This window comes from Balaenoptera musculus, chromosome 19, assembly GCF_009873245.2.
Source record: "Balaenoptera musculus isolate JJ_BM4_2016_0621 chromosome 19, mBalMus1.pri.v3, whole genome shotgun sequence".
In the NCBI taxonomy this organism is placed as follows: Eukaryota; Metazoa; Chordata; class Mammalia; order Artiodactyla; family Balaenopteridae; genus Balaenoptera; species Balaenoptera musculus.
This window is the reverse complement of record NC_045803.1, coordinates 49,950,929-50,022,224: the sequence shown is the minus strand read 5'-3', so window position 1 is coordinate 50,022,224 and position 71,296 is coordinate 49,950,929. Positions and strand designations below refer to the sequence as shown.

Sequence of the window (71,296 nt, the reverse complement as noted above, 5' to 3'; positions counted from 1 at the left end):
AGACTGCATATCATGAAATAGTGATCCCCTTAATAAGGAAGGGAGGTAAATTGACACTACCTTATTTCATCCTTACAGTAACTTTATTTAAACCTCTATCTCAAAATAAAAAAAACAAAGAAAAAAAGAAAACCTCTATCTCAATCTCTACTTACAGGTGAGGTAATTGGAAATCAGGAAAATATTTTTTCCTGGGTCACATTTTTAGTTGTGAGGATCTCAGGCTGGACCTAAATTTTTCTTCCTTCAAAGGCTGCCATTTTTATTATTATTATTGTTGCTGTTATCATTATTATTAAGTCTACGTCAAGAAGAAACATGAAAAAGTACAAGACTTCAGAAGCTCTTCCTTGTGGTACTTCACTAGTTCTCAAACTTGGTGGGCAGGTAGTTTATGAATGCTGATATAGATCTCCCCCTTTTTTCTACGCTGGAGGAAAAAGTGGCCAAAAATGAAGTGACCGATGAAAGGTTGTAAGAGCAAATATGAATTAAAAATAAGAGGCTCAGTTCTTCCTGTTGAAAATAAGGGAAGAGGCTTCACTTGCCTCTTCTTTCAGCATCTACTTTAGAAAACTTGTTGGCTCTATCTCTGTTTCTTTGAAATGCATATAAACCTTACTAACAGCTAAATAAGCCTCTTACCACCTTTATGACCCAGGAGTGTCTTTCTCAAGGACCTAGGAACCATCTCTTTGAAATGTCATCATTAAGGAAGACAGCACCTCTATCTCGCATTTTCTGTGAGAGGGTCAGCGCCTGATTTGGCAGGTGCCTTGTTCCAAAATGACCTACTGTCATTTGATTTTTCCTTTGGATAAATCATACTAGCTAACACAGATGGTCACTCCAATTACCAGATGAATTTAGGATAACCTATGTGGGACAAATGGTGCTGTCAAGCCTGCCAGTTGAGGATGAGTCATTGTTTATCCGCTTTCGGTCTGTTCTTTAGTGGAGTGCCTGCGATGTGCATCACATTCTAGTTTAATGCTTATTCAGTAATAAAGCTGTCTTCTTCCTCTTCTACTTTTTGCAGAGAGGTTTTGTGGGTTGGCAGAAGATCTTGTTTTAGTAATCTTTCCCCAGCATGGTCACACAATGAACCAGGACTGAGTGAGTTAGAAAAGGAAACACCTGATTCCTGGCTGGATACTCTTTCCATTGGTCCCACTTCCTCCTAACAGTGAAGGGGAGCAAAACATACCACCTCAAAATATGCCTCTTTGGCATACTGATTATTTTCAGCTGGTTATTTTTAAGAAAGAGCAGACATAGTGAAACTGAGCAGGACCCAGTGGGGCTCCTGGGCACAGAAGCATTTCTGTGTCCCTTGTTTCTTGTTTGTACAGAATGGGCTTCAGCTTCCCTGTCCTTCCCTGAGTTCCAAGGGGCAGGTTCAAACAGTTGCTAATCATGGAAGGGAGGGGATACAGAAACAAGGGAGGAGCAGTCAAGAAACAATAGTGCAGCCTTGGGGCAGGGTCCTGGTCCTGCCTCAAGGGATACACATAACAATATCTTTGAGCTCTTCTACAGAACTAATACCCCCAACAAATGGAAGATGTTAACTTGCTGATGAAGCATTCTTCATTCCAGAGAAGTTCACAGTTTGATAACCTTGAGAACCACAGAAGCTCATCAGGAGACCACCTGAGGCCAGACTAAAGGAGTGCAGGCCCTGAACACACCCTGATCCTTATCAACAACCCCGCCCTTGAACCATTGCTATAAAACTCCTCACCAAATCCTCCCGGGTTGAGACACACAGTTTTTGAGGGCACAAGCCCACTGTGTCCCCCTTTGCCTGGCAAAGCAATAAAGCTACTCTTTTCTACTTCACCCAAAACTCTGTCTCCGAGATTTGATATGGCACCAGTGCAAAGAAGCCGAGTTTTGGCATCCATAGAAGATGCTCTGAAAGCTTATCCTTCCATAAGAGACATTGACATTTATAAGGGACATCTCCATTTGTAAAAGTGAGAGACCCCTCTCTGTACCAGGAAAAGAAAGCTGACTCTAAAGCTCCAGAAACTCTTATCAGTGGAGAAGGCAATGACTTAAATCTGCACAACTTCACCTTTGTTTACTGTGCTTTTCCTGGTCCCTTCCAATAACTGGCCTCCCCCTCCCCCAACATCTTCTTCTGTCTTTAGCTGCAGATGGTACTTAAGGCCGTGACTTGGGCCATTTAGAGCAGTTACTCAGTTTATCTCCCATGTATACAGGAGGTATACATGTTATTAAACTTCTCCTTGTTTTTCTCCTGTTAATCTGTCTTTTATTACAGGGGGTGTCTCAGCCAAGAATCTACAAGGGTAGAGGAAAAACGATACTTGCTGCCCCACAGATGCATACTGTTTTATGTTTGCTACTGTTAACTGTATAAGTCTTCTCCCTCAAGTGAGTCTGTAAGTTCCTTGAGAGCAGAACTTGTGACTAAAACACTTTCTGTTATTTTCCCAATGACTAATAATGTGCCAGGGATGTGGCAGAGACTCAACAAAGGCAAGTTGAATCACTGAACTTGAAAGAATTAAGCCAGATGGATTGTGATCTTTACTCACTACCAGACTGTAAAAACAACAAGCTCAAACGGAGTTGCTTATGCTAAGCTCCACATCACCAGACTAAGACTTAATTACAGTTTTGGCTCTCCCAGAAATGGACTCTTAAACCAGTCAATCAGGAATCGCCTGATAAGCACTAGTTAGGTAACGTCCTGATAGACCCCTACTACTCCCTAAAGGAAACTGACCTTGCGATAACCAGCTTCTTTGTCTAGTGTAACTTTCTTGTTCCCATTCCCTTCTGCCTATAGAAGTCTTTCATTTCATACAGGTCCCCGGAGCTCCTTTCTATCTGCTAGATTGGATGCTACCTGACTCAAGAATCATTAAATAAAGCCAATAAGATTTTTAAATGTATTCAGTTGAATTTTTTTTAAACAGTTGAGTGGCATTGATGGGATCTGGAGACTTGTGACAGCTTTAAGGACAAGAAGAAATGCAGGCATTGGTACCTGTGAACCTTTTGAGCTCTGGTGTTTTTTTTTGCTGTCTCCAAGGGCCGTGGGTAAGTTCCTTCTAGAACTAAGCTCTGCCGTCTGTGTGTTGAGCTCCTGATGGAACTGGCATTGCAGTCCACGGTTAACGAGTCAGTCTAGACTGACAGGTGGCTCTAACACAGCATGAGTCCTTAGCCACTGGTTAGTGTGTGATCCTACTCCAGGGCTTCAGCTGGCAGACAGTTCCAGCCAGAACCTGAGTCCCCAGCCTTTGGTTGGCCCACAGTCCCCATTTGTTGGGTGCTGCTCCTTTAGTCCGTAGTTCCACTTTGGGAACTATTGGTAGTGAGCACCTAAGGCCTTCTCTTGGCCAGTCCACAGTACCACCTCCTGGGCTACTGCTGGTGTGCACAGTTCTGTTTCCTTGTTAACTGTCGATTTCTATTGATGGGTACACGAGGTAAAGGAATAATAAATCTACTGTTAGTGGGAATCTTGGAAGCCAAAGCCACAAAATTGGTGGGCACGGAGCAAGCACATAAAAGCTATTATAGCACTTGCCACCAAACTCTAAGGCTCCTGTGCTAGCTAGAATAAGTCGGTCATGGAATAGGTTGGATTGACAGTAGGTTGCTGGCAAACCTCGTGAAAATGTCCATGCTATGAGGCACAGTGCAAAACACCACACAATCCCCAACTCAGTGGCACATTTCTCTTGGGTACTAATTTGTCTTAGGAGAGACTTAAGTCTTAGCTAAAGAAACAGGGTCCTCAAGTTTCAAAGAATTGAGCATGCCAGTGTCTGGCACAACTGCTTCTTTTATATCTAAGAACTGTGGTCCTGGAAGCTGTAGATATTTATAAAAATGGCAAAATCTTACTGAGACAACCTAAGATTATAATTGTCGTTATAGGGAATGTTCTCACTAGACAGGATCTTTCATCTAAAAAGGACACTTGAGGGCTTCCCTGGTGGCGCAGTGGTTGAGAATCTGCCTGCTAATGCAGGGGACACGGGTTCGAGCCCTGGTCTGGGAAGATCCCACATGCCGCGGAGCAGCTGGGCCCGTGAGCCACAACTACTGAGCCTGCGCGTCTGGAGCCTGTGCCCCGCAACGGGAGGGGCCGCGATAGTGAAAGGCCCGCGCACCGCGATGAAGAGTGGTCCCCGCACCGCGATGAAGAGTGGCCCCCACTTGCCTCAACTAGAGAAAGCCCTCGCATGAACCGAAGACCCAACACAGCCAAAAATAAAAAAAAAAAAAAAAAAAAAAAAAAATTAAAAAGGACACTTGAAAGGAATGGCTCCCAAATCAAACAAACAGTATGGGATACCTACTTTAACTGGCATGCAGAAAGCTCCAAAAGCCTTCAATACTCCCAAGTAGCTTCATTGAAAGATTCACTGCAAAAGGCTAATAAAAAACTAAAGACACAAGAGGTACCTACAACAAAAGTCTCAGACTTACATGACTCCTGCTACACTCCTCTATCCTCCTTTACCTGAATATTCAGAGTCTACGAATCCTCTATCTGAATTGCTTTCCCACTTTGAAGAAACTACAAGACCATAAACAAAAGTCCAAGTCAGTGGCCTAACTAAGTGGCCAAGTTAGTGGCCTAACAGACAAGCCCATATCTATCCTCCCATATGAGCTGCTCAGAGTTTATGGGACTCCAAGGGATTCCCTGGTAAACTGTTACCAGAGGGGAAAATAAAATTAAAATTAATGGAAAACCTTGCCAAATTCTGGAAGATATCAGAGCTATAGTCTACTTTAAACCCCACTCACTCTGGAGCCTGCAGATGTGATCCAGGGAAAACTTGCAGAAGAGACTGATAGGAACTTTTTTAAAAGTCTTCTCTCCTAAGCTAAATGTATGCAAAGGAAAAGCAAACAAACAAACAACAACAACAACAAATATTCCAAAGACAAAGCTCTAAATCTATAACATGGCAATCTTTTGATTTCCATCTTAGCTGAAGATCCTCTTGCTGATATACAGAAGCAACTTAAAGATAAGTAGTTAGAATGGGAAGGACGGGGAGCTTTTGAACTCATCCAGGTTGCAACCCAATTCTTTGAGGAATTAAAAACAACTCTCCTTGTCTTACAAACTGAGTCTTTACAATAACAGAAATGCAGCTCTGAAAGCAATTCAATGCCCACCTATTCTGTTACCAATCCCCAAACCTCCCTTATTCACCTCAAAGGCTTGTAGATATTGTAAAAATTCTGGCCTTAGGGGGGAAAAGTCCTTCTTGGAGGACCTTGCATTCTTTCTCTGTGCCTTTGAGTTGTAAATGTTCTACCACATTTCTCCAAGCACTCTTATCTAGGCCATCTCTTTGAAATGCAAACTTCAGGAAGGTAATTCTTATCAGAAGGGTAAAAAAGGGGGGAAGGCTATTTGGAAATTAAGCAAGTGAAAAATCTTAAGTTTCTGTTCCACATATTTCAGTGAAAAGCTTTAGCCATCTGAGCAGATAACTCATTCCCTCTGCCAGAAACAATTTAGAACCAACTTTCTTTTTTTTAATAAACTAGTGGTTTTTGCATTATTGTACCTGTCTCATGGCTAAAATTTTAAAACAAAAGCTATAAGATATCTGTTTTCATTTGTCTGTGTGTTTATGTATGTATGTTATAAAATCTGTGATTTTTTTGTACCTCTGGATGGTATTACTAAAATTAATTTGCAAAGAGCTCCATTTAATTGGCTGAAAGACAAACAAGCGTTTATAAAAAAATCAAGTATACCCTCAGAAATACAGAAACTAACCCAAATGTTTTAGAAGTTCACATGATCTAGGATAATCTTCAGTAAATAAAAGCTAGTTTGTTGATTGAATTAAAACATGCATGTCTTTAGAATTATCAGCATTAAATATAATACTTTTATTCTACCTAGGTTTACTAAAAGTCAAATAAGTGGAACTGAAATGGAGCAAGACCCTGGGGGGCACTCCCTGGTACAAATCTTTTCTATGTGCCCTGTTTCCTATTTGCAGGAAAAAGGCTTCAGTCTCCTTGTCCAAAGGGCAGATTCAAACAGTTGCTAATCAGGGACGTGAGGGAGTGCAGAAACAAGGGAAGAGCAGTCAAGAAACAATAGTGCAGCCTTGCGGCAGGGTCCTGGTTCCTCCTCAAGAAATATACATAACAATATCTTTGAGTTCTTCTGCAGGAACTAAGGCTCCCCACTCTGGTGGAGGATGGTAACTTCAGGCTGAGCCCAAAATTCCTGGATCACCACCCTGTTACCTCACCACCAACCAATCAGAAGAAAGTCACACACCCTGTAGCCCTCGCCCCAAATTTTGCCTATTAAAAATTTCTCCCCAAAAACTAGAGCGTTTGGGTTTTTTGAGCACAGGCCACCCATTCCCATTGCTGGGCACTGCAATAGACATTTCTCTGCTCCAAACTCTGACGTTTCAGTTGTTTGGCCTCACTGTGCATCGGGCACACAAACTTGCATTTGGTCACAGAGCTGAGCAGAACCCTGCAGGGCTCCACACATACAAAAGCCCCTCTACGTCCCCTGCCTCTTGTTTGTAGAAAACCTGAAGATCTCCCAGGTCTCTCAGAGTCACAAAAGAGCAGCCTTGAGCAGTTAATGATTAGGACAATAGATTCACAGGCTCAGTGTCTGATGCACATTCCTGAGTTGTTTTACAGATACTATAAATACTACCAGAGGAAAAAAGCTAACTGTATGATGACCAGACCGTAGCCATGACATAAGCTGCTCCATCTTGAACAGTACTGAATCTACGGCTAGCACAATTCCAAGAACTGGCCTCAAAAGAATGGGATTAACATTAGGGCTCATAATAATCTATATCTTCGTGAGCAACAAGATAATTGTAGCTTGCTCTGCCCACAAATGTAAGCAGGCAACTAAAATTATCAGCAAAGAGATGCTACACAGTCACATCTACATCTTCCACTCTGAGAATATGATGCCCAATGTCATCAAGAAAAAGTTACAGAAGGTGTAACTTTGTCCCTAATCCCATAGAAATGGAATGATGTTTGACAGTGGGAAACTGAAAGCAGCTCTTCTGCCCCTTTCCGGTTTGCCAATTTCTGTTTCCCTCTAACCTTAAAAGAACCTAATTATAGGAATGAGATCACTAGGCAGTTAAACCTAACTCCTGACTTATGCTTTCCTGAATGCACACCATGCCTTGCCTGACCTGTTCATTCTTTCCCTAAATAAAAGGAAGTAAGAATGAAGAATTAAGTAGTTAAAGAATGTCTAGCTCTCTACCCCCAACAGCCCCCTTAATAATCTTGCAGGCAGATCACACAGGCAAGATAACATCTGAAGAGTCAGCCAGCAATAGAGAATGATGCAGAATCCAACCTCCTGCCTTGACAATTCACTGAGAATTCTTTCCCCTTTAAAAATTGTCATGGCATGGGCTTCCCTGGTGGCGCAGTGGTTGAGAATCTGCCTGCCAACGCAGGGGACACGGGTTCGAGCCCTGGTCTGGGAAGATCCCACATGCCACGGAGCAGCTGGGCCCGTGAGCCACAATTACTGAGCCTGCGCGTCTGGAGCCTGTGCTCCGCAACAAGAGAGGCCGCGATGGCGAGAGGCCCGCGCACCGCGATGAAGAGTGGTCCCCACTTGCCGCAACTAGAGAAAGCCCTCGCACAGAAACGAAGACTCAACACAGTCATAAATAAATAAATAAATAAATAAAAGAACGTGAATTTCTAAAAAAAAAAAAAAAAAAAAAAAAAAATTGTCATGGCAGAGCAGGATCTTCAGAGTTGGTCTCAGGACATGGGTCCACATTATCCTCAGATTGCCTATTAAAGCAGCTTTTCTTTTTACTGACACTTGCTTCTCAATTACTGGCTTTTGAGCAGTGAGCAGCCAACCCTGGGTTTGGTAATATAAGTTCATGTTATCTCTGTTACAAACTTTGTCAGCAAGAAAGATAGCTTAAGATGATGGTTAGCTGTTTAATGTCTCATAAAAATTCAATGACTAATATAAACATAATTGTTAAGAACAAGTGAATCAAAGAGATGTAAGATAAAAGTTTATAAGTTAACAGTTCAACAATAATTTTGCTTCATAGTATGTCTACTTAAAAATAGTTTCCAAAAATTTTTGGTAACTTGAAACCTTAAGGTTACACTGAGAAAAATGATGGACATTCACTGAATATCTAGATCATTTCCAAATAAGATAAAATACTGAAGCATTAATTACTGAGCATAGGTTTATCCCCTTTGGGCCTCCTTTTACGGAAGAACTAAAGATATTTGGGATTATTAGAAAAGACACTGAAAAATTGTTTTGTGCCACACTGAAAAATTTACTCTGAGGAATGACAGATTCTAGAAATCATGGAATGTTTTTATAAATATTCCAATCTGCTGACTGCTAGTGTAACAGTCCACAATAGCTTACTTCCTAGTTTTAACTAGGAATTAAGGATTCTAAAAAATTCTAATTAATATTTGTCATTAAAACTACTTAGAAATAATAAAGGTAAAATGAAACAACTGTGTATGAAAAGTAGATAAGGAAAGTAAAATGACTGACTGTACCAGAATGAGAAAGAGGAAAAAAACCTTAAAGGAATCAGGAAAGCTTCACAGAGGCAGTGACATCTCAGCTGAGATCTGAACAACCATAAAAGACAATGAGGTGAGAAATGGGGAGAATGTAGTCCACGCAGAGCCAAAAACATACACAGAGGATGGAGAGTGTTGAGGAGCTAACAAGGTAAATCCAGGTTGTAAGGTTTAGAACGTAAAGGGGAAGAGAAAATGGGGAGAAATGAGCATGGAGAATTAAGCAGAGGCCCTTGTGAACCACTGGAAACCAGGGAAAACCACATTAAAAAACTCCATCTCAGAATCAAAGAGTATTCTGAATTTTAGCATTCATCGGTCATTCTTGACAGCAACCAAAGACTGTTGCCTATAATTATTATAACCGTGGTGCAACTTCTCTCTGAAGTTAAAAAATAATAATAATAGGGTTGGGCTTCCCTGGTGGCGCAGTGATTAAGAATCCACCTGCCAGTGCAGGGGACACGGGTTCGAGCCCTGGTTCAGGAAGAGCGCACATGCCACGGAACAGCTAAGCCCGTGCACCACAACTACTGAGCCTGTGCTCAAGAGCTTGCGAGCCACAACTACTGAGCCCACGTGCCACAACTAGTGAAGCCTGTGCGCCACAACTACTGAGTCCGTGCACCACAACAACTGAAGCCCACGTGGCTAGAGCCCATGCTCCGCAACAAGAGAAGCCACCGCAATGAGAAGCCCGCACACCACAACAAAGAGTAGCCCCCGCTCACCACAACTAGAGAAAGCCCGCATGCAGCAATGAAGACCCAGTGCAGCCAAAAATAAATAAATAAATATATTTTTAAAAATAAATAAAATAAAATAATAGGGTTTATGTGAAAAATAAGTTTCCCCATATCTACACACACAACCTTGTTGCCAGAACACTAACAAAAATAAATTTTTTCTGAGGAGATAAGTTTTTAATGTCAAACCAGGCAGGCAGTCAGGCAAATGCTGCCACGGTAAAAGGCAACAGTTGTTTGGAAATGTTGCAAACCCTCTGCTTAGAGCAGGGATGGCAGATGCTGACACGATGCAGGTGAAATGCTGTCTCTCAGGCACCCCGAGAGGCAGTGCAAGATGCCACGGGCAAGGGCTGCACAGGGCTGACTTTGGCAACAGTCATTCAAACCTAAATTGAGGGCTTCCCTGGTGGCGCAGTGGTTGAGAATCTGCCTGCCAATGCAGGGGACACGGGTTCGAGCCCTGGTCGGGGAAGATCCCACATGCCGCGGAGCAACTAGGCCCGTGAGCCACAACTACTGAGCCTGCGCGTCTGGAGCCTGTGCTCCCAACAAGAGAGGCCGCGACAGTGAGAGGCCCGTGCACCGCGATGAAGGGTGGCCCCCGCTTGCTGCAACTAGAGAAAGCCCTCACACAGAAACGAAGACCCAACACAGCCAAAAATAAATAAATTAAAAAAAAAAAACCTAAATTGAAAAGATGCAAGGGAGGATATTCCTTTCTTCTCTGCTCATTCTTATCTTTTCTACGTGATACCTGGAATCCCTGTAGCCATCATGTAACACAGGAAGGGAGGCTGTGTGGAAAAGCACAAGACAGAGGAGAGACACGGGAAGCACCAAGGTCCTCGAAGACGTCAGTGAGGGTGTCACCACCTAGCCTGAAGCCGGCAACCCTTCCGACAATCGTTAGGGCAGAAAACAACCTTCTCACTGCATTGGGCGTTACTGTAGTGAGGATATTGTCTTACCTACAGCCCAAATCATCCCAACTGACAAAGGAAACCCAAGATTACCTTAGTGAATGGAGTTGCAGAGAAGCAGCCCAGGGGGCCGTGTGCCATTACCTGTTCCAGGCCACTGAGAAATTACCTGATTACATGTGTCATATATGCTTCTAACTCCTGCAAGTCAGAGATGCAGATAGAGACAGACAGAGAAAGACAGACAGACACAGACACACACACACACACGCACAGAGCTACCACAATGTTTTGAGTGAGAATAAATATATGATCAACATAGGTGAAACCCAGCTAGTAAAACAGAATTCCTCTTCTCTAATTTAACTTTTTAAAATATTTATAAATAAGTAAATATGTATGAAGTGTGTATTAAATTCTACTTAATTTTAAAGGGTATACCTTTCCCATGTCCTTAGTGTTTCAACATGAGGTTTTATGGAATAGGAGGAAAGGTCACAAACCATTCACACCTTATTACAGTATGGAGAAAATCCCATCCCTTTATGCTGCACACCACAGTGTGTCCCAGGTCTCCTTCTTTGGAAGGATCACATAATCATCTCTGTGCTGCTGTAACTGCATCCCTTCTCCATGGGGTACAGAGTGGCAAATGAAGCCAGACCAACCCTATCTGTGTGAATTAGCAAGGAAAGTAGGTTCTCTGTTTTCAGAGAAATCTGAGAGAAGACCTATTTATTTCTCAATCCTTCTTTCCTCCTTCTAGATCCTAAATGTTACATATATATGTAATGATTTAGGGAAATGGAATAGCTATAGATATTATACTGGAAAAGAGTATAATCTTTAAAGTACGGAGTTTTCTTTCAAGTAGTTGTTTTTGTTTTGGATGACAGGAAGAATAAAAACATGAGGACGGAGTAAGGTAAAGATTTTTTGCTGAGAATCTGATGAAAATCAGAAAAGAGCACGGCTCTCATTTCCACCATCTATTCCCTGAAAGTGCCAACAGTGAACTGTCCAATTATTTTGGAGGCAAAATGCCAGTTAGATGATACCAGTCAAAGAAGAGAAAGAATACAACACGGTTTTTGTTCTATAAAATTAATTGTCATGCTATCACTACAAATGGTAACTCTGGAGCACCCACCCCAATGGGGAAGATATTTTTTGCAAAGAACTTTCTTTTCTACGGATTTTAGGGATTATGTAGTACAACCATCCTTTAATTTTCCTGTATACTCTACAGTGTATTCTCTAAATGGTTATTTACCTTACACCAAACAAAAGGAATTACAGGAGTGGAAAGAAAACCTGCCGTCTCTAAGCCTGGCTTCTAAAAAGAATCTCATCAAACAGTGATGACTCACGCTGTACTTTCAGATATGACAGCTCTTTGATGGAAATGTTAATTTTTACTTCTATACCAGTGGCACTGTTAATAATTTTAGTACTGACATGATACTTAAATCTCAAGTGATGACAGATCACACTCAGGTTGAGCTTACAAGATGGCTCCCCAACAGTTTGAAATTACAAAAAAAGGAAAAATAATAGTGACTAATCCTTGCATAGTGTTTTAAATTTACAAACCATTTTCTCAAGCAATTTACTCACCAAGGAAACCTAATTAAAAGAAGACAGTGCAGCCCAGAAAGGTAGACTTCTTAGTGGTCAAATTGTAATTCAAATGCTATATTCAGACCTCAAGTACTGGAAATTCCCTGGTGGTCCAGTGGTTAGGACTCAGTGCTTTCACTGCTGTGGGCCCAGGGTTCAATCCCTGGTCAGGGAACTAAGATCCCACAAGCCACACGGCGTGGCCAAAAGAAAAAAGAACTCAAGTACTGGCCACTTCCCAGTGCAAAATCCTGGTTCTCATGGCACAGACATTGGAATGTCACCTAAAATAAATGTTTCCATTGTGTAATTTCTCAAAGACAAACCATAAGATTAAATTACATTCAACTTCAGAAACAAGCTAAGCAATTTATTGTTTCTTCTCTCTGAATTGTGCTTTCGTGTATGATTTCTAATTGCTTGGGTGGGAAATTGTGGGATTTGAAGAACCCAGAGGAAAATGGGATTCTTGGTAACTTAAGTGAAACAAACCTTAGTTACCACCCCCCTCTATGGACTCCCAGGGCAGGGGGGCTGAGTTAGTAAAACAGCTGTTCTCGTCATGCCTTGATTTGGTTGCTTTGCTTATGTATTTATTTGCTGCTTAAATCTGCAGCAAATAAATACATATGCAATACATACTATTATCTGCTGAACCTGTGGCCACTAAAACGAGGATTCTGATCACCTTGTTATATGTGAAAGTTCTTTGTATACAAAACCTGCCTTTAAAAAAAAATGATGACACAACATGGCCAGGTTGAGTTAGTGCCTAGAAAATCTCAATCATTTGGTGCTGGGGTGTCCCAAAGAATTATATTTACCTCAGATGATTGTGGTTTTCATTGGGTTATTTGTGCTGGCTTTGGTAGGAATGAAACTGAGCAGGACCCTGTGGGGCTCCTAGGCATAAAAGTCTTTCTGTGTCCCCCACTTCTTATTTTCAGGGAATGGGCTTCAGCCTCTATGACCTTCCCTGAATTTCAAAGGGCAGGTTCAAACAGTTGGTAATCAGGGAAGCGAGGGGATGAGGAGACAAGGGAGGAACAGTCAAGAAACAATAGTGCAGCCTTGAGGCAGGGTCCTGGTTCCCCCTCAAGGGATATAAATAATATCTTTGAGCTGTTTTGCAGATACTGAAACGCCCACCAGCTAGGAGGAGTTAACTGTATGCTGCCTACAAGCATGTAGACGGCAGACCAATTGGAACCAGAAGGTTGATGATGCTGACTCCCACTTACCTCACCACTGACCAATCAGAAGAATGTCCATGAGCTGATCACGCCCTCCTCTTTGAACCATTACTACAAAACTCCTCACTACCACCTCCAGGTTGGGACACACAGTTTTGAGGGCATTAGCCCACTGTGGCCCCCTTTGCCTGGCAAAGCAATAAAGCTATTCTTTTCTACTTAACCAAAAACTCTGTTTCCAAGATTCAATTCAGTATCAGGGTACAGAGCTGAATTTCGGCTACAGGAGGGGGCGAGAAATGATGTATATTTATTGTATATTTACTTGAACGATAGTAGCATACTAAATACACATTTAAGTATTTTTAAATGTTTGATGAAATTTGTAATCCAAAAGAATTTAGGATACTAAAGTATTGGGTGGGCCAAAAGGTTCATTTGGTTTTTTCCGTAAGATGGTTCTAGTAGCACTTAGTTGTGTTTCACTTCATTTGAAACAATTTTGTTAGACTGTATGTGACAGCCGTCATATCAACGTGCATTTAAAAAAAAGACATCAAAATTGGTGAATTTTTGTGTAGACATTTTAATATTGAAGATGGAAGGAAAAAAGCAACATTTTCGGCATATTATTGGAAGAAAGGTAAAAAAGCAACTGAAACACACAAAAAGATTTGTGCAGTGTATGGAGAAGGTACTGTGACTGATCAAATGTGTCAAAAGTGGTTTGCAAAGTTTCGTGCTTGAGATTTCTCTCTGGACGATGCTCCACAGTCGGGTAGACCAGCTGAAGTTGATAGCGATCAAATCAAAACAATAATTGAGAACAATCAACATTATACCACGTGGGAGAGAGCTGATATACTCAAAATATCCAAATCAAGCATTGAAAATCATTTGCACCAGCTTGGTTATGTTAATCGCTTTGATGTTTGAGTTCCACATAAGTTAAGCGAAAAAAACCTTCTTGACTGTATTTCCATATGCGATTCTCTACTGAAATGTAATGAAAACGTTCCGTTTTTTAAAACAAATTGTGACGGGCGATGAAAAGTGGATACTATACAACAATGTGGAACGGAAGAGATCGTGGGGCAAGTGAAATGGACCACCACCAACCACACCAAAGGCAGGTGTTCATCCAAAGAAGGTGATGTTGTGTATATGGTGGGATTGGAAGAGAGTCCCTTATTATGAGCTCCTTCCAGAAAACCAAATGATTAATTCCAACAAGTACTGCTCCCAACTAGACCACTGAAATCGGAACTCAACGATAAGCGTCCAGAATTAGTCAACAGAAAATGCATGATCTTCCATCAGGATAACACAAGACCACATGTTTCTTTGGTGACCAGGCAAAAACTATTGTAGTTTGGCTGGGAAGTTCTGCTTCATCTGTCTTATTCACCAGACATTGCACCTTCGGATTTCCATTTATTTTGGTCTTTACAAAATTCTCTTAATGGAAAAAATTTCAATTCCCTGGAAGACTATAAAAGGCACCTGGAAAAGTTGTTTGCTCAAAAAGATAAAAAGTTTTGGGAAGATGGAATTATGAAGTTGCCTGAAAAATGGCAGAAGGTAGTGGAACAAAAGGGTGAATACGTTGTTCAATAAAGTTCTTGGTGAAAATGAAAAATGTGTCTTTTATTTTTACTTAAAAAACTGAAGGCACTTTTTGGCCCACCCAATAGATCTTGCAGAGACTTAATGATTGATATTTGCAATGAACAACTAGCTGCCAGATATGAAGTAAATAGACCCTCTATCCATATGTATGTATATACACACATATATATATACAAACATACACATAAACACACATATAGTGTGTAAACCAAAATTTTTGAAAATTTACCTCTTACAGTTAGGATGTAGTAATTTCATTGTAAAACCCTGCATTTTTAAGAACTATATCTAGCTAGATAAAGGATGCAAGTGTCATAGGAAACCAAAATAGTAGGCTTCTCATTGAAATATACAGCTCTATTCAAAAGCAATTCAGAGATTATTTTTATCTGTCTCTGTAGGGTATTTTTAAATATTTTAAAATGCATGGGAATAATGAGCATTCAGAAGAATTACCTCTTTGGCAATGAAACTACATTGAGAGGTTTTAGAGCCTTTGCAAACTGCCACTCAAGCATATTATTAATGAACTCTTTGCTCTTTAAAATTGGGAACAAAGCAATTAACTACAACTTTACACCTTCAGAAAGACTAAGAACATGGTCTGCCATCTATTGTAAATTCCAGAGTGTATTTCACTCAAATTTATAGTTCCATTGTGTGGAAATTCTCCTCTTCTTCAAAAGACAGTTCAAAAGTGAATCTTCTATTTTGTTCACTGAAAAGGGGCAAAACATACCAATTTTGTTCATAAGAAAATAAGCTTAATAGGTCCCACTGTAAAAATAATTGCGAGCCCAGTATTTAAGAACATGATACACACAGGCAGACCCTATCAAGCAGGACGTATACTCCTTGGTTTGTTCACTGAATGCGGTGATCAGAGTTTAGGAACCATGTGCCCTGAGAAGTTTGCACACTGGCGAGTGGGCACGAGCGCTTCCTGTGGGTCAGACACTGCGCTCGGGGCTTCACAGAAATCCCTGAATCCCCACGCAGGCCACGCTGCACTCGCAGCCCTGCTGACCTTGTGTGCACTTGAATCGGGGGACCAGGGAGGGTCAGCAGTGAACTCGCAGGTACAGGTGGGAAGGCAAGGATCTGAGCCCAGGTGGTCTGAGCAGAGCTTGAGCACCTCCCTCTGTGTACGCTACACTCTCCCTAACGTGAGCAGGAATCAGGTGCTGAGCTCCACCAGACCGATGGCACGACGCCAGTAACCAACCCAACACGCCTTCCACCCAGATAGAGCAACAGGACGTTCCCGTTGGAGGCCAACAATCAAAGGAACACAGTGACTCAATTTTCACACTCCAGAGCGTCTCAAAGAAGGAATTAGAATTGAACTTCTACCCCTGTTCTTTAGATCTCAGTGTTGTCATCTCTTCCTATTTCTGTTGCCTCCTCCTAAACTATTAGATTAGATTCCAGTACCATCTTTCCTCCTTCAATCTCCTGCTCAGTTCAATTTTTCAAACAGTGGTTTCGCTCATGACTGCTCCACTGCTCAAGAGACCTTTCAGTGGCTGCTTGTGACAAGATGAGAAAACACAGACAACCTGGACTCCTGTGCCCTGCTTCCCAGCTGTGCTCTCAACAAGCCCTTCCTGATCCCACCAAGAAGGAGCCACCAATTCAGCTGCTTCCACCTAACCCCCCTTCCCCAACCTCACCTCCATGGCTCTCAACAATCACTTACTAGGATCCCGCTGTGCTGAGTGGCCTGTGGTGGGCACTTGGATAAATGCAAATATAAACCCTACTTGGATATTTAGCAGCCAAATGAACCATGCACGTATGTCACTAAAATAAAATGACTCAGAAGGATGAGGAGAACTTTGGAAATTTGGTCTCATTCAGTTCGGAAGTGTATATTTACCTCAGCTATTTAGTCATCTCAACAAATGAAGCAAATTAACATACTTGGTGTAAAAATGGTGCTGGATTTCAGACTGAGGAGATTAGGGTTATGAGGCTGACTTTCAAGAGGAGAGAAAGGCACAGAGATTTCCTCCTCTCCTCTGCCTTCATTTCTGCATTATTTTATTTACTTTTAAATTTTGGGGGGATACACAGTTTTGAGGGCATGAGCCTGCTGTGGCCCCCTTTGCCTGGCAAATAAAAGTATTCTTTTCTACTTCATCCAAAAAAAATTTTTTTTGAAATCTGCCACAATATATTTTCTCATTTTCCCACTCTTGGTCACCCAGTTTTCCTGGTCTAGAAGAATTTTCTTCTCACTCTCTGCCTAGTCAAAATATATACTACTACTACTATACTAACCTATCAAATCTCAGCATGTGGCCCCTGTCACCATCAATGGCCGTCCCTTCTGTGAGGTCCAGTAGCTCTCATTGTTCCCCTCAGTCTACACTTCTGTCCCTATCGGGTATCTGGGGAAGCAATGTGCTTCCTTCACTATCAGATCACACTTAATATATCTGTAATCTTGTCAGAGCCTAGGTCAGGGCCCTAAACATGTTTCGTTCACTGAATATTTTCCCCTCAAAATTCTCCTGTGTCATGTTATTTCTATTTTCTTTAAAAAAAAAAATAACTTATCTTTCATTTGCTTTCTGTTTATCCTTTTTAAAAAATCTTTTCCAACTGCCTTTCCAATGCCAGGTGCTTTAAATGACATGTTAAGCTTGTTTCCTCATCTGTAGACTGGAGATAGTATTATTACCTAAAATACAAAGTTATTAGGGGAACCAAAAGAAACAACGCATGAAAAATTTAGCACCTGGCAGTAGCAACTGAGTAACTGGTGGAGAAGCTTAGACTGTAGGCTGAGAATGCAAAAGGAAACATATTCCTGCCCTGAAGGATATGCTGTGTCATGCGACAGGGAAATATGTAGACAGAAAATAACAAGAAAACGTGCAGAATATTATTAGAGAGATGTCGTAGAGATGAGAGAAGTCTTCCCATTCAGGATATATTTAAGTTGGATGTTTCACAAAAGCAGAGAATGTGGACTGAAGCAGCTGAAGTTGTTTCTTGTCTACTTTTGCCAGGATAAGTCAGTGAATGACCTGGTACAGACTGAAAAAAGTTCGAGGTTCACGTCACAGTGTAAATCATACTGAATTACATGATCACACGTCGTGACTTTGTTAAATACAGCCATTCTTCGTATGCCCATATATTGAGACTGGAGCTAGCGCAGGAGGAAGACTGGTACACGATGGCAGCCAATCCTCCCTGCAGAACAGAAGCCAGTGGGCTACCCCACGTTGAAAGGGACCCAGGCATTTACCACAGGGGGACGGATCACCGTGCAGGACCACTTCTGCTTGCAAGAAAATGCATGAGTGACCACCAAGAGCAAATGGTCCTGCCTTCCCACTTCCCTTTCGTATTCCTACATGTAAAAATAATTTAACAGGTGCCAATAAGTTAGAAAATGATTGTCATCCAGTTTCAGGGAAGGAAAAAAAGATTTGTTCTAATTTGCCATTGTAAATATTTTTTTGAAGTAATTTTATTTTGAAATAGTGAATATAGCTGTACAAGTGAGGGCCCGGCTTCCTGCAGGCTGCTGGCTGGAGGTGACCGCAGGTCATGGGGGGCCCACGGGCCCTGGAAGCCTCCTGCAGGTCCTTTCCATGGGGCTTCTCTAAATGGCCACTCTTTTCATCAGGTTCACAGGGGGAGTCTGTAGCTCCAGTAGGATATGACAGAGTCTTATGTAACCTAATATAACCACAGGAATGCCAGCCCATCATGTTTGCTGTGTTCTACTGGTAAGAATACCATCACAGGCTCTCCTACACTCAAGGAGTGGGGATTTCACAAAGGCATGAACATCAGAGGTTGGGAATCACTGGGGATTACTTTAGGGTCTGTCTTCTACATTAAGTTATGTGAGTAACTTATAAAAAACACATTTGTATCCATTATCTCAATACTTAAATGGTTGGGAGAAATAACTGATAAGTTGGACTTTCTTAAAGTTAAAAATGTCTGCTCTGTGACAATGTCAAAAGAATGAGAAGACAAGCCACAGACTAGAAGAAAATATTTATCAAAGATACAGCTGATAAAAGACTCCTTTCCAAACTACACAAAGAACTCTTAAAACTTAATGACAATGTGTTTTAAAAAATGGGCCAAAGACCTCAACAGACACCTCACCAAAGAAGACATACAGGTGGTCAATAAGCATATAAAAAGATGTTCCACATTATATGTAATCAGGGAAATGCAAACTACAAGAACAACAAGATACAACTACACATCTATTATAATGGTGAAAATCCAGCACATTGACAACAGCAGATGCCAGTGAGGACTGAAGCAACAGGAACGCTCGTTCACTGCTGACGGGAGTATAAACTGGTACCGCCACTTAGGAAGACAGTGTGGCAGCTTCTTACAAAACTGAACATACACTTACAATCCAATCCATCAGTCACACTTTTTGGTCTTCTCCCAAAGGAGCTGAAAACTTAAGACCACACAAAAACCTGCACATGGATGTTTATAGCAGCTTTATCCATAATGGTCAAGACTTGGAAATAACCACGATGTCCTTCAGTAGATGTGGATAAATAAACTGTGTCTAGACAATAGAACATTGTTCAGCACTAAACAAAACGCGACATATCAAGAGTCTTAAGTGAAAGAAGCCAATCTGAGAATGCTACATACTGTGTGATTCCAACTATAAGGCATTCTGGCGAGGGCAAAACTATGGAGACAGGAGAGACATCACTGGTTGTAGGAGTTGGGGGTGGGGAAAGGATGAAGAGGCAGAGAACAGGGGATTAACAGGGTAGTGAAAATACTCTGTATGATACCATATGATGGAAACATGTCCTTATACACTTGTCCAAATCCATAGACTGTACAACACCAAGAACAAACCTTCATGTAAGTTATGTATTTGGATAATTATGATGTGTCAATATAGGCTCATCAATTAAGACAAATATACCATCTAATGGGTGGATGTTGATAATGGTGAAGGCTATGCATGCACGGGGGTAGAGGTATATGGAAAATCTCTGTACCTTCCTCTCAGTTTTGCCGTGAACCTTAAACTCTCAGAAAATAATGTCTTTTTAAAAATTAAAGGATTGATCAAGACTTATGCAGAATAATACCTCAAGTCTCCATTTCACTGTGACTCTGTAGAAATGTTAAGTTCTTAAATCATCTATCCTCATGACAAAGAGCTTTTATATATTTTTTAAATAAAAAAAACTTCTTCATTTGGCTGCATCGGGTCCTAGTTGTGGCACACGGGATCCTCTGTTGCGGTGTAGGGCTTCTCTCTCATTATGGCGCACGGGCTCCAGAGCGCATGGGCTCTGTAGTTGTGGCATGCAGGCTTGTTATTGCTCCACGGCATGTGGGATCTTAGTTTCCCCACCAGGGATTGAACCGGCATCCCCTGCATTGCAAGACGGATTCTCAACAACTGGACCACCAGGGAAGTCCCGACAAAGAGCTTTTAAATGTAATAAAAACTAAAGATAAAATTTTTAAAATTAAGTCTCCTGATTATGTTTACAAGTTTATCTACAAATTTTGCATTGAAGAATCAACACTTTCAGGAACATTTTTTTCTAATTTGCTTCTGGAGACTAAAATAAAAGTCATATATAATAAACAAAATAGAATCATAGCCTTTTATATGGAATGGAGCTAGCTGCTGAAAATTAAATCTTAACCTGCAGCCAACATATTGATATTTGAATGTCAGGGACTAACTTGAGAAGGGAATAAGTCAACAGTACATTGAATAGCTGCAAATTAATATTTTTAAAAGTTCTTTAAACATAATTTGAGTTCTATATAAAAATTATATATTTAGAACTAAAATTTTTTAAAAGACATTATTCTAGGTGTTGGGAAAAGTGTTAGTTATCTACTGATGATGCTTAACAAAATTACCCCGAAACCCAGCAGCTTAATACAAAAACCATTCACTAACAGTTTCTGAGGACGAGAATCCAGAAGCGCTTTAGCTGGTGGTCCTGGCTCAGGGTCTCCCATGGGGTTGCCCTGAAGATGGCGGCCAGGACTCGCTCGTCTGAAGGTTTCACTGGGGTTTCGGGATCTCCTACAAAGGCCACTCAGGTGACTACTGGCTGCAGGCCTCAGTTCCTCACTATGTAGACCGCTCCATAGGGCTACTCATCACATGGCAGCTGACTCTCCCTTGAGTAAGCGACCCAAGAGGCAGCAAGCAAACAACCAAGCCAGAAGCAGCAGTATCCTATAACCTCACCTCAGAAGCTGCTTTCCATCCTGTCTTCTGTATCATATTTACCCGGAGACCAACCCGGGTGCAACGTGGGAGTGAACTACACAAGAGCGCGAATCACAGGGAACCTGGCTCCCACAGTAAAACAAACATAAATGACCCATATCAGGATACATATTTTTATCTTACTAGGTGGGTTATTTCTGATAATCACCAACAGTCCCTTGGTGCCAAGCAGGATGAACCAAGTAAGTGAGCAAGCTGGAGAATACTGGCTTGTGTCCAAATAGACCATCAGTCGGCGGCATCACCCTGTTCTCCTGAGGATGTGCCTGTGCCCGCCTCTCCTCCGCTCACCGTATTCCTTCACCTGGACCTCCTTTCCCGACCTGCACAATAACGCCCACTCTTCAAGTTTCACTGCAAGTTCCGCCGCTTCTGTAATTGTGTTCATCCTCTCTCCCAACTAAACGTTGTCACTTTCTCTTCTGAATTCCCTCCGCAGATGTTTTTATAATAAATTTATTTATTTATTTTTATTTGTTTATTTTTGGCTGCACTGGGTCTCTGTTGCTGTGCATGGGCTTTCTCTAGTTGCGGCAAGTGCGGGCTACTCTTCATTGCGGTGCACGGGCTTCTCACTGCGGTGTCTTCTCTTTTTTCAGAGCAGGGGCTCTAGGCGTGCGGGCTTCAGAAGTTGTGGCTCGCGGGCTCTAGAGCACAGGCTCAGTAGTCGTGGCGCACGGGCTTAGGTGCTCCGCAGCATGTGGGACCTTCCTGGACCAGGGCTCAAACCCGTGTCCCCTGCATTGGCAGGAGGATTCTTAACCACTGTGCCACCAGGGAAACCCTGCAAATGTTTTTAATTTCTGTAGCACCAACTACAACTCTTTTTCCTGCATTGTAGTTACTAATGTAAATACTTCTGTCTACTGATACAGTTTCACTATTTGAAAGGCAGTATCTTATCATATGTCCTGCATAGAAATTATTTTTAAAATAGTGAATTACTGAGTGAAGGGGGATATATTAGACAGCACTCTGTCGAAAGAACTCAAAAGGAGGGAAGAGCCCAAGGGGTTGGAAGACATGAAAAGGCAACTCATAAAGAGAAAAATACATTTTGAGGTTGAAAGTAGGGAGGACAAATCATTATAAAAAATGCTTCAGGTGACAACTCTATCTGCAGTATTGACCTATCCTGCATGCCTTTCCCCAAGCTACCATAGCAAAGGAAATGCTCCACATAACTGGGGACAATTTTGGTCCAGCTCTTAATTTTAACATTCTTGACACATATATGGGTTACCGCATCTCGTGATACTTTTAAGTTTCTACTCATTTCCGTCTTCTTTAGGAAGTATAGACAACCAAACTGGAAAACTGTTCCACCTCCATTACATTATCCATTCCTAAATCCTGCTTGTTATACAGTGTGTTTTGTCACCTTTTATCATGATACATCAATACATCCAGGATTTATTTTTCAATCCATTGATGCTTAACAGAATCATGTCAAAGATTAAACATGAACTGAGTTCTAAATCTGCTTCCACCACTGAACCTTAGTCTATGTCATTTCAAAGTCATTATCATTTCCCTCAGCAGTGTCAGCCCTATCACAATGCTTGTACTTTTCCACTGGATGGTCTGAGATCATTTGTTTTCAGGATTAAAGTAGGTATAAAGTAGTTAATATATTATTCAGTAATTTGTATTTGTTCAATAATTTATACTGAGTAACAGAATACCAATTAGTAAAGAAATGGAATTAAAATATTGAACTATTTTTTTATCTGTACTCTGAACACCTTATATGATTTAAAAGGCCCTAAATGATCCAAACTACATCTTCCCTGACTTCAGTTCTGTCTCCTCCTCAGCACACTGGCTCCCTGTTCCCTTTCTCAAATACACTCAGTTTTGTCCATCTTCAGACTTCTGCTCACGTTACTTCATTTCCCTAGAGTGGTATCACCGAATTTTCACAGGGTAAACTGGTCATATCTATCACTGAGTATGGGTTTAAATACTAATTCCTTGAGGGGCTTTCATAACCTTAATTTCTGAATAGGAGCCCAACTAAATGATTCTCTACCATAGCACTCATCTACTATAATTGTATTATAATACAGAATTTAAATGTTTACTTGTCCACTTGTTTATTGATTCCCTCCCAGATTAAATGTTGAGTTCCCAGGGGTCATGTTGTTTTTTTTAATTTGCCAACTTATAACCAAGCATAATACAGTGCCTGGGACATGGAGGGCATTCAGAAATATTTCTGAATAAATGAATGAACATCTCAATCAAACCCAATCTTTTACTACTAATCCTTTACAAAATTTCACCCTACAATCTTGATTTTCTTGAGCACACATTTTAAACTCAGTTTTATAGAGTTTTTGTGTTATCATTCACCCAAATGATCGGCCTGTCTAAAGCACATTTTAGGAAATGAAGTCAAGCCATGCCCAGGATGGGACTCATCACGGTTACCTGCAGTGGACGTGCAGGGCAATAACACACCATCATCGAGTCTAGTGTGGTAGAGAGCCGCCACACGGAAATAAAGCAATTTCCTGAAACTGAAATGAAAAGAGCACTAAAAATCTCTTTTAAAGAAAAGAGAGTGAAACTGCCAGCTAAACATCTATTCCAATAGATGCTTGCACTGCAGAAGGCTGGAGAAATTTCTTTTTTTTATTAAACCATATGGGAAAGGCTGAAAATAACTGCATTTGGTCTGGAAGTTGCACAGCTATACAGCAAAGAGTGATGGGACTAGGCTAAGTGGCCTCGTTTTTCGGTCCTCTCATTTTCACTGTTTACCTCTCCACTCTCCACTATCACACACCCAGCACAGGAACTCGTCTTTACATTGTCTTCAGAGGCCTACATTTGTGATGATCATTTGCCTGCACACACACAGTCGTTTTTGTGCATTTACAGTGGAAACCACCGGACGATGTTTATTCCTTTTTCTTCCCCCCAGTACAATGTAAACTTCTAGGAGAAGCTGATTAGATATTGTCAAATGCCTTAAAAACTAAGTCTAAAAATTCTTCTGGTTATATAAATGTTAGTCAAAAAGTTTTATTTTCAGAAATATATATTTCTATATAACGTTCTTATAAATATAGGAAAGAAATCCAGGCATTTTGGCATCACTAATATTCTTTAAAAACAAGTTCTGGAAAAATAAATGAATACATACATACTATATACATACATACACACACACACGTACATACATACTTACATAAATTCCTGGTCTGATAAACTTTGTTTCAACCTAAGAATTCTACTCTTTATTTTCTTCAACCAGAGAAAAATCAGAAATCAAACTAATGATAACAGCTGATTACGTTTATGACCTGTCTTCTAGGTTCAGAGAGTAAGTATCTGCTATTTAGAGCTCATGAATCTTAAAAAATAATGGTGTAGGGACTTCCCTGGTGGTGCCGTGGTTAAGAATCCGCCTGTCAATGCAGGGGACATGGGTTCGAGCACTGGCCCGGGAAGATCCCACATGCCGCGGAGCAACTAAGCCCGTGTGCCACAACTACTGAGCCTGCTGCCGCAACTACTGAGCCTGCGGGCCTAGAGCCCGTGCTTTGCAACAAAGAGAAGCCACCGCGATGAGAAGCCTGTGCACCGCAATGAAGAGTAGCCCCCGCTCGTCGCGGCTAGAGAAAGCCCATGTGCAGCAGTGAAGACCCAACACAGCCAAAAATAAATAAATAAAATAAACTTATAAAAAAATAACTTATAAAAAAAAGTGGTGTGTAAATACCCAGAAGAGCATTTCATTTGAATCTTGTATAAATATATAATACCTGAAATAAATTTGGACATAAGTGCAACTATAATAAGGAAACCCTATCTGAGAGAATTGTGGGAATTCAAAAATTTATTTTGAATTTAATAAATATTGGTTCCTATTTATGTCACACTTGTGTTTAAAAGTAACATTGATGTATTTGTATTATTAATAGACACTTTTCTTTGTTGCTGTGATGATCCAGGGAACATAAAATCTGATCTCCCCAAAACTGAGTATATTAACAGATGAACTGTGCAATCCTAATGTTACAAATTCAAGAAGTAAATATGCATCTTGCATTCAATTTTTACATAACCAGGCTTAGACGGAGGTACCCATCATGCTGACAGTCTGATATTACTTAATCCTGGCACATAGAATAATATGAGTAAATACAATTTCAGACAACCCTACCAGTCACAGGCAGAATGTGATTTATGGGATGTGAATCACTCTCCCACAGTGACTAATGTGAGAAGCCAAAGGAAGCCAAATTCCACTCCAGGGTCTCAACTAAAAGCTGGCTCACAGGTTTATCTCTAATTGTTTACCTGATGCTTTGTGTGATGCCTATCCAAGTGGTCTACAGGGGAAATTTTAGGGCTTTTCTATTGGATGTTTAAAACTTATATTTTCCCAAAATAGAAAAGAATAATCCCCAATTTTTCCCGTTGGTGCTTATACGTATAATTTGTAAGTGTGGTGACTTGGTATTCTCCAAAGAAAGTGCACTGACACTCATCCTAGCATTACACTGTGGAAAAAGCACTGAATCTAAAGTCAGTAAACTAGAATTCCTATTTTACCCCTAACCAAGTTTTCTGGCCACAGACAAGTCACATCTCTGAATCTCAGCTTTCTTTCTCTCTAAAATGTAGAGCTAAAATATGTCCATATGAAAAAAAAAAAGTATACCACTTGAACGGATTGAGATAACCTAAAGATTCCAACTATGTACCCTAAACAATCCTTAAAATAACTAATATAGTGACATTGGAGATAACACGGAATAAAGAAATACACAATCCAGAAGAAGTTACAAAAAGAAGGAAAAAATAACAAATACTAGATGAGACTTAATTTATAAAAAAAGAAAAAAGAACAAGATGGTGAATTTAAATCCAAGCATAAAAATAATCTCATTAAACGTAAATAGTCTAAACATGCTATTGAAGACAGAGACTATCAGATTGGACAAAAAAGCGAGACCCAGCTTTAGGGTGCCTACAAGAAATTCACACTAAATATTGAGATACAAATAATTTAAAATGAGAAGTATGGAAAAAGATATCAAAGTAGATTTTAGAGAAAAGAATATACCAGTGACAAAGAGTGTCATTTTATAAAGATAAAGAGTTACAATGAAAAATTCACCAAAAGTACACAACCCTAAACCTTCATTGTACTAATAACAGAGCTTGAAAATGCATGAATATAAAAGTAATAGAACCACAAAGGAATTGGCAAACCCACCACTGCAGTCAAATATTTAAACCATGGGTTAACTCCATTTCACCTGACTTCACTAATCAAGGTCATTTTAAGACTTGCAGGTCCTTCAAGCAGCAAGTAGCCTCAACAATAAAATGTTTGCCCAAGTTGTTTTCCAGGAACTTGGAGTCAGCTGCATCTAGTTGAAGCTGAGCTGGTTGAGACTGGATAGGACCACTGACCCTTCAACTGGGCATGCGCAACTGTCCTCTCAGTGACCTTAGAGGACGGAAAACTCCACCCTCAGAACATACAGAGGCCTGTAGCCTAGCTGCATCTGCGCAGAACCACGACTGCCACACCTTTTTCTAATCACCTTTCCTCACTCACCCCACACCTCAGACTGCCCAGCTTCTCTATTCTTTATCCTATAAATACACCAAGCCCCTTGCCTTCAGGGCGGCAGATTTGAGATTTGCTCTCCTGTCTCCCCACTTGGCTGCCTTGCGAATGAACCCCCTCTTTGCTGCAAATCCCTGCATCTCAGGTTTACACAAAGTGAACCTGGTTTGGTAACATAAACACACCCCTCTCAATAATACATAGAAAAAGCACACAGAAAAACCAAGAAAGATATAAAAACCAAGAACCTGGTTCGGTAACATAAACACTCCTCTCTCAATAATACATAGAAAAAGTACACAGAAAAACCAAGAAAGATATAAAAGACTCAAACAACATTATTAACCAACTTGACTTAATTGACATTTATAGAACCTTGCACCAAAAATAGCATGATATACATTGTCTCAAACGCACATGTCTATAGAGAGGATTCTATGAAATCCACCAAAAAACTCTTAAAACTCTAAGTTTAGTAAGCTGATACAAGATCAACATACAAAAAATAAATTATATTTCTATGTCTCTAGGAACTAACAATTTGACATTGAAATTAATAAAAATATTTGTAATATCAGGCTTCCCTGGTGGCACAGTGGTTAAGAATCCACCTGCCAGTGCAGGGGACACAGGTTCGAGCCCTGGTCTGGGAAGATCCCACATGCCGCGGAGCAACTAAGCCCGTGCGCCACAACCACTGAGCCTGTGCTCTGAAGCTCACGAGCCACAACTACTGAAGCCCACGCGCCTAGAGCCCATGCTCCACAACGAGAGAAGCCACCGCAATGAGAAGCCTGCGCACAGCAACGAAGATGCAATGGAGCCAAAAATTAAAAAATTGATTAAAAGAAAAGAATATTTGTAATATCAAAAATATGTAACACTTAGGGATAAAGCTGGCGCAGATGTCATTAGTCATCAAGGAAGAAGCAGGAAGAGCAAGTGCAAAGGCCCTGAGGCAAGAGCATTGTCAGCCTCCATGAGGTAATCGGAGCTCAGTGGACAGAGGCAGAGAAGTTAGAAAAGGAGTCCAGGAGGCAGGAAGGAACTGGATGTTGCAGGGTCTTTGAGGCCTTGGTAAGGACTTTAGATTTTATTCTTAGTCATTGTTTTTCTAAGTGGCCGCGTGTCCCTTTGCAAAAAATGTAGCATTTTGCTGATAATAATTTTCTCCAAATGCTAGCTGTTAACATCCTCCTGCTAAGGATCTCCCAGACTACATATTCATAAGGACTTTATTTTGCTTCTACTACATATTCATAAGGACTTTATTTTGCTTCTTCCGCCATCTCCAGCTCCACTCCCAACCCCAATCCTTCAGCTATATGTGTACACATGCTTTTGTTTGTCTAGGATGTCTCCTGACAGCTGTACTGCTGTACTGCTGAAAGAGCTTTCTGATAAGCTCCTTCCTGAAGCTGCATGCTCTGGAAAGAATGTGTTCCCTACAACTTATGAAACCTAACTGCACTGTTATTGGTTAAAAAACTTTGAACGAGTTACTTAATTTCCCTACATCCCATCTTCACAATGTGTCAGACCAGGGAGTGCTACAAACAACTTCCCTTGTTGTCATGGAGATGAAAGGAGGGTGAGGTACAGATTCTGACTTGAGCTTCAGAATAACAAACAACAGATCAACATTAATGGCTGTCACTGTGAGGAATATACTTAGAGTATTAGTGAAATATTTACTTTTTTAAAATTTTAATTTGACATTGTTTAACTTTCTTCTAGAATCCTAAAAAATTTTTGACTTTGATTTGTGGAAGCAAATAAATTTGATTTGATTTTGTATGGAATACTAGTTTTTTCATTTGTTATGTCCTACCTCAATTAAGGCCATTAAAAACGTGTATATGACATGTTTAAAGTACGCAAATTTTGCATTTTATCTCATTTGAGTGTATTTATCTTTTCCAATACACATGCTTCAGCACATCCCTGCATTTACAACACCATCATCACAAATAAGATTAACAACTTCTTCCTAATATTACCTAGTACCAGTGCATATGGAGATTTGCCAACTGACCCAATGGGTCTGTTAAAACTGGCTGTGGGGGCTTCCCTGGTGGCGCAGTGGTTGAGAATCTGCCTGCTAATGCAGGGGACACGGGTTCGAGCCCTGGTCTGGGAAGATCCCACATGCCGTGGAGCAACTAGGCCCGTGAGCCACAGCTACTGAGCCTGCGCGTCTGGAGCCTGTGCTCTGCAACAGGAGAGGCCGCAATAGTGAGAGGCCCGCGCACCGCGATGAAGAGTGGCCCCCGCTTGCCGCAACTAGAGAAAGCCCTCGCACAGAAACGAAGACCCAACATAGCAATCAATCAATCAATCAATCTTTGAAAAAAAAAAAAAAAACTGGCTGTGAATTGTGTTTAGCTGTGGGAAAAAGCCTTCAAATATTAATAACATTAAGTTATGGATATGGGATTTGGGAATTGGAGCTATTTTGTTTTCATTTCTAATGCAGTTTTAGCCAATCGCACATTCTCCATTTGTTTGGAAAACTGAGTGAGAGTTAACTTTAGAATAATTTTGCAACCCTTCGTTAGAAACCAGAGACTCTAACCACTCAGTCCATGGGTCTCACATGAGCATGTGCATCACAGAAGGCACTAAACACACAGGTGGCTGGGCCACACCCCCCCAAGCCCTTCTGGTTCTGTGAGGAGGAGGGGGAACAGGAAACATGTATTTCTAACAAGTCGCCAGATAATTCTGATGCTGCCACTCAGGGGCCACACTTGGAGAACTACTCCACTGATTATGTTTCCACAACTCTTTTTTTTCTTTTTCTTTTTTTTTTTTTTGGCCGCCATGCAGCTTGTGGGATCTTAGTTCCCCGACCAGGGATTGAACCCTGGCCCAAGGCAGTGAAAGTGCGGAGTCCTAACCACTGGACCGCCAGGGAATTCCCCATGTTTTCACAACACTTATGCATATTTTTAGCTATCCTAATTTATGTACCTGATCACCTAAGCTGGTCAAACAGGGTATTTAAATTTCTTTCTTACAAACTAATTTTTTTTTTTTTTTTTACAAACTAATTTTTGAGGACCTACTGTGTGCAAGCCGGATGCCATGTTAACACCAGAAGCAAGAGTTGTGGGTCATGAGATGTTTCCCAACGTTTCTCTGAAGCGCTGAGCCTACCCTGAGCACAGAAAGTCCCTGTGAAAGCAATCCTGTATCCACGGGTGAACGACATGCCGGGGGCACAAGGCCGGACCACACTCTCACCAAATCAGTTTGGCTGGGCCGCTCTGCGTGCACACACATACGCCTTCTGTCGAGCTAATCGGTCCCGAGGGAGCAATCTGGACGGCCTGGGATTTCACCGCTTCTTGATGTGCTGATGAGAACCACTGCTATTCCGTTGTGAAGGGGAAATTTGGAAAGGTCAAAATTCACCCCCAGGCCCAGGGCACCTAATGGGCTTGCCCTGAAGAGGTCCTGGGGAGAATTTATTTGACTCGGCAATGTTTCCCTCCAAGCAGATGCAAACCAGCCTACCTTTGCTTAAAAAAGGCCATGAGACTCAGCCACGCGCTGTAGCTTGTGAGGGGTCAGAGGGCGGAGCCAGGGCAGATGGGGCCACTGTCGCTCTCTCCCCCGTGTCACAGCCGTGAGCTCCCTCCAACACACCTGATGACGCCACGGACACATTAATTATCGCCATCGCCCATCGGGCTTCGTGCCGCAGGCCTGACTGACCCTCCTCTGCCTATGACCCTGGTCCGCTCCCGCCTCCCAGCCCAGGTCGTCAGAGGAAGCTGCGGCTGCCTTGAGAAAGAATCTGATCACAGATATGGTAATTAGGAAAAGAGGCGTGGAGGCGGCTAGTTAAATACATGGAGGATATAAAGCCAGGTTGGGAACACAGGGTGATTCAGAGAATGGGCAATGGAAGCCCCTGCATACGTCTTCATGGACGAATGCGTAGAAACCTGGGTTTGCTGCTCAGTAAAGCTCTGGACCCTAAATGGCCTCCTATGTAAGTTAACTGGCCCTACAACAAACTACCCCCAATCTTAGTGGGCGAAGGGGGTAAATAGCAGCCGTGTGTTAATCCCCATGCGCCCAGGGGGCAGTGGCAGTTCTGCCGATCTGGGTGAGGCTTGCCTGCTGAGCTAGCTGCTCACGTGTCTGTAGAAGCCGGCTTGTTGGCTGGAAGCCCGTGGATGGAGGCTGGCCTGGGCGGGGATGAATGAGCTCTCCCGCAGGTTCCCTCCAAATCCCCACCAGGGAACCCTCTCACGGTGATCACAGGAGAGACAGCACCGAAGTGCAAGCATCCAACGTGCTACTGTCCCATTGGCTAAAGCAAGTCATCTGAGGGCAGAATCACTGTGGGAGGGCACGAAGGAAAGGTCTGGGTCCAGGACCAGAGATGCACTCAATCTACCACCCCTGATTTTTGTTTAATTGTAGAAACTTTGGAAATTATGAAAGGTATAAAATTCACCATATTTCACCATCTAGAGAAAAAATATCCTGCTATATTTCTTCCCTGTCTTTTTTTCTATGATTATATGCAATTCCATTTACAAAACAAGAATCATAAGGTACATACAATTTGCATCCTACTTTTTTCGGTTATTATACTACACCCATTTTCACAAGTTCGTTCTTAAGCTCCATGATTTTTTTTAAGCCTGCATAACATTCTGACTTGCTGTTATGCTCTATTAATTTAAACATTTGCAAGTTACAGATGCATTATTATATAAAGTATTGCCTCCTGACGAGAGTGGATTTAACTGAAAATTAACTAGCCAATTATTCTTAAGTTTCTCAAGGTCTATAGCCAAAATGCATCCCAAAACGTCTGCTGAACTTTCCATGAGCAATCATGAACACACTGCACCCTCTGCAACCCTGAGTATTTTCTTATTAAATACTTTTAATAAGAATAATAACTGCAGCTACCTCTAGGACCATAGTCAGGAGTCAAATAGTTAATCCATATGAAGTCACAGAACAACATTAGAGAAGTGTTAAAAAATGGTAGTGAAGTTATTACTCCTACTATAGTAATTGGAATATATTTGATTATTCACGATTAAGTTTAATTTCTCATTTTTATCTTCTTTTGTGAATCATTTCTTCATTTTCCTTTCCCCTTTCCTTTTTTTCAATCTTGTTATTTTCTGTCATCTGTGTTTTGTTATTTCTTTGCTTCCCCTATGAGTTTCTATTTTCACTGTCTATTTTATATTTTAAAAATACCAAATTTAAAGTTCCCTCACAAAATTCTTTCAAGAATTACACTATATGAAACAAATAGTATTACTAGTTTCTGTGTTGCCAGGTTTCCACAATAACACCCAGTAAAACAGAGAGAAACCAGCATCTGAAGACAGAGACAAGCCTGCAAACAGCCTCAATACTTTTAAATGTGTCCATGTTCTCGTGTTTCCTGTCAATAACTGGAATTTCTCTCTTTCCCACAATTTCCAGCAATGAAATTTGCCCAGGTAGATGGGAAGATGTTCTCACCCCGGACTCTCAACTTTCTATATTTTGTGCTCCTGTGCTGGCACCGTCAGGAATGGGTGGCTTCTCCTGGATTGATGATAAGCAATGATTGTTTCGTCCATCAAGAAATGACACAAAACACTAGAATTACTCTACATGTGGAAGATCAATGTCTTCTCACTGTGTTTTATTGGTATCAATTAAATTGATATAAAAATATATCCCTGCAGCCTCTTGTGTGCATTTCATACTCAAACATTCATAATTGCTCCCCCAGTGTAATAGCCTAGATGTTAATTTTAGATAGCTGAAATGGCAAGTCATAGATTTTTAAATCATTGAGTCATTTTTAATTAATGTCTATTTGTTTTCATTTTGAAGCTCAGCTGAAATAATCAGTAAGGACGTTGAAAGTACAGGCCACAGCAATAGTTCTATGAATTTGTATTGGCTGTAAATTATTTGTGGAATCTTTATAATTTTTTAATGTAAAATATTCTGTTAAATTGGCCTCTGCTTAAATTGGTCTGTTAAATGAGTCATCCCACAGATGACTAAAGTTACATCTCCCCTTTGAGTTGTCTGTGAAGAAGAAGCTACTACACTTGGAAATATCATTTTTTCTGTTTTCCTTGCTTCAGATAAAACTTTTTCCCAGCTTTGTTTCTATCATGGCCATCCTGATGTCTTGCTGGTGTTTTGTAGGGTTGCTATCACCAGAGAGATTGTTGATTTTCTTTCTTCAAAAGTATCTGTCCATGTTTTTGCTGTTCTTTCTTGACTATTTTTAGTGTATACTAAAATTCTCTACTGATTCAAAAGTTAAAATTGCATAATTTGATTTAATTCCTCATTTTTGAGATTTGGGATGTAACAAACTCTGGATAGTATTAAAACAGCATAATATTATGACTTAGGTTAGAATTGTTGAACCTGAAAGTCAACAATTGTTGACTTTGTACATATGTACATATGTTTTAGGATCTCTGAGGAGGATGGATGGTAATACTTCACTATTCCTAAATAAGCTTTTGAATATTGACTTACAATCACCAAGAGTTTTGAAGAGAAACTTGCTGATACTTATCTCTTTAAAATATTTCTAATAAAAATCATTTACCATCTGCTTAATAGTCTTTAACAATGCCTACAGCAGCCATATGGATTTGAAGACATGCTTAAATTTGTAAAAAATCTAGTTCTAAAATTGCAAACCAATTTGAAGGTGGAAGGAATTGAGCCAGTGATAGGAAACAAGACAAAAATCAAGGAACCAACTAACTTTTATAATTAGTATTTCTTTCAAAGCTCTTAACCACACTTTTTGATAGATAAATCGTATTATTTATACATTATACGTGAAGATATAAGCAGGTCTTTACAGGAAACCGCCCTGAGCAGGAAGCCCCTTTTCTTGTCACTTCAGCAAAGCCATATTGTACCTCACTTTTAAGCCTGGCACCCCCATGCTCTCTTATCTCTGACCCAAACACACCTTTCATATCTTTTAATCACACAGTACCTTGCCTAACTTGTCGGTTCTTTCCAAAGATCAAAGAAGTAGAAATGAAGAATAAGTAATTAACAGATGACCAGATCTCTTCCTTAGCTTCCCCTTCTTCAGTAATCTGCTGAACAAACTGTGTGAACACGATCACATCTAGAGGAAGATCACAAGAAGTTGAGGAGCCCGCACACAGTGGGGGATGGCGACGACTCTGACCTCCTACCTCAAGGATTAACTGAGATTACTTCTGTGTCCCTTTCAAAATTTTCATGGCTGAGCAGAATCTTCGGAGGTGGTTTGGGGTGGGGGGAAGCTGAGTCCACCATCTCCCCAGATTGTTGGCATTCTGCTTAAAGGCGCCTTTCCTTTCTACCATGTGAGAGTACTGATTTTGTAAGCGGCGAGCGGTGGGACCCCACATTTGATAACAAAGAAATCTAGACATAGAATTTTGTAAGACTGGTTTATAATAGTCATATTTCCAGTTAGGCAAAGAGCCAGAATTTGAACTAAAAACCTTCCTGAGCCTCGCTTGGCTCTTTTTCTAAGATTTTTTCCCCATCTGTAGTGGGTTCACGACTGTGCTCCCAAAATCCAGAACATCTGAGTGTTACTTTATTTGGAAATAGGGTCATTGCAGATTTGATTAGTTAAGGGCTAAAGTAAGATCATGCTGAATTTGAGTGGGTTCTAAATCCAATGAGAGTGTCCTTAGAAGAAGAGAAAAGGACGCACAGAGGCACAGGGAAGAGGACGATGGAGATGGAGGTGGAGATTGTAGTGATGTGTCCACAAGCCAAGACACTCCAAGGATTTGTTACAACCTCCAGAAGCGAGGAGAGAAGCACGAGACAGTTTCCCTCAGGGCCTCCTGCAGACACTAACCCTGCTAACCCCTTTATTTCAGACCTCCAGCCTCCAGAACTATGAATGAAGACATTTCTGTTGCTTTCAGACACCCAGCTTGTGTTATTTTGTCACATCAGCCCTAGGAAGCTAGTATACCATCACTTACAGGAAAAAAATTTTATTTCCTAATACAATCCACTTTCTTCACAAAGCCAAATGCCCTTTCATTCCAGTGTCTCTGGAAAAATGTCATGTAGACTTTTCTAGAGTGAATCTGAAAGTTGTGAGGAATCAGAATCATTTATAGTGCTTAGATTAGCTGTAAATGGAATAGTAGTAGTGTAGTGATGAATTTCCATTTGAAATTAGCTAATGCTATGGTTGGTTTTATTTGAAGTATAGAGGCTCCTTCTAAAATTCTCTCCAGACCTCAGTTTATCTTCTTATATTTTTATTCAAAATAATTTAATTACACTCACTGAGGGTGAAAAATCATGTTTATATCCATTTAGTTGATTACCTGTTGGATGGAACAATTGAAAAATCATTCACTGCCTTTTTAACAAACCCAACCCCAGAAGTGATTTATATTGTTTCACTTATTTCTGACTCTCTGAACCTGACACAACAAAACCATGAACAGAAACTTTTCTAGGGCCAAGAAAGAGAAAAATCACATTACATTATTTGGAGTGTTTAAATACTGTGAATGCAGTGAGACTTGCCAAAGGACCACAGCATTCCATCTCTTAAATGTTTTCTTTTTCAGATTGAGCCTGTCCCTCTTTCCGGAAATCATGCAGCCATTATACTCTAGAGGATGGAATGTATTCCCTGCAATCTTCTCATCTTTTTACCTCACCTCTCCAGTCTCACTCATCTTTTCCTTTTTGTTTAAAATCCTACCAAGATTACTTTTTCCTGAAACTCATTTTCGGCAAAAATCTAGGACTTAACTCTACAGCTAAATAACAATTAAGACTAGATTATAGCCCAAGCTTAATATTTAGAATCAGGTCATTATTAATAGCACTTAAATGCAATACCATTTCTTTCATGACTACTTTATTGTGCTTGGAATTGAGAGAATGAATATACAAATGGACAACGGCCAGAACACATATGAAAGTAGAACTGACCCAAATCTGCGGCAACTACAGTCTTCAAGACACCAACCCATGATACCTAAAATCTATAGCAACCCATCCAGGAAGCCAAACAGCAACTCCTTTAGCAACTGTCCCAAAACGACCAGGACTTGATTAACAACTGACAGGTTCCCTAACTCTTGCACTTACTTCCAACTTAGGACTAACAGGAGACAGCTTTTACCAAGCAACGGGAGAACACGCCCCCTAACCAACCACATGGATGCCCTTCTTGCAGTTCCCCCAATCACAGCTTCCCCACCCAACAGCCTCCAATCAGGGCACATCTGACGCCTTTTTTTTTTTTTTTTTTTTTTCTTGGCACTATAAAGCCTTCTTCTCCCCTGCCTGCCTTTGAGTCTCTGTCAAAAGCAAGTGATGGTGGCAGACACCCTTTCTATAGTAAATTCTGCATAAACAGCTTCTGCTTATTCTCATTTGGGTGGTCTTCACTGATTCCCACAGAGGAGCGAGAATGTTCCTGCTTGACTGGCACTTGATAAGGAGATTTCAGTGTGACTATTTCATAAGCAGAAACACAGATTCGACTATTGTTATTTTCAGTGGCTGATTCTTCTCTGTAACTTGAGCTTATGCAATAATTTGTCCTGTTTTCCAACACATACTTTGTACTCATGATCCAACTTTATAAATATGTATGCAGAGGCAACTTGATTCCCCTGATGTGTTATTTAACACACGTGATTCATTTTGTTAGGTAATCTCTCATAACGGTTGCTTGTATTTTTATTTCTGCTCTTCCATGTGGGTTCCAACTTATCAATGTCAGCATGTTATAAATTGAACTGAAATCACCTAAGGATTGACTTTTTATTTTTAGCTTGTGCCATGTTCACAAGGAAAACTGGGAGATTTGCCAATGATCCTCTGTTGTCTTTGTTCAGATGCCTTATAATACACAAATCAAGGCTCAAATATTAAAAAAAAAAAATTTTTTTTAAGAGTGCTAATGTTTTAAGGGGAGATGTAATTCCCAGGGGAAAGAGAGAGAGAGAGAGAGAGAGAGAGAGAGAGAGAGAGAGAGAGAGAGAGAGAGAGAGGGAGGAAAGAGGAGAGAGGCAGGGAATATCTGGAAGCAGAGATGAAGTCGTGCATTACTCAGGTGGTCACTGCTTCACAAAGAGAAACAGCTGGTGGGCCAGCCACACAGGACATCTCTGGACTGTGTATAGCATCAGAGGACAAAGAGAGGGCACGTATCTCCAGCTCCCTGTCATCTGCTGTCTCTCACTGGTCAAAGTCTGGCCCACTAGGCGTTAACTCCTCATTGCCAGCTTGCATCACCCAAGCGTTTCAGACATTAACAGGTGAAGCCACCCAGCACATTCTGGACCACAGCACTTCATTCTTGCCCAGAAGCTGTGGGAGGAATCAGAGCCTCAAGGGGTCCATCAGGTCAGGGCTGCCTGGAGCTTGTGTGTCTCCATCCAGTGGTGACACAAGAGTCCTTCCAGATGCCAGCACTCACCCCGGGGGGAGGACGAGAGAGCCTGTGCTATTAGATGATGGGGCAGTGGCCACGGTTTGGAGGTGGCAGCAAAGGCTGGGACTCACTCCATAAACAAGTAGCCAAAAGCCCAAGACCCAATGAAGCCAAGAGAAATGTGACCCACACAGGTTTAACCTGGGAAGACTCTGACAAATGAAGTGTCAACACAGTAAATCTCTGAAGTAAATAAATTCTCCTAAAAGGGGAAATAGAAAGCTGTGGATGCCAGAATGTATGTTACTGGAATATACAGCCACCTGCCCTTCCAACAGAGTGAGCAGAATACAATCATACTAATGGATTCCCATTTAATAATGGGAATCCTGAAACCACTTGTCTTCAGCTAGTGTGAGTTTAGAGAAGCAACAGTGAAAATAATCTACCCTGAGATTAAGGATTAATTTAGGCTGACCAAGACAAAATATAAAAAGGACATAGACATTTTTAATGTCGGAAAATAGTTATTTTGAGGGAAAAGATCACTATTGCCTTTGATGTATAAACATAGTCCTACACCCATAACAAGTATAGAGCATTCATTCAAGGAAAAGCCATGCTAAATGAGACATCACAACGTTTTCAACTGTTTAATTGCATAAGAAAATACTAATATTAATATTTTAACATGTATTTGTTTCACAAGAACTTAGCTATGAATGAATCAGGTCCTGGGGCACACGTGGTCTTGTAAGACTATCGTCATCAAAAGTGGTCCTTTTTAAGCATGTTAATAAGAGGACATTAAAGCTAATACACGTGGGATATGCAAATATTTGGATACTAGATTCCTTTTCCCTCGATTTCTCTAATCCCTGTAACATGCAGCACAGGAACGAGTTCCTTGTTTGTGTTCAATAAAGCTTCAGACATGAGAGGGCACCGCTGCCACCTCTGTCCTCCTCCCTGACTGCTCAGGCTGGGGGTCCTGCTCCCACCCCTTCACGGGGCGCCTTCTCCAAACTACCACTTACTTACTAGTAAAAGATTTCCGGAGACAAGACCACTAGTCAGTCAAGAGCAGCCTTATGTCTGTTAAATCCCCAGCTGGGGGCCTGTATGGACTAATGACTGATTTCATTTGCAACACGATGTCATGGAAACCACAGTGGACTTGGAGTTAAAAGATGTGGTTTAAATGCTGAGTAAGACACTTTCAGCCCTCTGATGTCGGGAACGTAGTTTTACCTAAGCGTTAGTTTCCTCACTCAAACAAGGGAATTCTAACATCTAGTTAGAATATACAGCCGATGGTTGTAACAAACCCAAAACAGGAGAAGCTTAAACAAGGTAGAAGTGATTTCCCCTGTGCCTCATAGTAGGCTCCTGAGACACCCACGCCTGACATGGCAGCTCCACGGGGCTAGGAACTCGCGCTGCTTTCTTATTCTCCCATCACTGATGATGTAGCTGTGTCTGCAGGGTGAAAGGAGGCCCATAATCACACCGGCTGGGGTCACATCCCAGCTGACAAGGGGGAAACGGGTGAAACACAGACCTCTCTCTCCTAAGGGCACAAGCAGTGCTGCGCTGGGGATGGTCAGAACCAGCCTATGAGAGCCAGCTGTCTACTTTTCAGGAACCACAGGAGCTGGTTGTTAAACACAGCCTTTGTTAAAAATTATAGAAATTCACAAATTATGTTAAAAAAAACAAGGGCAGCAGATGCTCAGATCTCAACCCTTCCTAATTACAGCACGACATTTCACTGTTACCCCTGTATTGTGGTTATTTACTCGTAGTGTCTCTATGGGGGCACACTGCATCACCATGTGCCCCTGCAGGCCTGCAGACAGTAAAGAGCCTTCATGTTGCAGCTTGAAATCCATCATGTCAGTGTGTTTACACTACAGAAATTGGCAAAGACTGCAATTCAGGCCTTAATTTATTGTTCTGTTGATTATCTAAGACCAGGAGCTAGCAAACCACCCAGAATCTGTTTTGGTTTAGTCCTTAAACTGAGTGATTTTTTTTTTTTTTTTTTAACTTTGTAAAGTATAGGAGGAAGGAGGAAAAAGAGGGAGGGAGAAAGAGCGAAAGCATGAAAGCAAGAAAGCAAGGAATAAAACATTTGATGGAGGCAGGCTGTACGTGGCTGCAAAGCCTTAAATATTTACCAGCAGGGCTTTTGCAAGAAATGTTCCTGAACCTGATGGAGAAAATATTAAAAATGCAAATGAAACTGAGAAGCCTCCTTGCTGGCTGTCGCCCTCAGGGGATGGAAGCAGCCTCATTCCTTGTCATGTGGCCCCTCGAGATTCTAAGACAGTGAGAAAGATTCTCTCTTGTGTTGAATCCCTCTCAGGCTTTGACTCTTTAACCAGGAAGCACCCAGTGCCTTCCAGGTGCTCACCTGAATAGCTCAGGGGATAAGCACGCTCCCTGGAAGTCAGCCACACTCTCACCACCACGGGAAGGCCCCGCCCCGGATCTGTCTCTATAGTTACAGGTCCCGCCCCCAATCAAGAGGATGGATTCCACATGGCCTTGGATCACTGGCTCATACTGGAAATCCTCCTACTGCAGGGGGAACCTCATCGTTGGTGCCACCTCTACCTCTTTTATTTACATTATTATTTTGAGAATTTAATGAGATCATGGATACATAAAAGCACTTTATTAAAATAGAAAGTCTGTAGTGTTAAAAAGTGCTCTGTAAAAACTTACAAGTGCTATGAAGTCTAAAGTTCTTCTTCCTGACCTCTACTCTTCCTCAAATTCATGTATCTGAATGTTTGATAACAGAGCTCCTTTCCAATTCCTAGTTCAGAACCCAGGATGCAGGTACATCTCTGACCCTGCTCTGGTTTTGTAACTTCTTCCAAGTCCCCCTGAAGAGCTTACTGAACATGAGGAATACAAGACCCCTTCATGGTCTATCTAGCAAGTTCACTGTTTACTGAATAAATCCTTCTTTTGGTAATGAGAACTCAAGATTTTCCGTCCTTCCTTCCCTGTCCCTCCCCTTCCCCCTCTTCTTCCTCTTTTTTTTTTCCCTTTTATTTATTTCACTAACACATTAGGAAAGTGTATAAAAAAACCTTCTACAGTTTAGCAATAAGAAGTTAGCTCACACCTCTAGTCAGCTCCCAGACACTGCTGTTGGCCAGAGGCCAAAAGATAATAATTACAGTTTTTAAGTTCATCTTTATAACATACATCTGCTGCCCACCATAGTCCTAAATTTTCTAAGGAAATGAGGAGGCAAATGTAACAGATTTTCACTCCCAGTGGAGCCCAGCTTTTCAGTGAGATGCTTTTATGCACCCAGGCACATGAGGATCTTTGAGGCTTCTTTCAACAGGAGTTACAACATTTGATTTGAGCTTCTTTTTAACTGAGAGCAGTACTTTCAATATTGATGGTTAACAAGAACTTACTGCAGGTGCAGAAATAAAGCAAAAACCAACCAGCTGTATTTCTCACAAGGTCTGCAGAAACACTGGGAACCCATGCGCACACGGATGACAAGTAAACAAAAGTTGCATCTGCCATTTCAAGTGCCCACGATGTCACCTCCACCCCATCTTTTTAACAAAGATAAAGATAATGCCCCCAGCCGTTGTTAAAAACAAGACAGTGGGCCCAAAATGGAGTCACTCAGGCTAAGCCCCGCATCACCAAACCGAGACAGTTTCAGCTCTCCCAGAAATGGAATCTTAAATAAATCCACCAGAAAGCCCCTGACTGGCGCTAGTCAGGTAATCTGCCTGATGGGCCCCTGCCATCCCCTGAAGGAAAGTAACTTTGCAATAACCAACCGGCTTTTTTGACTAATAAAACTTCCTTGTTCCCACTCCCTTCTGCCTATAAAATTCTTTCATTTTGTACAGCTTCTTGGAGCTTCTTTCCATCTGCTACACTGGATGCTGCCTGATTCCAATCAACTTTTGCTCTTAAAATTTTTAATATGCCTCGGTTTATCTTTTAAATAAATAGGCGTCAGAGAGGGAACCTAAGGAGACCCCGTCCCCCGACAGCCCCCAGGAGCACTGAGCAACCAGGGAAGGTACCTGCTGAGTCCCTGAAGCTGGCTCTTTTCTCGCTGCCTCTGGAGGTGCTGGGCAAGTCCTCTCGGTCCCGGATCCTGGACCCGCAGCTCTTGCCTCATGAGCTTTCCGACCATCTGAGCATTTCTTTTTCTGGCCTGGGTCTGGAAACCTGCTGGAGGCTGACTGGTCTGACATAGAAACGCTCATGCCTGGGGTGGGAGTGGATCTGACTTGAGCTGGAGCGGAGCCAGCGTGAGGCCTCAGGTGAATAAAATTGTGTTTTAAGGCTGAACTAGCAGGTTAAACTTATCAAAGATAATCTTGAATTAGAGAGGCCATAGTGGAGAGCTTTTAACTTCGGTAAGCTTATCCATTTACAAGATGCCCTAGAAAAAGAGGGGTCTCAGCCAAGGACTCACTATAAAGGGGAGAAGAAAAATTACTCTTCCTCCTCTCTAGAGCCCGCAGATGGCATCCTGGGAAAGCTAGCGGAAGCTGGCAAAGAGTGAGACTTTTTACCAGTCACTTCTCCCAGGTCTCTATCTGTGGTGCCTGGTTGAGAGAGGAAGGTACAATTTTACATTGTCCTTTTCTTTGCAAATTCAGACTCTTATTCATTTGGTTCTGGGGATCCACCGTGGTTTTTTATTTTTGTTTTTGTTTTTTTTCTTTTTTGGCCATGCCGCGAAGCTTGTGGGATCTTAGTTCCCCGACCAGGGACTGAACCCGGGCCCAGCAATGGAAGCGCTGAGTCCTAACCACTGGACTACCAGGGAATTCCCTGTTTTTTCTTAATTGAAGTTTAACTGGCATACATTGTATTAGTTTCAGGTGTAGGACATAATGAGCCCACATTTGTATACACTGTGAAATGATCACCACAGTCTAGTTACCATCTGTCACAATACAAAGTTACAAATTTTTTTTCTTGTGATGAGAACTTTTAAGATTTTCCTTCTTAGCAACTTTCAAATTTGCAATACAGTATTACTAACTATAGTCACCATGCTGATGACTAGATATTTAGTTACATCCCCATGACTTATTTAATTTTAAAACTGGAAATTTGTACCTCTTTATCCCCTTCACTGGTTTTGCCCACCCCCTTCCAATCCCCGTCCTCTTTGGCTATCATAATCTATTCTCTGTATATATGATTTCTTATTTGTTTGTTTTGTTTTTCAAATTCCACATAAAAGTGAAATTCTACAGTATTTTTCTTTCTTTGTCTGATTTATTTCACTTAGTAAAATGTCATCAAGATCCATCCATATTGTCACAAATGGCAAGAGTTCATTCTTTTTTATGGCTGAGTAATACTCCATTGTGTGTGTGTGTATGTGTGTGTGTGTGTCTGTGTGTATCTCACATTTTCTTTTCCATACATCTATTGATGGACGCTTAGGTTGTCTCCACAACTTGGCTATTGTGAATAATACTGCAATGAACATAGGGGGGCATATATCCTTTCAAATCAGTGTTTCATTTACTTCAGATAAATATCCAGAAGTGGAATTACTGGATCATATGGTATTTCTATTTTTAATTTCTTTAGGAACCTCCATACTGTTTCCATAGTGGCTGCACAAATTTACATTCCCACCTAGGCTCCCTTTTCTCCACATTCTCACCAACACTTATTATTTCTTTTCCTTTTATGATAACCATTCTGACAGGTGTGAGGTCATATCTCGTGGTTTTGATTTATGTCTCCCTGATGATTAGTGATGCTGAGCATCATTTCATGTGCCTGTTGACCATCTGAATGTCTTCTTTGAAAAAATGTCTATTCAGATCCTCTGCCCATTTTTTAATTGGATTGTTTGTTATTGAGTTTTATGAGCTCTTTATCTATTTTGGATATTCACCCCTTACCAGATATATGATTTACAAATATCTTCTCCCATTCAGTAGGTTGCCTTTTTATGTTGTTGATGGTTTCCTTCACTGTGCAGAATCTCTTTGGCTTGATGTAGTTGCATTCATTTATGTTTGCTTTTGTTGCCACTGCCTGTGGAGTCAGATCCAAAAAAATATCACAAAGAGCAATGTCAAGAGGCTTACTGCCTATGTTTTCTTCTAGGAGTTTTATGGTTTCTGGTATTACATTCATGTCTTTAATCCTTTTTTTTTTTGGCTGCGTTGGGTCTCTGTTGCTGTGTGTGGGCTTTCTCTAGTTGCAGTGAGCGGGGGCTTCTCTTCATTGCAGTGCACGGACTTCTCATTGTGGTGGCTTCTCTTGTTGCAGAGCTCGGGCTCTAGGTGCAGGCTCAGTAGTTGTGGCACACGGGCTTAGTTGCTACACGGCATGTGGGATCTTCCTGGACCAGGGCTCGAACCCTGTCCCCTGTGTTGGCAGGTGGATTCTTAACCACTGTGCCACCAGGGAAGCCCTTTAATCCATTTTGAGTTAATTTTTGTGTATGGTGTAAGAGAGTGGTCCAGTTTCTCTCTTTTGTATGTGTCTGTCCAGTTTTCCCAACACAATTTACTAAAGAGACTGTCTCTTCCCCATTGTTTTGATATATTCTTGCCTCCTTTGTCATAAATTAATTGACCATATATGCTTGGGTCTACTTCTGGGCTGTTTATTTTATTCCATTGATCTATGTGTCTGTTTTTATGCCAGTCCCATGATGACTGCAGCTTTGTAATATAGTTTGAAATCAGGAAGCATGATGCCTCCGGCATTGTTCTTCTTTCTCAGTATTGCTTTGGCCATTCAAGATATTTTGAGGTTCCATACAAATTTTAGGATTATTTGTTCTATTTCTGTGAAAATGCCACTGAGATTTTGATGGGGATTGCACTGAATCTGTAAATTGCTTTAGGTAATATGGACATTTTTACAATATTAATTTTTCCAATCTATTTATGTCTTCTTCAGTTTTTTTCATCAATGTCTTACAGTTTTCAGTGTACAGATCTTTCATCACCTTGGTTAAATTTATTCCTATGTATTTTATTCTTTTTGATGCAATTGTAAATGAGATTTTCTTGATTTCTCTTTCTGATAGTTTGTTGTTAGTGTATAAGAACACAACGGGGTTTTTTAAAATTTATTTATTTTATTTATTTTTTATTTTTGGCTGCATTGGGTCTTCGTTGCTGTTCACAGGCTTTCTCTAGTTGCAGTGAGTGGGGGCTACTCTTCGTTGCAGTGTGCAGGCTTCTCATTGCGGTGGCTTCTTTTGTTGTGGAGCACAGGCTCTAGGCACATGGGTTTCAGTAGCTGTGGCACGTGGGCTCAGTAGTTGTGGCTTGCAGGCTCTAGAGCACAGGCTCAGTAGTTGTGGTGCACGGGCTTAGTTGCTCCACGGTCCAGGATCTTCCTGGACCAGGGCTCACACTCATGTCCCTTGCATTGGCAGGCGGATTCTTAACCACTGCACCACCAGGGAAGTCCCCACAACAGGTTTTTGTATATTGATTTTTTTAACACCTCAACTTCACTAAATATGTTTATTAGTTCTAACAGTTTTCTGGTGGAGTCTTTAGGGTTTTCCATATACAAAATCATGTTGTTCACAGTGACAGTTTTACCTCTTCCTTTCCAATTTCAATGCTTTTTCTTTCTTTTTTCTGACTAATTGCTCTAGCTAAGATTTCCAATACTGTGTTGAATAAAAGTGTCTAGAGTAGGCATCCTTGTCTTGTTCCTGATCTTAAGGGAAAAGCTTTCAGCCTTTGTTCACCATTGAATATAATTTTAGCTGTTGGCTTGTCATATATGGCCTTTATTATATTGAGGTACATTCCATCTATACCCACTCTGTTGAGAGGTTTTTTTTTTTTATCATAAATGGATGTTGAATTTTGTCAAATGCTTTTTCTGCATCTGTTGATACGATCATATGATTTTTATCGTTCATTTTGTTAATACCCATTGGTTGTTGAATCTTTCACTCCCAGAACAGCTTTTGCTTTTTTGTTTGTCTCATTTTGTGTCCTGAGAACTTAGCTTTGGAACCATCAGGTTGGGTGTCCCAAAATGTGGCCAGAAAGAAATGCAGGTTGCACTCCATTGGCAACTAGAGTTCTACTGATTGTTGCCAGCTTTCAAGGCAACTGTCCACATCTTTCTCTCTCGGCTGTCTTTTGGGAATGGTTTGGGTCTTGGGAGGGTAGTATCTTTTGCACCCTCCTTGGGAGTATCTCTTGCATCTGAAGGGGAGCGGGCTTTGCCACCCCAAAATATGCCACTTACACATGAGGATTATTTTTTGAGCTAAAGGCAACCAAGAACCCAGCAGATTCAGGAAAAGCTCTTTACTTTCCCTTCAGCTGCCTAATTTACATTGGAAAGAAGGGCTATACCAGGAAGAAAACTATTATCAGAGATATCATTTTGAAACAGGAGGGAAGGCGGCAGGGCACAACCTTTAAAAGAATGACATAGCTGTTGAGGATATGACATAAACTGTTTAGAACCAACTAGGCCCAAGATGGTGGAAGATTTGATGTCCAGTGGACCTTGAGCCTCATTATAAGCTCACTGTAATACATTAGCATATGCTAAATGACACACCCACAGGTGCCATGACCATTCCGAGGCCGACCATAAAAGGCCAAAAAGTGGTTGGTGGCCCAATTCCTGGAAATCCCCGCTCTTTCCCCAAAATCATTGGAATAAACCTTCCACTTGTTAGCCATGAAATTACCCAGACCACAAAAACTAACCACCCCATATTTCGGGGCCACTCTCGCCTTTTGAGACGGACTGCTTTCTGTCTATGGAATGTGTATCTCTCTAAACAAATCCACTTCTTACCTATCACTTTGCCTCTCACTGAATTCTTTCTACGATAAGACATAAAGAACTTGAGCTTCATTAAGTCCTGAGACCAGGTGTGCGACTTCAATTAAAAGACAGTGGGTTCGAGTCTCAGTCCATGGGTTCAAGACCCACCCTGAGTTCTGGTCTGGTCTGAGTCACATCTGAGGTGTGTGGTTTCAATTTCACCTAAGAAACTTATGTGCCTAACCAGGCAATCTTTGTTTTCTGAACATCTCCTCTGCCTTACTGTGAATGACCTTCCTTCCCTTGGTATCATCAGACCCCCTAACCCTTTTCTTAGCTCAGGTATTATATGGGATGTTGTTACTTGGCTGTCTTTTGAGCCTTCATATTTTTACAGGGCTCCATAAATGTTTGTTTCTCCTGTTAATCTCTCGTATCAATTTAATTATTAGACCAGCCAAAGAACTTAGAAGGGAAGAAGGCGGAAAATTTTCCACCCCTACACATCCAAGCGGTTGTTCAATACTGCCAGGAATATTTACTGTTTTTCTCGGCTGAAGCCTGACAAGATATCTGAGAGGATTCTTTTTAAAAGTAGCTCTCTGGTCAGAAGTTGGCCAAGTTGGAAACTGATATTCAGAACCTGATAAGAACTTTTTTTTTTAGGCTTTCTCCTTTAACCTAAAATAAAACTATGTACCCACAGGGGGGAAAAACATTCTGAAGCCTTTGTGGAAGGATTTACTAAAACATTCCAAAGACACATAGCTCTAAATCTAGAACATAGGAATCTTTTGATTTCCATCTTAGTGGAAAATCTTCTCCCTGATATAGAGAAGCAAACTGAGGATAATGTAGTTGGGTGAGTGGGTCAACCTCCATATTATTCAGGTGGGCCCCAATCTTTTGAGGAATTAAAAAATGTACTTGTCTTACAAATCTGGTCTTTACAAATCAGACATGTGGCTCTAGAAACAATTCAAAGCGCACCTATTCTTTTTACCAAGCCCCAAACATTCCCTATTCATCTCAAAAGGCTTGCAGATATTTGTAAAACCTCTGAATTAAGGAAACAAGAGCCCTTGGTGGTGGAACTGGCATTCTTTCCCAGTGCCTTTTGAGATGTGAGTATTCTACAAGCGGGGTCGGGTCAGTCTCCACTTCCAGAGAGTTCAGTCTGGGAGAGGCAGTCCCATGCACCAACCATCTCCTGTGTATCACACTGTATTCACATGAGGAGGAGGGGGTTCAGGTTCCCTCAGAGGAGGTTTGGAAGGAGTGAGGAGTTGGCTGAGTTTATAATAAGTTCTGTGCAGTTGGTGGCACCATTTTGCAAATTTGGTAACTGAGTTTTGGAGACATTAAACAATTTGCCTGAGGTTACTCAGTGAGCAGGGAAGCCAGGATTCGAATCTTAGGAGGAAAGTGATGTCAATGGAATATCCAGGCTGTCCCCATTTGTGTGACATAGAGAAGAGAACATTTAAGTTCCCTAAAGATCCCTGGACGGTGGTCTAAGGCATGCAGGCAGTGTCAGTGGGGCAGGGGATCAGGACCCAGGCCTGGGGTCAGCTGGACCTGGTGTGAGCCATGGTACAGGGATTAAAGCCTTCTGGGCCTTGTCTGTGGACTTGGGATAATAATAGCAACAACGGTGAGATCCAACATTTATCGTGGACTTACTGTATACTTTCACTGCCTCAATTTTCCTCATCTCTAGATTGGGAATAACAAGAACAGTAATGAGAATAATAAACGATAGGTAGCATTTATTGAATATTTTTTGCATGAAACTCTCTGTTCTAAGAGAAATATATACCCTGGTGTTTCTCATCTGTAGCCTGGGAATAATAATAATAGTAATAATAATAATAAATGATATGAACGATTTATTAAATACCTAATGCATTATAGGCCTCCATTCTAAGTGATTCATGCATCTGAGTTTCCTTCACAGATGGACTGGGAATAATAAATCATCATAGTAATTAGTGATAGCTAACATTTTACTGAGTGTTTACTATATGCCAGGTTCTGTTCTGAGAAGAACAGAGTAGACAGACAAGGGCCATCTTGCCTGGGTCCCCAGGAAGTCTCTCAGATTGTTAAGGGAATCACTGACTGAAACCACCTGCCCCGGCCAGGCCCAAGAGTACCCACATGCAGGAGTTATCTTACAACAGGAGGTCCTGGTAAGGAATGCAGAACTAACAAGCTACCGCCAACCAGAAGAATTCGGGAAAGGTCAAAAGGAGACCAGGAAGGACCCTGAGTCAGAATGATTGGCCAGAGACAACCCGGAAACTAACCCCATCACCATAAAACCTGAGACTGTGAGCCATGTGGCAGAGCAGTTCCCCTGGGTTCCCTTACCCTGCTGCTCTGCACCCAGGCGCCCCTTCCCAATAAAGTCTCTTGCTTTGTCAGCACGTGTGTCTCCTCGGACAATTCATTTCCGAGTGTTGGACAAGAGCCCACTCTCGGGTCCTGGAAGGGGTCCCCCTTCCAGGACCAACATTCTATCCCGTGCCTCGTCACCCCACTCTGCTCCACCCCACTGGCCTCCTCCAGATGCTCCTCACACTCGACAAACGCAGTCCCCTCCACAGCCCTTGCAGGCGCCATCCCCTCTGCCCAGTGCACCTTCGCCCAGACACCTACAGGGCTCACTCCCTCGCCTGCCCCCTCACCTCCCTGCTCAGGCACCACTACTTCAATGAGATCCTCGCTGACCCTGCTACTTAAAATCCGGGGGGCCTACAATAGTGCCTGGTACACAAGCAGACATTCAGCAAATGCTTGTTTAACCCACACATGCTTAGCGGGTGGCAAGGTGCCCTTTGGAACTGGGTCCCCCAGGCCAGCCTCCTGAGCAGCTGACATCCTTAACAGCCCTGCAGTCCGAGGAGACTGGGGTAAGGGCACCCCAGATGACGACACAGCAGGGCAAAGGCCCTGAGATGACACGGTGCTTGGAGAAGGGTGGAAAATCAGCTGTGTGGCTTGAAGCAAACGTGTGAGGGTGTGAGAGGCGAGGCCAGGTAGGCGAGCAGGTCCGAGAGAGTCTGCGGGTAATGCAGGGACTCTGGGAGGCTGGAATTTTACTCTGAACCACAGGAGACCGACAGGACCTGCAGCGGGTTTCTAACACGTCCCTTCGAGCCCTTACTGTTAAAACAGACGGTTCAGGAACCCGAGATGAGGCCGTGGAGATGGAGCGGCCTTGACACCCACCCAGTCACTGAGCTGTCGGGAGCGTTTACTGAGCTCCTGCGGCCTGAGCCGGCCAGGGGACTGGTGGGCGGAGTGCGGCGAGGCCCCGCCCAGACTTCCTGAACCACTCCCCCTTCTCCCGGAGAGAGGAAGGGCACGACCCCCAGCCCCAATGGCTCCTGTGGCACAGACTCAGCCGGGGAGTTGGAGGATGGTCCGCAAACGTCGCCTTTATTTCCGGGTGGGCCTTGAAAGAAGGTGGGGCCGGGTGGGTCCTACTGGCCTAGGGGGGCGTCAGGGCCAGCTCCGCCGGCGGCGCCAGGTCGCCCTCGCTGGGGAGCTGGGGGCCGGCCTGCGGGGGCTGGGAGTCAGCCTTTGGGGCCCTGGCGCCCGCCCACGCTGGCCCGCGCCGCCCTTTCCTTGTCCCCGCCCCCCCCCGAGGACGCCCTGCACCCGCACCCCCCCCTCTCAGAGGGGCTCCGGGGACATCCCGCCCGCTCTGTCTCGGCCCGTCTGGCCTCCATCCCGGGCTCTCTACCTCTCCGGCCCGGTCCTCTGGGGTGGTCTGGTTCTGGGCGGGGACCTGCCCCCCGAGTTTCTCCAGCTCCGCCTTCAGCCTGCGGAGAAGGGGCAGAGGAGGGGAGGAAGAGAGGGGGAGTGTGGAGGGGGCACAGGGAGGAAGCCACTGAGACACTGAGCCCCGGCGGGAGGAGAGCCCAGCCCGCGGAGGCCCCGCCCTTCTGGGAGGGGCAGAAGGGGAGGTGTTGGCGGGGCGGACCTCGGCCCTTCCCCTCCTCTCCCCTCTTACCCGTCTTTCTCTGCCGGGGCGCTCTGGACCTCGGGCGGCGAGCACAGCCGCCGCTCCACCGTCTCCAGCTTGGCCCGCGCCTGCCTCTCTGCGGGTGGGCGGGGCGTCATGGGCGGGGCGTCATGGGCGGGGCCGGGAGCTCCCGCCGGCCGCCCCGGCTCCGACCCCACCCCGCGCGGGAGTCCCACCTTCGGTGAGCAGCTGCTCCTTGCTGCTCTGCAGGGCACGGATCTCCCAGGCCAGTCGCTGCTTCAGCATCTGTGAAGAGAGAGAGGAGCCCTGTCCGTCCAGCTGTCCTCCTGGCTCCTCCTCCTTCGCGCCTCTCGGAAAGTCCTTACTTGAATTAGGGCGTTCATTCATTCAGCTATCCATTAATTCAGTGTGCAGCTTCTGCTGTGGCCGGGCGCTGGCAGAGATGCTCTCCCCCTCAATCACTCCCCATGTCCCCGTGTACCTTAAACCTCATCTCTTCCCACTCTCTCATCCCCCAGCCCCACTGTTTGCTCTTCCTCAAAGACCCCAGGCACAGTTCAGCCTCCCAGGGACATTTGCACTCAGATACCCGCATGGCTTCCTCACTTACTTCCCTCGTGTCTGTGTTCAGATGACACCTGCTCAGAGAGGACTTCCCCACTGGCGTTACATGATCTATCTACTTATTTTCTTGTTTAGAGTCTGGGTATGCATCTCCTTGCTCCTAACCAACTTGGGGGCAGCAAAGACTTGGCCCCTGTGGAATGCTGCTGGACACATCCAGAGACACTGGTTGAGCGAACCAATGGCCTGACCGTGTCTGGTTCAGAGTTCCCATTTGCCACTGCAAGGTAAGCACTCTAGGCAAGCAGGAGGGAAGCAAGATCAGCAATGGCTCCTGCAACACTCTGGGCAATGGATGCTGGGTGTGGCAGTGGGGGATGGTGAGAGGTGGTTGGGTTCAAGGTAGAAGCTGAAGGACTGAGTTGAGGAGGTGAGAGGAAGAAAGGAGTCAAGGACTACCCCTCGGCATTGGGCCTGAGCAGTAGGTGGGCCCTGGGCTGATGAGCAGAGACACTGAAGCCAGGGGAGGAGTGGCTTTGGTTGAGGCAATGATAATGGCTCACGTGGAATTCCCAGGGGTCCTTGTGCTGGCCTGTCAAATCCTCCAGCCGTTCTTCCACGTGCAACCTAGGGGCCGACATCCAGGAATGAGAAAACACATGCTAGGACTGACACGCAGCCTGGCCCAGTCCGGGGGTTTCTCATTCATAGGCCTTCAGATCTTTGCCTGGTGCTCCCTTGCTAGGAGCCCCTTTATGGGCTTTTTCCTCCAAGCCTTGCTTCGAACAGCACCGCTTCCAACAAACTCTCCCTCATGCAAGCCCCACTCCCATGCCCCACACCGCACCACCCCAGGCCCTAGACCCAGGGTTACCCCGGCTTCCTCTGTCCTTGACTCTCTGTGATCGGAGAGTTATGGAGAGAAATGTGCTCCATGTGCTCCGCCAACATGTACTTCCTGGGGAAGGAAAGAGAACGCTCAGTTATATTCTCTGAATGAGCCACCACTCCTTCCAGCAGGAGAGGGGCTGGGAGTCTCCATCCTCCTTTCCTCTGAGCAAATGTGAACCTTTATGGGCCTCTCTCGACACTGTCACCCTGTCCATTCTGTCCCCCATCAAACCATGCCTTCCCAAGAAACCTCTGTGAAGGGTGCAGTAGTTTACTTTCATAAATTATAAAGTCCTAGATTGAGGCCTGGATCTGCTATTCCGCTGTGACCTTGGACAAGTTAGTTAACCTCTCTGGGTCTCAGTTCCCTCATATGTAAGATGGTGGTACTGTCATCGCGAGGAGTAGTTGATAAACGAACATAAGCTGCTCACCAGACAGTGGGAGGTGTGGTGTGGTTAAACACATATACACTTTAACTATCTATCATCAAGTTTTCCCACATTTTTAAAACCATGATGTGCCGGCATTTGAGACTTCTGGTCACAAGAATGTAAAGGTTCAAAGGATGGAGAGATAGATGGATAGATGGCTGGATGGACCATGAACTGGACGGGTGAGTGGCAGGCTGGAGAGATGATGTCTGGTTAGAGAAATGATGAGTGCAGGGATGATGGATGGATGGAGAAATAAAGGAAAGATTGTCAGAAGGATGGATAGCTGTCTGGATGGATGGTTGGGTAAAGAAATGAACGGTCAAATGGATGACTGGAAAGGTGGAGAGAAGATGAATGAATGATTGGATGGATGAAAGATGATTAGATGGAAGGCTGGAGAGATAATGGCTGTCTGTCTGGATGAAGAGTTGGATAGTTGGATAGAGGTATGGATGGATGAGTGGGACAGTGGGTGGATGGGTGGGTAGATGGACGGCTGGGTAAATGGGTGGCTGGGGTCATAAATGAGTAGACAGATAAACAAATGAATGGATGGCAGAAGAGCTGGCTAACCAATAGGGGAAGACTTAGAATAATACCAATGGATGAAATTTATTTGATAAAGAAACTAGCAATGAATGATTAAATGAGTTCATTTTAACACCACCACTTAATATTAATGATGAGCAGGGGTGTCTCTTGTCTAGCTACTCGATTTTATAGAAAGGGAAAATGAGGGGTGTGTGTCCAAGATTTATTTTCCCTAGCTCTTGCCCACTCCTCCTTCAGGCTGGGGAATAAGGCGGGGAAGAGCTGGGCAGGACCTCTTACCTCTGAGCCTCACTTCCCTTCCTTTGGCAGTGCAGCTGGAGGGTCCTCAGTGCCTCTGTGGGGAGAGGAACCAAGGGGCTTTGTGAGAGCTCTTGAGAAGTCAGGGTTGGGTAGAAGCAAGGGGCCTCACATCATGCTGGGCATTGGAGGGCACTGAGGGACTTCAGTGCTTACTCCGAGTCAGATGGCCGCCAAGGGAGAGATCTGAGCAGAGAGGGAAGCACCCTGACTCAGGTGTCGGGGGGATTCCTCTGGCTGTCTGAGAACTTCAGGCATTTGTGGGGTGATGGGGTAGAATAATGAGGACGAAGCAGTTGGTAAATACCTTGCTTTTTGCTCAAAACCTCTTCCAGGTGCACTTTCTCTCCATTCACTGGAAAACACAATGACACTTTGAGTCTCCAGGGGACTCACCCTGTGCCCTGACTGCAACTTCATGCAAAGGGAAGGCCCAAGGTCACACAGAAGATGTGATGCAGCCTCAGGGGAGGAGAGGCACCTCCTCACCAACCGTGCACCCGTCTCCCGCTGGGGACCATCCTGATGCAGCTTCTCCCGCTCGGGGCGCACATTCCCTGTAACTGCCGAAGGGGTGAAGGACTGCAGGGTTCCCTTGTGTAGGATGCCTATGGTTTATACTGAGGGTAGAGATGATGAGAAATACAAAAGTACACCATGTCAAGTAGAAATAAAGGCTGTGAAGAAATAAATCAAGCCGGGGAGTGAGAGAAGGTGGTATTCTATTTTTAGAGGGGGCCGTCAAGGTGGACCTGTTGGGGTGAAGTTTCAGCTGAGAGCTGAAAGGCAACTCGAGATAGCACGAGGCAATGCGGATTATGTAGGACGAGCGCCTCGCAGGTGGAGGGAACAGGCCTTGCAAAGACCCTGAGGTGCGCACGGGAACGTCAGCACTGGTCATGAGATCTCTGGGTCCCTCTTCTGGTCCCACTTACAGGAGTCCAGGTCCCTACGCAGGGCCTCCCAGAGAGCTTGGGCTTCTCCCAGTTCCTCGCCGGATTTCTTCTTTGCTGGGTCAAAAAAGGGAAGAAGACACGGTGTGAGTGCAGCCTCTAGCCTTGCTACTCTCTCACAGACCATGACACTGCACACTCATCTTCAGACAACCTGGAGGGGCCTGGATCTCACAGATGAGGAAGTGGAGGCTTTCAAAGCCCAGGTCCCTCTCGGGCAGCTGGCCGTCTTGCGTCCCGGAGCTTACCTTGCTGAAGCTCATTAATCCGGTTAATCAGGTCCTCGACCTGTGGCTCCAGGCTTCCCTCTGCAGAAGGAAAGAAAGATTGAGCCGGAGAGGGCAGATGCCTGTCTGTCTAAGGCAGAAGGAGGGGCGCGGGCGTCGCCACTGTGTCTCTGCTGCTATGGGTCAGCGCTCACCGAGTGTGCGCCGTGTCCCAGGCTCTGTAAGAAACCCTTGCAGGGCTTGCATTCTGGGTGGGAGAGATGGACACTAAACAAAGATTCATGATGTCAGTGCTGGTGGCAGGAAACGCCAGGAAGGGAAATAAAGTGAAGCAAGGGGCTGAAGAATGAAAGGGTAGAAGGTGCCTCTTGAGATGTGGAGAGGCCCCCAGTGACGTGAAGGAAGACAGCCCTGCAGTTCTGTGGGGTGGGGAGTGTGGAGTGGGGGACATGCCAGACAGAAGGACAATGAGTGCGAAGCCCCCGCAGTGGGGCTGAGTGAGGCGCATGCCCAAAATATATGGCCAAGCGGTCTGCTGTGGCTCGTGTGGCCCTAGTGAGCTAGTGGAGAGCAGCTGGAGGCCAAGTGGGCAAGTGGGAGTGGCAGATCGCCCAGGGCCTCCTGGGACGTGGTAGAGGCTTCTACATTGAAATCTGAATGTGGTGGGAGACAAGGGAGACCCCCCCGCCCCCCCATGAAAAGCCTGGCGGGGTGGGTTTTCGCTTCTGTCCACCTGGACTCTGGTGCTGGCCTCATAGGAGATATGGGGAAAATGCCACTTTTCATTTTGACAGCTATCAAGTTCTCCATTGACAGGGAGGTCAACTGTCTCTTTAGGGGGTCACTGCTTACTTCCCACAGTCCGAATTTCAGTGCTCCGTATGGGGAAGCTCTCCTCGTCCCTCTCTGGTTTCAAGGTTGGAAGCACAGAGTTGAGATAAAAATCTGCCCAACCCTTGCTGGGTCTCACTACCAGCCTATGAGACACTCTGAAGTTAAGCTCAAGTTCTGGATTTTCAGAGGCCACCAACTTCATGTCCTGTGACTTCCAGGTGACTGCGTGCTCTCCGAGGTGCTGATTATGATACAAATCCCTGGGGTCTTTGTTTTACTGGAGACGGGCAGAGTCACTGCATTTTCAGTCACGCAACCCCTCTACCTAAGTTTAGCCTAGGCAGCAGCTCCAATGTACTTTTGCATGTGGCCACGGAGTCAGGGGAAGGGGAGGTTCCCCTTTATCTGGAACAGACCAGTGGATTGTAGTATTTTAAGCTGCTGATGGACTGGGGGGGATCCAACCTCAAACACGGCCAGAACTCTGCCCCAGCCCTGTTGTGGGTACTGGATGCTGGCCGGCTCCCAGTCTCCCATCAACAAGCAAAGCAAGGTGCAAAGCTGTTTGCATTGCCATTTGTATGTAAAAAAGGAGGGCAAAGAATACACACCCAAGAATGTATTTTTTTAAATGTCTAGAAAAATACCTAAGAATTTAAAAATAGTTGCTGCTGGCCTATGGGTCAGGGAAATGGATGGCTGGTGTGTGTGTGAGTGTGTGTGTGTGTGTGTGTGTGTGTGTGTGTGTGTGTCTGTGTGTGTGTGCATGCATGCAAATGAGTGTTGGAGGGTAGGGTTTTCCATCCCTTTATACTTCTTGAATTTTTAAGTTGTGTTTTTGGTTTAAAGAATTAAATTGTATAAGAGGGAGGAAGTGCAATGGGATAATTTCCCAAGGTTGTGAGTTGACGGGGTGGGTTTGAACCACATCTTCCTGACTCAAAACCTCAGGCTAAGCCTCAGACACGAGGAGACACATGACCTTTCTGCAGCTTCTTCACCATTTCCAGCAACTCTTCAGTCTTCTTTGAAGACTTGGTCTCACCTGTGGAGATGAAAATCCGAATTACAGCATCCAGTGACAGTGAGAGGGGACTGAGGAAAGGTCCAAGCTAATCTGGGCAGGGAGGAAGAAAGCCTCACTGGGTTCTGAGGACACCCCTGGGCTGAACCAAAGATAGGCTGAGGAGCAGCTTTCCAGCCAGAGCAGGGTCCCTGCAGGACCCCTGTCCTTTTTTTTTTTTTTGGCTGCACCACACGGTTTGTGGAATTTTAGTTCCTTGACCAGGGATTGAACCCAGACCCTTGGCAGTGAAAGTATGGAATCCTAACCACTGGACCACCAAGGAAATCCCAGGACCCCGTCTTGTGTCTCTCTAGGGTTGATGGTGTGTGCTAGATGAATCAGGACCCCCTAATGGCCATTTCTTCCTGAGAGGTCAAAGAACACCACAGACATCCCTTTAATGAAATTCAGGTGTGAGAGAAGGCGATGCACTTTTGCTGCTACTGCTGTTCAAAATCAGTATGAAGTTTTAAGCAATGCAGTAGGACAGAACAATTTCATATGAATTTCTTTAAAATCACTATAGGCCACAATTTGCAAATTCTTAAAGAAATGATGGGTCTAGGAAATGGTTTACTAATGGCTGCTAACATCCACGAAAGACAACTGGATATTATAAGCCTCCTGATGGAAGAACATAACACCACCTGTGAAGGATTCTGCTCCCCTCAATCCCAACCGGAAAAAAAAAAAAAAAGGAAACTTCAACCTTTGTCACTTTTGCCAATGGGATAGGCAAAAACAGCATTTTATTTCAAACTTTCTGGTAGTAAATATTAAAAACTTACTCAACTCCTCTGGATCAGAAATTCCACCTCTAGACATTTTAAGGAAATAATTAAGGATGGTGGGCAAGATTGTTCCATTGTTCATAACCTTAAACGACAGAAGCAACTTAAAGATACCTTAGTTGACTACAGCACATTCAGAGGATAAAATTCTTTGCAGCCATTAAAACTCATGTTGTAAATCAGGGGTTCTTGGGAATTCCCTGGAGGTCCAGTGGTTAGGACTCAGCTCTTTCACTGCCGGAACCTGGGTTTGATCCCTGATCAGGAAACTAAGATCCCACGAGCCTCGGGGGAAAAAAAAAATCAGGGTTTCTTGACCTAAGCTTATTAAATTTTGTTGAAATGTTTGGTGATATGTTCACTTTCTTTACATCTTTTTGTCTTGCCTGAGATCTTTTACAAATTGGTATGTATTAATTTAATTTTGCATACATCTCATTGCTTTTCTCTGGTAGCATTGGTTGGTATGTCTCCTCTGGAGACTTTTAAGTTCTTTAAATACTCTTAATATTTGGAATGAAACAAAAAAAATTAAATCTATTTTAATAACGAAGGGAGATATTTGTGATTACTTGTTTTGTTTTTAATATTACGAAAATTTCCAAACGCACATGAAAGTAGAGAGGATACCATGATGGACTCCAGTTTACTCATTGTCCAGATCTGACAATCATTAATATTTGCTTCAGCCGAAAAAAAGCATATTTGCTTCAGCTATGTTTTTCTTGTGCTAAAGTATTTTCAAGCACGCCCCAGACTTCATGACATTTCATCCCTAGATACTTCATTGAGTCTCAACTAAAAAAAAAAGAATGTCTCAACTACTAGAAGACATTTTCTTAGATGAGTCCAATCCTATAGTCACACCGACAAGATTAGCAATCATCACTAATCATCGGATCATTTATATCATAAAATGCCCACAACATATATGGTTTCCCCTGGTTGTCCCCATATGTCTTTCACAGCTGGCTTGTTGAACCATTTCTGTGAAAGCTCCATCTGTGTTTTTCCTCTCCACTGCATTTATTTTTTTATTGCAGTATAGCTGATTTACAACATTGTGTTAGTTTCAGGTGTACAGCAAAGTGAATCAGTTATACATATACATATATCCACTCTTTTTTTTTTTTAAGATTCTTTTCCCATATAGGCCACTACAGAGTATAGAGTAGACTTTCCTGTGCTATACAGCAGGTTCTTATTAGTTATCTATTTTATATATAGTAGTGTGTATATGTCAACCCCAATCTCCCAGTTTATCCCTCCTCCCACCCTTATCCCCTGGTAACCATAAGTTTGTTTTCTACATCCATGACTCTACTTCTGTTTTGTAAATTTGTACCCATTTGTACCCTTTTTTAAAGATTCCACATATAAGCAATATCATACAATATTTGTCTTTCTGTGTCTGACTTACTTCACTCAGTATCACAATCTCTAGGTCCATCCCTGTTGCTGCAAATGGCATTATTTTGTCCTTTTTTATGGCTAATATTCCATTTTATATATGTACCACATCTTCTTTATCCACTTTTCTGCTGATGGACATTTAGGTTGCTTCCATGTCCTAGCTATTGTAAATAGTGAACATTGGGGCACATGTATCTTTTAGAATTATGGTTTTCTCTGGTATATGCCCTCAGAATGGGAGAAAATATTTGTAAATGAAACAACTGACAAGGGATTAATCTCCAAAATATACAAACAGCTCATGCAGCACAATATTAAAAAAAAAAAAACACAATCAAAAAAGGGCAGAAGATCTAAACAGACATTTCTCCAAAGAAGACATACAGATGGCCAAAAAGCACACAAAAAGATGCTCAACATCACTATCAGAGAAATGCAAATCAAAACTATAATGAGGTATCACCTCACACCAGTCAGAATGACCGTCATCCAAAAATCTACAAACAATAAATGCTGGAGAGGGTGTGGAGAAAAAGGAATCCTCCTACACTGTTGATGGGAATGTAAATTGGTACAGCCACTAAGGAGAACAGTACGGAGGTTCCTTAAAAAACTAAAAATAGAACTACCACATGATCCTCTGCATTCCTAGTCCTAGTCACGCAGTAAGATCACAGATGATCAGTAAATCTTGCAAATAGTCCAGCTAACATCTTGACAAAAGTTTTAAAAAATCAATGTGACAAAACAAAGCCTATAGAGCATGAACCCCTTTGAAACACTTTATTTTGAAATAATTTCAGATGTATTGAATACATAAAAGTTGTAGAAACAGGCCACAGTGCTATTTGCCCTTGTATCAGATTTCCCATTTGTGAGCATTACTGCACATAAATTGCAGGCATCATGACCCATTATTTCTTAATATTCCAGTATATATTTGCTATTTATAAGGGGACTCTACCAGGTAACTGCAGTATAACCATCAAAACAGAGATGTTAATATTGACCAACATTAATGTATGATCCTCAGATGCCATTCAGCATTTTTCCTCTTATATTTTCATATTATTTAGCACTACTTACATTTTCCTTTTTAAAAAATTACAAAAATGCTTCCACCTCTACACAGTCCCCAAAATCCAAGTCCCTTGTTGAGAGGCACCAGTTAGGCCTTTAGCCTTCAGACATTTTTCTAAGCAGCACACATAGGGCTGTAGTTGAACTGCCTCTTCTTCTTTTTTTTTTTTTCTTTTTTTTAATCCCAACTTGCTTTTCTCTCGTAAGCATATGATCTCTTTTGAATCTCACTGTCTGTTAATGAATCACCATCTTCTCCTTTTAATTTTAATTAATAAAATTAAATTGGAATTTAATTATTTTTTCCTGTCTCTTAAGAAAAAATGTCCATTATACAGGCATTCCATAACGCATGGATATACCTAAATTTAGTCATTTCCGTGATTGCTCCTGTGTTTCGCTTCCATCAGCAACATTCCAATGACCCTGCTTGGTCCACACATCTGTGTATTCTAAGATTACCAAGCATGGTGACTGGAGATAGGAAAATACCAGATATACATTTCTAAAGCTAATTTTGATGGGTTAGAAATGGTAACTTGATATGCTTTTCAACTTTCTCCATTGCTGGTGAAATTAACCATAACTTCCTTTTTAAAAAAAAATTTGATAATAATAGTCTTTTTTTTTTTTTTAAGCATAGTGGCAGCTATACTAAGTGCTTAATAAGGAAGATTTATTGGCATCTGTCTTATTTCTTGTTGAAAGCTTGCACTCAACGTGAGGCCAAAATCTAAGAGAGCTCTCAGTGTTAGTTATTTCATTATTCATGCAGTAAAAAAATTACTGAGCACCTACTATATGCCAAGCAGGCATTGTTTCAGGTGCTGGGGAAACGGCAATAAACGGTCTGTTCTCATGAAGCTCACATCCTAAGAGAGACAATATACAAGTGCATAATTATTGTTGTCATCTGCATAGATATATCTGGAAAGATGCAATCCAATGTGTTTATTAATATGATGGTTTAAAGAGTGTGTAGGAAAGGTGGTCAGAGATAAATGAAAGGAGGGCCAAGAGTCGAAACAGTTGATACAGAGTGATGGGTACATGGGCATTCATCATGCTATTTTCTGTGCTTTGGTACATTTTGAAAATTTCTATAATTAAAAAAAATGCTAGTGGCTAACAGAGGATCATTGTCTTGGGAGATTTTCTTCTTTTGGCTAGACTTAAATTTCCAACTCCCTCTAGGAAAATTTTGTGTTTCCTCTCACTGGGGTGTAGGGTGTCAATATCAACAAAATGCCCTGGAGAATTTTCTCCAAAGAAGCCGTCTGTGGGAGTGGCCATTCACAATTAAGATTTAAGAGTCCATGCAAAGTGTGATATGGGCTGGGTGTGAAATGATGATATTGGGGAATTACTGTTAATTTTCTTAGCTATGGCAGCAGTTGAGTGGGTTCTGTGAGACCATCCACCCCTCTTTTGTTTGAAGAGATGCATACTGAAGTATTTAGTCTATTGTTTACTTTAAAATAAACAAGCACTATAGCCAATAAAGTTGACAACAGTTAACCGAGCTGCTGAGAATATACATGTTATTTATCTGCACTTTGTTGAAGAGCATTTTTTTCTTTTTATAAAAGGCTTACAATTTTTCTTCTTTAAGTACTGCTATCAATATTTCATTATTGTAAGGGGACGAAGCCTCCCTTCCTTCTACCCTAGCCGCCAGAGGCCCACTTGCCCTCACTACCTTCATCCTCCTCAAGGACTTCCAGCGGCGCCACTTCCGAAGGCTCCAACTTCCCCGCCATTTTCCAACGCACGCACGACTGGCGCGCCTACGCTTTGGACGATGATTGGTTTAAAAAAAAAAAAAAATCACGCGAGGGCGGATACGCTGTGCAGAGCGCAGGCGCCTAGTGCGTCTCTGTACGTCCGTTGACCAGGGTGAGGAGCGATGGGCTTTCCGCTCCCGGGAGGGGACAGCCCAGAGCCCCCGAGCGACAGTTGGCGCGCACGCGTGGTGGCCTGCAACTCCAGGTTAGAGAAAAGAAGGGCAAAACTAGGGTCTTGGTCATTGGCGAGTGAGTGCTGCGTGCACGCATGGAAATTACAGGCAGGTGTCGCTAGCTCCCTCTCTAGGATGCTTGTGTTGTGCAGGTTGTGCAAGTCTGGGACAAATGTCCATGCGCCGTGTGGTGGTACGCAAGCGTTGAGTCCCTTTTCGTTCACGCATCCTCGCTTAACAGCCTATGAGAGGTTAGGTATCTGCATTTCATGAGTGAGTAGAATGAGCCGTGGAAGGTAAGTGGATCTATGTAAAAATTCTGGATCTCAGCCACCATGTGAAGTCAGGTGCTTTGCCCCAGGTTACACAGCCAGGCAGACGCTAGAGACCATCTTATTAATGTTAGCAGCAGCCAACACTGATGGGGGTCATTTTTGACTGGGTAAAGATGAAGTACATGAAGCGCAAAGGAATGTCCTTATGGGGATCGGTTTTAGGCTTTTTATGTGCAGTTTTTTTCTTTAAAATATCTTCAGGCCGTTTCTGGGCACAGGCTGGTCCTGCGTTCCAACTCCAGAACCCCCGTGGGCCACCCAAGGAGACCCTGGCCAGCCCTGGACCCTCAGGGCTGAGATCCCATGCGGGAGGCAGACCCCTTTTGCAGGACAGAGGGTGTGGTGGCCAGGACTGGAGGAGACGGTCCCTGACAGAGGCTGGAACATCATGCAAGTGAAGGAGGCGTGGCAGAGGGAGGGGAAGAGGGCGTCCTAAGGATTTCCCCAGAGGTGGAGGGGCAGGAGGGGGCCGGGGAAGCAGCCGGCTCACCTGTGTGCCGTCACGCCGTCACCCATCTCTCATGTGTGGGCAGCCCCCCAGATCTTGCTCCACTGCCCGGGGAGACAGGGACCTGCCACAGACACCACCACCAGCAACCCCACCCCCGCCACCCCCCGGCCCACACGGCCCAGTCTGGGAGCTCTGCCTCTCAAGGTGCAGTAAACAGGCCGTTATGGGAAGCTTGGTCCGTGGAGGCAGCTGGGGCTGCTGGGGGTGTGGAGTACTTGGGTGGGTAACGAATGAAGAGACGATCCTCCTCTTTCTTCACCCAACGCAGGAGTTTGGTCACTACGAGGATGGCACCTGCCTTGGTCACCAGGGGGCTGAGGCAGGTGTACAGCTCAAATTTGGAGGTCACCTGGGGGTTTGAGAGGAGACAGGGTCAGCTGGACCGGAGCTGGCCATGCCCGGTGCTGTCCACCCCACCCTAGCCCCATACCCGTCCTGTTTGGAAGGTGCACCTGGCAGTAGCTCCTCCTTGGCGCTGCCTGGTCACTGGGCTAAAGCGGGTAAGCTGACGCTATTGTATCACGAGTGGGCCAAGGGATCAGCGAGAGCTGGTGGCTTCAGCTGGGTGATGCTGGCTGTGTGTGTGTGTGTATGTACACTCTCTGGACCTCAGTTCACTCGTCTGTGCACTGGGGATGACGACAGTGCTTAACATTTAATGAGCGATGGTTGTATACGAAGTCCTGTTCTAAGCTCCACACACCTGTTTCTATCATCTGTAGCCTGGGCAGAATAGGAGGATTAACTCAATTTAATCTTCACACCAACCTGAGAGGCTTAACCTGACCAGGTCACCAGCACCTTTCCACATCACCTCTCTCTGCTCTCCCCCTCACTCTCTCTGTTCCAGCCACTCTAGCCTCTCCTTGCTGTTCCTCAAACATAACCAGGCTCAGCCTCACCTCATGGCATTTGCACAGTCCTTTCCCTCTGCCAGGTGTACTGTTCCTGGAGACACCCACACGACCTGTGACCTCCCCTTCCACGTGGATGTCATTTCCTGACCACCCGATTTAAAATCCTGGGCCTACCAGATCTTGTTTTTGAAATACCATCCTCCACTGAAAGGTACAAGGGCTCATTGGATAGATGGCCAATTTCAGGACTGGCACAGAGAACGTACAAAATGAGCTTGGAATATCTTGTGCCAGAAAGTAAGATGTGTTTCAGCAGTCATGCAGATGTGTCAAAAAGATACAGGGGCCAGTCTGGCTAAATCATGGCTCCTGCTGGCTAACTCAGAGACAATTTGAGCACAAAAATAAATGAAAGGAAAAGATTTTAGCCCACTGAATTCAAGAAAATTCCATAATATAAAATTCAAAATTCAACAAATAAATAGGAGCAGGGAAAGTTCTTCCATGCAGTAGAATCTCAACCAATAAATGAAGTTATGATGGAGTTAGAAAAGTAACCATCTGGTAAATACCAGAGAAACAACTGTCAAAGGCAAAAATCATTAATGGATATTAAAATCAGTGGATGAAAATATGGTGAAAAAGAGAACACTGACATAATCACCACAAGATATTTACTAATTACAAAGGGCAAAAAACAACTTTAAAGTGGAGAAACCTGGCAGATACCACCTTAATGAAGTCATCGAAGTTAACATCATCAATGGGACACAGTGACATTGTGGTCCTCCTGATATGAAGCAGAAAAGGACACAACATCACTTCTGTGATATGCTTGCCCAAAATGCATGACCTCAATTTAGTCTTGATAAAAATATTAGAAAAACCCAAGTTGAGGGACATTCTACAAACTAACTGGCTGGTACTTTCTAAAAGTGCCCAAGTCATAAAAGACAAAAATAAGACTGAGGAAATGTTCCAGAATAAACGAGACTAGGGAGACACAATAAATAAATCTAATATGTGATCCTGGACTGGATTCTGGACCAGTAAAAGGACATTAGCGGGACAAGTGGTGAAGTCTGAATGAAGTCTGTGGATAAGATGTGATTGTACTGATGTTAATTCCCTGATTTAATGAGTTCCTGTGGTTATGTTAACATCTGGAGAAACTACATGAAGGACCTATTTAAAGTAACTTTTTGCAACTTCTTTGTAAGTCTAAAATTGCTTGAAAATGAAAGCTAAAGAAATTTTTTTAAATTAAATAAAATTCTCAGCCTAGAACAATGCCTGATACATAACAGGCATGCAAATAAATGGTTTAATAAATATGTACTAAACAGCAGAATCTAGGGGAAAGTGCCATTTCCAGTGGAGTCACGTGACCAAACTCCCTGAAGCTGACCTTGAATAGACCCATAGGAAGTGAGGACAGGAGCCCTGAAGAGACCCCAGGGAAGGATACCCCAGGTGGAAGGCACAGCAGGGGACCAAGCCTGTAGTGTTCAAGAGTGCTGGGCACTCATGGAGTCAAAGCTCAACTGGTACCTGCAGACACGTGGGCGGGGCTCATGGGAAATCGGCGAGCACAGTGATGGTGGATAACGGGGCCTCTTGAAAGTCAGAGACACTCTGCTGGTGGCTAACCAGTGGACACTCTACTGCAGACTGCTGGCTTGTCTACAAGTGTCAATGCATGTGTCTAAAAAGAAGAAAACTTAATTTCTGTTTGATGTGAAGAACAAATTCAGATTTGGCACTTTTGTGTTTTAAGTGCCTAAGAATGGAAAGAGATAATAATTAAAAAGTATTTAAGAAATTTAAGATCATGAACTGGGAGAGCCCTAGGCATAACTGCTAAGAATCTTGGAAACAGAAAAAGAAGTTGAGTGTCTGTCATGCAGTTTCCTTAAGCTACAATGAACACCATCTTCTCTCTGGAAGAAGACAGAAACTAGGAGCAACTGTGCACGGTAATTTTCACTGAATTTTAAGAATATTTACCTCGTTTACAACTGGATTCATTTATTCCTTCTAGTATTGACTGCAATACTCCAGTCAGATACAGAAATTTTTTGTGTAAGTGTAATTTCAAAAATTTCCACATGATGGCAGAAGATCCTAATATCTGGAAACACGTTATTGAATGAAATTCATAAAACTTTGTATTTCAATTTTACCTGAAACAGTATGCGTCTTTTCATATTTCTACTAGCAATTTTCACATTTGTATTGTCTGATAGAGACAGTTATTGCTACTTAGAACATTTTAAATGTTTTCACTAATTTTAAAATTTTAAAAATAAATTTGTTTTTCCGGAAAAAAACCCAAAAAACCACCAGACTCTCTACTGGTTGTTTCTCTGGTATTTACCAGATGGTTACTGTTGACCGAGGGAACGGTCAACAGAATGATGGAACTAAAGGTTCTGGACACTGCAGCTGCTGGGTTTCACAGACACACGGAGTGGCCAGGACACTTCTGGAGGCAAGACCGCAGCCCAGGCCAAGGCGTGGTGCACCTGAAGGAGGCCGTCACAGCTGGAGGGGATACAGGGGAGGGAAAGAAGGCTTGAAGTGGGGCAATTAACTCCTTCAGAGCCCCCCACTCAACTCACCCAGGCCAGCAGCGTCTCCTTCTCAGCCACGTGGTAAATGAGGCGCAGGGGCCGCGAGGTGTTATGGAGGCGCGCGTGCAGGCGGTGGTACAGGTCGGACAGGCGCTGTCGCTCCTCCTCTCTGCTGTACGGGGCCTCCAGCTCGGGGCTGCAGTGATGGACGGGGGTGGGGGACAAGGTCAGTCTACGGCTTTCTTGGCTGGCCTATCTCCCCTCAGTCTAGGGAGTTCAGTTAAGTTAGGAGCTGAGCCTCCCCCATTAGACTGGAGGCTTCTCAGGGCCGAAGCTCCCCATCAAACTCGGGGACTCCTTGAGTCCTGGGGCCCTCCTCTCCATTAGAACAGGGGGTTTCTCGAGGTTGTTGGCTGAGCCTCCCGCACCGGGCAGGCCCATTCTATTGCATCTCTCTAGAGCATGGCTGGCTCTCTCGCCAGACTCATGGCTATGAGTTGCCGAACCTTCCAGTTAGATAAGCCTTCCCACCGGGCCACTTGCCCGCAGGGTAGGGGCCCACCTGGTAAACTGGGGCAGCTGGCGGTGATGGTCGGGGATGTCCAGCGGCTTATAGAGGAAGTGCCGGAGGCCGGCGGCCTCCACAGCCTGCACACTGTAGGCCGAGGCACTGGCCGATGGGGTGCTGGAGAAGCTGGCAGCCTCCCTGAGGGTGCGCATGGCCCCAAGGGAGTGCATGCCGTCCTCGACCAGGCGCCGGCAGGTGGCCATGTCGTGGAAGGCCTCGGGGTCGGTGCCGAGCAGCAGCAGGCAGACAGGCATGGCGTCCAGGCGGGCCACGTAGGCATAGAAGAAACCATCGGGGTTGAAGCGGGGCAGGCACACAGGCGCCCAGGCCTCGCCCGCCGCAAAGGCCGGTGCCCCCACCCAGTCCAGCAGCAACTGCAGGTCGGCTGGGTCCAGCCGGCACTCGGCCAGCACAGTCCGCTCCTGGGCTGCTGTCACCAGGCGACCGCCAACCGCCAGCACCGAGAGGGCCAGGCCAGGCGCCGTGCAACGTCGGAGCAGCGCACCCAGCGCGTCCCGCAGCGGGCGAGCGAGAGGGACGCAGCGCACGGCGCCCAGCAGCAGGGCACCCGGGTCCCGCTCCACACTGTCCAGAAGCCGGTCTAGAGTGCGCTCCGAGCCGGCCAGCAGGCGGCGGAGGTCGTAGTTCTGCTTGCGCGCGAAGATGCGGGCCACGCTGGCGCGCGTCAGGGTGCTCACGATCTGTGCGTGCACGGCCATGAGCTCCCCCCGCAGCTGGGCTGCTGACTGAGGAGTCCTTGACACGGCCACCAGCAGCAGTGGGCCCTGCTGTAGGAACACCAGCTTGTGGTCCTCTGGGGGAGGGAAGGGGCAGGGGGTAGAGATGCGTCAGTGTGACAAGACGGGGTCAGGTGGGACTCTTCCACCCCTCCCCGGAAGGCATACACTCCTGGTGCAAGCCCACACGGTCACTCTAGGGACACAGCACTAAGGTAAGGACAAACTGGGGGAGTTTGGACATTTGCAGAGACACGATGGGATGGTCAGGGAATCAGGCACACAGCATGGAGTGAGGAAGATGCGGCAAGGACTAACAGAGCTAGAAAGACACCAACTCAGCCACACAGCCTCCAAACTCACCCTCTCAGGCAAGAAGGAAATATCCAGCCAGTTACTTAGATCCCAGTGAGTTAATCACTCAGAACCCAGCAGGGCCAACAGACAGACCCCTTGGACAGACAGACGCCTGGCCAGCCTCAACACACACTGACTCACTCCTAACTAGCTGGATAGTCCCCCAGGCAGCCAGCCAGCCAGAAAGACCTACTGCCAGACAGACAGCCATAGCCCCAGTCACTGTCACCTGTTCGGCCTCCTGCCCCTTTGCTCACCAGCATAGATGGCGCGAATGGCATCTCCTGCACTCTGCACGAAGGACACGAGGGCTGTCATCACACCCATGGTAGTCGACAATGCCTCCACGCTACCGTACCGCGAGTAGATGGGCTTGCCGGCCTCACTCAGCACGAATACGTGCTTCCGCTTGCTGCGCCAGTCCTCGTCACTGGGGTCCCCGCCCTGGCCCCCTGAGCCACTCTCAGGGCCACCCACGGGACTGTTCTCAGAGGCTCCCGGACCCCAGAGCCCATAGGTGCATGACGGAGCCTCGGGCTGGAGCAGCAGGCCGGGTGGCTGGTCCTTGGTCTCGGATCCTGAAAGGGAGGCCCTGGTGAGTCATCTGCCCGTGGACTCCCACTAACCCCATATGCCCACAGACCCACCAAATCCCTACCAGCCCTGCAATGACCCCCTGCTGCTGACACAGACGTCCAGCTGTCTCCTCTGCCCCTCAATGACATCCACTAACACTTAGGTTTCAACGATCCCCCTAAAACTCCAGTAATCCCATCTCACTGTCATTACTGAACCCTTTATATCCCTACAGACTAACTATTCCCCTTTCAATAACTGCCATTCCCAAGTCTTCAAAGCACCCCTCTGCCTCTGAATGATTATCAGTATCTTCATCTTCAATGATTCCCCTATTAATCTCTGACCCCTCATTTATTTTCCTGGTATCTACTCACCCCTCAATAGCTACCATTATGTCTATTAACATCTGTGTCTTTGAATGTGCCCCTCACTACCCTAACCGCTTATTTATTCTCACTGATGTCCACTGATCCTAATGACCCCATTGACTCCCAGTCTTGGTGATGATCACTAATCCAAATTCTGCCATGATTATCCACTAACATCCAGATCTTTAGGACGCCCCTCACCCCCTATTCATTCCCACTGCTGTTCACTAACATTCCAATGACCCCACATTAACGTCACTAATACCTGGGTCTTCAATGACCTTCAATGACTGCCCCGACCCACAATTTAATCTACTCCATGTCCACTGCATTCCCAAGAATGACCACCATTAACCTCCACTAACATCCAAGACTTCAAATGACCTCCACTGACTCCCCTGACTTTTATTCTCATTGATATGACTCCCCTTTATTCTCACTGATGTCCACTCCCCACCCTACAATAACCACCGTAACATCCACTAACACACAGGACTTTAATGACCTCTATTGCCCTTCACCATGACCATCATTAACATTCACCAATGAAATCCACAATTTCATTGCCCTCTACTGACTACCCTCCCATTTATTGTAATTGATGTCCACTGATCCCCAGTGACAACCAGTGTTATCCACTGGCAACTATGTATCAATACTTTCCTCATAAAATCCCAATGACCTCATATTCCCTCATTTTCTCATTGACAGTCCCCAAATACCTACTCCCAATACTTGCCAACAAGTTCTCAAAGACGCCCCCCCCCCAATTACTGATTTTCAGTGATGTGTACTGATCCTTCCCAATGACCCCATTAACATCCACTAATTCCAAAGTGGTCAATGAGCACTCATTCCGCAATGACTTCCGCTGACCCTCCACGCTATACCTTTACACATACACCAGAGTCTTCAAAGATTTTCCTACTGGTCCTCTGACTCTCCAGATAATTTCATTGATGTCCACTGTCTCCCCATCAATGATCATCATTAACGTCCACTAAGATCTGGTTCCTTAAAGACTCCCTCCAACAACTACCATCAACTCCTCAATGATGTAAATACTCTGAGCGCCCACTGGCCCCCACTGATCCCCTTTCCCACCTCAATGATTTAAAGACCCCAAAGGGGTCAAAAGGGGACTGACTTCTATATAGTCCCCCTTTGACCCTATTAACTTTTTTTTGGTCATTCACTGACCTAAACATCCTAAATCCCCAGTGCCCTTCTCTAACCTCAACGGATCCCTTTCTGATTCTTCAATTACCTAAATTCTTACCAACTCCCCAGTGAACATCCATTGACATCCACTGATTTCTTTTTCACTCCTCAATGATTTAAACTACAACGTGAGTACACAATGACTTCCCACTGACCCAAGCTATGGTTTAAACTACTTCCCCGAGTCCCAAAGGGCTCCCCTCTTGTCCCCCATGGACCTCCCCCAACAATAACACCCCCTAGGGATTCCATCCAAGACCCCAGTGAAGGGAATGCATACCTGTTTTCTCCACGCTCGCATCTCCAGTACCGGGTAGGTCCCTGCAAATCCCTCCACCGTCTCTAGCCTCCTCACTGGGGAACCGCATCTCCTCCAAGTCCTCCGCGTCCCCGGGGGCTGGGGCAGCAGTGCCTCCTCCGGCCTCCATCTGCACATCCCTGTGGGGGGAGGGGAATGGAGAGTGACCCACAGCAAAAGAAACTTCTTAAAAGCTGTTACTGAACCTGGCCTCTTTGTACACACTCCTGGGGCTCGTTTCCCCTCGCGTTTCAACAGGATGAGACATTCAAAAACACGACCACATACTTGCAACCTCCGACACTTTCCGAAAAGGAAGGCTCTACCGAGCCTCTGGAAATAAAGATATATAGACACCTGTTTTAACTCCGTATCTCAATTGGCCAGGTACCATTACTTCCCGTAGCCGCGGAAGCATCACACTTCCGGGTGTGGCTGCTCTCTTGACACACTTCCGGGTGCGACGCGGCTCTGAAGACACTTCCGGTTGCGGAGCTTTATTCGCTCGCTGGGCGCCGGACCCCTCTCTCCCGCAGCCCACTCGTGTTCCCTCACCGTAGAGAAGGTGCGCGCCACTCCCGGATCTACGTCGGATCTGACCCGGAACCCAGAGCCCCTTCTGCCCTCGTTCCCACCGCGCCCGCACCAGCGGCTAACGGGGGCGAGTCCGGGCCACTTCTCGTACCCAAGGTTGCAGGCGTGAGGGGGGCGCGGCTCACGTTCAGCCAATCCGGAGTACGGAGGGCGGCACTGCCTCCTTTATGGCCCAATCAAGCGAAGCCGATCCCCTCCGACCGTTCCGCCCCCTTTCCGTCTGCTTCGTATCTCCACCAATACTGTGCGTCGGATTGCTATTGCACCCGCCTATCCCTTGACTGACATCTCTGTGGACCCAATCGAAGGTTCGAGCCTATGCCTCTCTTCACTGGAGGAGGTTCGCAGCCTAGGTCATGATAGATGCCCGTGCCCGGTGTATAGACGTGCTCGCCAGAATTGAGGCAACTTCACCCTCCTTTGTCCACCAGGAAAGGCAGGGGCATGAGGGTGGAGTGGAGTCTGACAGAGAGAAAATGATTGATGGAAAGTCGCCGCTTCCAATCGGAGTGCCGTGCGCAGGCTGGCCAGCCTATGGGACTCAGCTTCTAAGGCGAGAGGCGGGCCTCTCAGATGTAGGAAGTATTCGTGGGTGTCTGGGTATTCAGGCAGGCGAAGGGCTTAGCGGCCTCTGGAAAAAGGCAAGCGCGAGCCGTGGACATGCTCATGGCGCAGAGGGGTGAGTTTGCGAAGGCAATGTGTAGGCTGACCAGGGCCTGCCCAGACCGGCAAAAGGCCGAGCTGACCTCACTTCCGAAGATAGGGCTCTGTGGGCGGAGCCATGCAGATTAGGAGCCCAGGCCTAACTGTGGTGCTTGTGGGCGAGGCTTTGGGAGCCTTCTGAGACCTCGTTGGTTGAGGAAAATGCCCCTGCGGCCTCTGAGCGCCACCACTGGCTGGACGAGGGTAGGGCAAGATGCCCGCCGCTGGGATCCGCCCCCTGGAGGGTGTCTAAGCTAGCTTAGAGGAGTGCGCGGTCCGGATGATCCGATCTTCTTTTCCTGGGTTGCATCAGGCGGTCCTAGACGACAAATTTAGTGTGAGGGTGAGCGCAGATGTGGACAGGCCTGCTCTGGATTCTCCTTCTTTGCTCTGAATGTCTCTGCCTGCGACTCCTTGTCTCTGAGCCTCTTTCTCTCTCTGTGTCTGGATGGCTCTTTGCGTCTGCATCTCTGTCTCTCTTCCGATGTTTATGTCTCCGTGTGTCTGTGTGCCCTCCTTCCTTATGCCTTCAGCTCTTTTTATGTCTTTTTTTCCAGGTCTTTGTCTTTCTTAGTCGTTCTTCAGTTTTCTCTCCTCCAGTATCTCCCTATCTCTCTTTTCCTCTGTGTCGCTCTCACTTTGCTCTCGCTTGATCTCTGGCTTCCCACTCTTTCCCCTTTGGTCAGCCGAATGGAGCTCAATGAGGCAAAGCCCCTGA

At 44.1% G+C, this 71,296-nt stretch overlaps 2 protein-coding genes across 11 annotated transcripts; both read right to left on the bottom strand.

Annotated features, from left to right (window-relative positions):
• Positions 1 to 41,222: 41,222 nt before the first annotated feature.
• On the bottom strand, positions 41,223 to 55,502 carry SYCE1L (synaptonemal complex central element protein 1 like). Of its 5 annotated transcripts, none has more exons than XM_036833817.1 (10): positions 53,759 to 54,576; positions 53,047 to 53,567; positions 52,865 to 52,912; positions 52,540 to 52,594; positions 51,255 to 51,338; positions 50,944 to 51,007; positions 50,032 to 50,101; positions 49,844 to 49,931; positions 49,574 to 49,652; positions 41,223 to 41,290 (listed from the first exon to the last, which is right to left on the bottom strand). In XM_036833817.1, exons 2-10 carry the CDS (start codon positions 53,456 to 53,458, stop codon positions 41,285 to 41,287), a joined length of 906 nt encoding a protein of 301 aa, XP_036689712.1. In that variant the 5' UTR covers positions 53,459 to 53,567; positions 53,759 to 54,576; the 3' UTR covers positions 41,223 to 41,284. The 5 variants fall into 5 exon arrangements, with proteins under 5 accessions (XP_036689712.1, XP_036689709.1, XP_036689710.1 ...); XM_036833814.1 differs by lacking the exon at positions 41,223 to 41,290 and adding an exon at positions 54,590 to 55,502 and having other exon boundaries at positions 48,252 to 49,652; positions 53,493 to 53,567; positions 53,759 to 53,818; XM_036833815.1 differs by lacking the exon at positions 41,223 to 41,290 and adding an exon at positions 48,252 to 49,387.
• A 94-nt stretch (positions 55,503 to 55,596) lies between these two features.
• Positions 55,597 to 70,577, bottom strand: MON1B (MON1 homolog B, secretory trafficking associated). Of its 6 annotated transcripts, XR_005017474.1 has the most exons (8): positions 69,838 to 70,577; positions 69,265 to 69,422; positions 67,074 to 67,394; positions 65,717 to 66,536; positions 65,203 to 65,350; positions 60,621 to 62,073; positions 59,720 to 59,793; positions 55,597 to 55,616 (listed from the first exon to the last, which is right to left on the bottom strand). XR_005017474.1 is itself a non-coding variant. In XM_036833810.1 (6 exons), exons 2-6 carry the CDS (start codon positions 69,410 to 69,412, stop codon positions 61,864 to 61,866), a joined length of 1,647 nt encoding a protein of 548 aa, XP_036689705.1. In that variant the 5' UTR covers positions 69,413 to 69,422; positions 69,838 to 70,577; the 3' UTR covers positions 58,601 to 61,863. The 6 variants fall into 6 exon arrangements, 3 of the variants coding, with proteins under 3 accessions (XP_036689705.1, XP_036689707.1, XP_036689706.1); XR_005017473.1 differs by lacking the exon at positions 55,597 to 55,616 and having other exon boundaries at positions 58,601 to 59,793; XR_005017476.1 differs by lacking the exon at positions 55,597 to 55,616 and having other exon boundaries at positions 58,601 to 59,793; positions 61,704 to 62,073.
• Between the last annotated feature and the right edge of the window lie 719 nt (positions 70,578 to 71,296).

Coding starts and splice junctions, on each gene's coding strand:
- MON1B (XM_036833810.1), bottom strand. CDS start 69,412: ATGGAGGCCGGAGGAGGCACTGCTGCCCCAGCCCCCGGGGACGCGGAG. Junction 67,395..69,264: donor TGCGAGCGTGGAGAAAACAG/GTATGCATTCCC, acceptor CCTCCCTTTCAG/GATCCGAGACCAAGGACCAG. Junction 62,074..65,202: donor AGGAGACGCTGCTGGCCTGG/GTGAGTTGAGTG, acceptor TCAAACCCCCAG/GTGACCTCCAAATTTGAGCT.
- SYCE1L (XM_036833813.1), bottom strand. CDS start 53,458: ATGACCAGTGCTGACGTTCCCGTGCGCACCTCAGGGTCTTTGCAAGGC. Junction 52,913..53,046: donor GGGAGACGGGTGCACGGTTG/GTGAGGAGGTGC, acceptor TGTGTTTTCCAG/TGAATGGAGAGAAAGTGCAC. Junction 52,595..52,864: donor GGTTTTGAGCAAAAAGCAAG/GTATTTACCAAC, acceptor CTCTCCCCACAG/AGGCACTGAGGACCCTCCAG.